This window comes from Nothobranchius furzeri, chromosome 12, assembly GCF_043380555.1.
Source record: "Nothobranchius furzeri strain GRZ-AD chromosome 12, NfurGRZ-RIMD1, whole genome shotgun sequence".
Classification (NCBI taxonomy): domain Eukaryota; kingdom Metazoa; phylum Chordata; class Actinopteri; order Cyprinodontiformes; family Nothobranchiidae; genus Nothobranchius; species Nothobranchius furzeri.
The window spans coordinates 8,388,048-8,460,136 of record NC_091752.1 but is presented as its reverse complement, the minus strand read 5'-3'; the positions used below and the strand labels follow the sequence as shown (position 1 = coordinate 8,460,136).

Below are 72,089 nucleotides of genomic sequence, written 5' to 3'. Positions count from 1 at the left end.
TATAAATGGGCTCGTTAAGGTCCGTTGCAGCTCTGCAAACCTATTTTACCTTTTTAATGTCGTGGGCCAAAAACACCAACATGTCCACATTCTTGGGTAAAAGACAGCTCCTCGACTTAACAATAAATCCGGCTTTGGAGAATATGAGCTCTGCAGGAATGGAGGTTGCAGGGACGCCGTGGAGATCGTTCCTCATTATTTTTCCACCACACAAGTGGCCCCACAACAGTGTCCACTTTACTTCTGTCCTGAAGATAATCTTTCATTTCGTTGCGAGGATCTCTGTGCGCTCGGCTCATCGGGGTCATCCTCTGCACCGTGTCCACGAAGAAGCATCGCTATCTCCTTCTCTTTTGCCGTTTTGTTTTTTTGCCAGCGGGTTCTCATCTTCACCGGTCTGCTCTGTGCTGTCTCCTGAGAGGCTTAGCCTCTGTGCAAGTTGTGCGACTTCAGAGTAGGCCTCGTCCCGTTTCTCGCCATTAAGAAAAGGCAGCTGTTTGAAGTGCGGGTCCAGTACTGCAGTTAAAATGTACAGGCTGCTCGTCATCACAACTCGGTCTTTGAGTTTCCATCGACTATCTATTTCCTGCACAAGTTTAAGTTTCATGTTCTTCTTTGTTGGACTATCATTATCTGTGACCACAAGATGACATTTTTTTTTATTCTTAAGCAGTGGGAAGGTCGCAGACAGGGATGTGTTAGTCTCCTCCGACAACAGCTCGGTCAGAGCTTAAGAACGTCTGTGATGTCTTCGGCCACATTCCACTGCTCTGTTGTCATGTCCAAAGTGCTGCTGTCACTCCTCTTGCAGTAATTGGGGTCCGATAAAATGGCGGTGATGGGCCAGCGCTGTTCCAACAGTTGCTCCAACATAACGCAGGTGGAGTTCCACCGGGTGGCCACATCCTGGATGAGTTTGAGCTCAGGAGCTTTTTGCTGCACCTGTTTCTCTTTCAGACCCGTTTTTGCTTGGTGTCGTTTTTTGAAGTGCCCAACAAGACGACGCGCCGCAGCGACTGTGCGCGCCACCGGCTCTTCTTTTAGGGCAGCATTTACGCACAGCTGCAGGATGTGGCCTGCACACCTGACCAACTCACCTGTCTCGTCACTTACCGGATCCTTTCAGTAATTCCACCGAGAGGACCATGTTGGCAGCCTTGTTCGCTACCACTGACACCCGCAACGCTGGTGGAATGTGGTAAGCATCCGCGGCTTGAGTGAGGCGCGCAGCAACGTTTTCCCCAGTGCGCTTCATCCATCTGTTTTGTTTCTAACACAATGCTATTCATTTTCCAGTCTGCGTCGATAAAATGGACCGTAACTGTCATGTATGCCTCCATTCTAAGCGAAGACCACAAATCAGTTGTGAGGCTTACAGCCTCGGAGGATTGGAGAAACTGATTTTAATTTAAGTCCATCAAACCGCGAACGCAGCATCCCGTGCTGGCACAGTGTATCTTGGCTCGACGATTTTAAACACTTCCTTGAAGCCTTTTCCTTCCACTGTGTTGACTGGCCTCATATCTTGGGCGATGTAATGCACAATCCCTTTAAGGATATCCTCCTTTCTTTTTGCCGACAGAGGATGGACCAACTCTAGTTGCGTCTGAGTGCTTCCTGGCGCCTGCGCCATGGCCTGGGGATGTGCCTAGTACATAAACAGTGAAATATATAAGCTTTAGGCATAGCCTAAGACATGACAGGCTCTCTGGCACATGTATATTTCGCTTACCGCTTTTAGGTGATGGGCCATATTGGTTGTTGAGCTGTGGTAAGCTAGCTTTCGACCACATAGCTTGCACTCCACAGTCTTGTCGTCTTTTTTTTTGTAAAATGCATCCAGACAAAAGATTTGGATTTCTTCGACATCTTGTGGACTACACCCAAAACAAGTAGCGTTCCAACCGAATGAATACAGCAAAACTACATATTCCTTGCTCAGCACGAAGCAGCATCCATGTGTTGTGATGCGCAGCCAGTCACACGTGCGGTGCGGCTCCAGAATGTTCTTTGTGGTGTGCTAACCTGTGGCGCTGTTACAAACAGCTTAAATTAAAGCATTTAAAGTTGGGGATAAAACATACACTTATTACATTTAGAATCCAGTAATACTTTACTGCTTATCAAGGAATAAATAAACGAAAATATCATTAATGAAAAAAATGATTATGCAACTGGTCGACCTATGAGAATGTCAGTCGACCAAGATGGCATCAACTGATTAGTCGACTAAACAACTAAAGTTGACAGCCCTAGTCCTTGGGCAAGACACTTAACCCACCTTGCCTGCTGGTGGTGGTCAGAGGGACCGGTGGCGCCAGTGCTCGGCAGCCTCACCTCTGTCAGTGCGCCCCAGGGCAGCTGTGGCTACATCGTAGCTCATCACCATCAGTGTGTGAATGGATGAATGATGCACTGTAGTGTAAAGCGCTTTGGAGTCCTTACTCTGAGAGGCGATATACAAGTGCGGGTCAGTCTGTGTGCAAACCATCAGCTGTTACTTTGTGTTCTGTTTGTTCGCACCGAACTGGGCAAAAGGGCTTTCGTTCACTCTGCTCCTTCTGCATGGAGCAGGCTGCAGGAAAACTGGAAATTAACCGAGTTTATCTCCTTGAATACATTTAAAATCAGACTTTGAGCCCTTGAGATGGACTCCCTGTGTTGTAACTACCTTCTATAGTTTAGTACATAACATGTCTGTAACTGAAACATTTGAAACTGTAACATTTGCTGCCTCTTGGCCAGGACTCCCTTGAAAAAGAGGATTGTAACCTCAGTGGGACCTTCCTGGATAAATAAAGAATAAATAAAATAATCATGACCCGGTGTTGTTTGTACCTTAACTGGTCCGCTCCGATTAGTACCTACATTATATAGTAACCGTTTCTCTGAGTATTGCCACTTTATATTATTATTTTATCATGAGTATATTTTTACTTTCTATATTTGCATATCTATCTTTCGTTTTGCACCAAATACCGCAGCTAATGTTGTGATTTCTCGCACGTATGACTATGAAAACTCTCCTGAAATAATTAAATGTTTTAATAAGTTGATTTCTGCTGAAACCACGGCTGGCCTTAAATAAAATTTAGATTTAAACTAGATGAGAAAGGGAAACTTAACTGTATCAGAGCTAAGCTAGGCTAAGCTAAAACATGCTAAGCTAGCCGTTACCTCTGACGTTGGTGCCGCCGAAGGAGGACTCTCTAATCCAGAGTTTAGCATCATGTCCACTAATAATCAGACATTCGTGGGTTTCAGCCGCTGAATTGAAACTTTCCGTCACATGTTAACAAAACAAAATAAAACAAGTGCAACTCTTCTTCTAGTTTAAGGTGATTGACGCGCGTGAGGCCTGAAGGTTCATTGGCGCCACCTGTTGGTCTGGAGTACGTCGTCTTACATCACACCTAAAACTCGGGGGTCCCATTTTTGCAGCCTAATGAACTAGATCAAATTAAAAATGTATGTAGTCTGGCTTGCCAGGATACCATTTTTGTTGACCTTTTTAAACTTCCGTTTTAAGGATGGTGGTGATGTGAAAATCTACAGTCTTTCCAATATGCTGCTTGAATGAAATGACCAAACCTCAACCCTGCAAGATGATTATTTTAACATATTAATCATTATGCCGAAGGTAAAAAAAAAAAAAAAAAAAAAAAAAAAAACACTACAACAACAAAAACATCTAATTACTGCACTGTGTTAAATAAGAAAAAAGAAAATTAATAATAACAATTGTTTACCAGTCTCAATGCAACCAGTAAATCTATCATTCCATCCACAGGGCTGCCAACTCTCATGCAGTGAGCATGAGACACACTCGTCTGATCCTCTTCACACGCTCTCACGCCACACCTCCAATATCACCTGTAAGTTGCTTTGGACAAGAGTGTCTGCTAAATACATGAACATAAACATATATCACGCTGAAGAATCCACACTGTCCCTGCTCTCCTGCATGTAAACGATCTAAGTTTGTCAGCCCTGCATCCATCCATCCATCCATCCAGCCATCCCTCTATTTCTGTTCAAGAGGTAATGTGGAGTCAGAGTCCTGCCTAGGTACATTGACAAGTGGAATCAAACTAACAACCTCTCGGGTGAAGGGTTGCTCTCCTGATCACAACTCCAAAACTCCTGAAATAATGGGAATCTAGGAAAAAGAAGGTGTTAGTTTTGATCACCAGGACATATAAATGAGAATAGTCCTGGACTGCATTATTAAGCTGTACAGCACAGTCAGGGCAAACCTAAAGAGAGGCATGTGGGAGGCCAAGGCATCCAGCCCGTTAGCTACAGCCCCAACACCGTGGGGCATGCTTCTGATGAGCGGTCAGGTCCGCCATGACCAGAATTCCTGATAAACGTCCCTCATATCCTGTTCCCAGTATGCAGCAGATCCCCCCCCCCACCCCCCAACTAAAATAGATCATTATTTTTCATTTATATTACAACATCTTTATTTTACTAATGTCATGTTTCCTGTTTCTTTTTTAACTTGTGTACAAACACTGAGTCTGAGGCACCTTCTAATTTTGCTGTGCTTTATAAAAAGTCACAACACCAAAGACATGATTAAATTTAATTGCATGTCTTTGTTGGTTTGTAATATCAGTTATATTGAACCTGCTGTTAGAATTAGGACATATAAATCAATGAGATAAAACATAAAGCAAAGCCGGGAAATGCAACCATTATTCTGCCATTAAGAAACTTTTATACCCATAATGTCTTTTTTTTATTTGAGAACTAGCAGCTCTTCCACGTTCGTCCATCTATGTCGGCGTGTCGTTGTTTTCATCAGAGCTGGAGCCTTTGAACCTTTCAGACCAGTTTGAGGGAACAAAAGCAAACAAATCACATTGTCCTGTCGGAATTTGGGCTTGTTCACTGTCTTTCATGACCTCCTCTTTAGGCACCTTTTGCCTTTCTTCATTCATGGTCCTCCAAGAAAGTCAATGGTTCCTTACATTCTAGTTTTACAAACCAGGAGGATACATGCTAATCCCCTTAATCTGGCCTTTCTCCTGCATGCAGCCACAGGGAGAGAGGGACCACAAAGAGTAATCCTGTCAGAAAAACAATAGGATTAAGAGCCCAACCCCACAAGTGACAATCAGGTATCCACTGACTGATCTGCCAAGCAGGAGCCCGCTCTGCAAAGCCCCAGTCACTCTGTCTTCAATGTGACTTTATTTTTGTTTGATGGGCCTGAGAGGAATGAGGCTGAGGTAGGGGCTGTGACAGCAAGATTTCTTTGAGACTGCTGGAGGTCTGACAAGCCTGAGGTCCTCTAAGCTCCAGGGACCAAGGAATGACTGACATGTGGGGAGTACCACCAAGACGGGGGTTCGCCAAATAATGGTGAGAATCTGCGTCCACTTCTTCAGGAATTCTGCAACAGATGTGAGCGATCGTAGGAAACAGCCAGGTGGGAACGTGCCCGAGAGAGCTCTATAATTAATCTGATGCATTTATAATACCAACCTCCTTCGACTGAGAATAAATTCACACATTTTCAGAAACACCTGTTTTTGTAGGATATAACAAGTGCTTGGACGAAGAGCACGATCCTAATAAAACGGAATGTAAGGTAAAAGATGCCGGACAGCAACAATTAAAATAATAATGATAAAAGGACCTTTGCAAAAAAGCAAAAAAGTGTAGATGCCAGCGGCTTTTCCAGATGAGGTCATCACCACCAGATGGCCTCATTGACACAAACATGATCTCAGCTGGACCCACAAACTGATGCCCACCAACAACAGAATCAAGCTTTGATTTGTAGACCACAGGAACACGTCAGAACATCTGAGGGGGTTCTAGGATGGGACCTTTACAGGAACCTGGCCACCCAACTGGCCAAAGGATTTATGATGTGCTCCCTATGGTGCTCCTAAACAAGGCATTTCTGTGGATCTGACTGATGGAACCTGTTCAGAGATCCGTGAATGTCGACTCATTTACACTTCAGAATTTACCTCGTCACTAAATGGAGCTGAACCAGTAAAAAGTTCCTAAGATTAAAGCACACAAACCTCATGAACTATGTAGAATTATGATGCAAAACTGATGAGAAAGAAAACATCTCAATGCTGAACAATAGCAGGTCTAATGATCAGGATGAAGACTCATAAAGTATCAAGATCACAAAATAAAATCTGAGAAAAAAAACAAATGAATGGTTTTCTGGTAGAACATGGATCATGAATCTTCTGACTCTAAGAGCAGCTGCATGGACCGCCAGCTGTATTCTGAACCATCATGGCGTTCTTCAACACACAAACCCATTAGACCAGAGAAGAAGACATCCACTCTACTGCGACAAGGAGAACACAATTGTAGGAGGGGATCCAGTCCATCACCACCTTCAGGACAGATGGAAGAGCACTGATCCTAGACCCCATCTTAGGAAACCTAATACTTCCTAATGACCCCACAGGTGGAACAGACATAAGTCCAGAGATGTCCTCAGAGTGGTGAAGACTTCTGGATCACAGTTCAGCCTTCAGATTAATGAAGCTGGCCTTCAGACAGGTGGTAAAGCTGGGAAGTGGTCTCTGAGCTAACAGGGAACAAGAATCCCACAGGGCTCCTGCCTCGGCCCCTAACACTTCTCCCTCTACACACAAACTTTGTCTCAGAATCTCAGAGGAAAAGTAGTCTTGTTCATTCACATTCATTTTATTTAAAAAGCGACTTCCCAGCACCATTGATTGGGGGTGCAAAGAAGCAGCAAAATAAAACAGCTCTATAATAAAATACAGAGATAAAAACATTTAAAAACAACAACAAAAAATGAGCTAAAAGCAACAAAAATATTGATCAAAAACATTAAAATGTGAATAGAAAGAATTAAGAAACAAATCTAAAATACAGCTTAAGCCTTGCTTTAAGAGTGGGCAGCGATATGGACGGTTTGATTTCTTGTGGGAGTTTGTTCCAAAGCCGAGGACCCAGAACTGCAAAGCCACTGTCATCCCTAGACTTGATGTTTGTGTTTATTTATTTGGCAGATGCTTTTATCCAAAGCGACTTACAATTCATAACCTATAGGGCATGTTGTGATCTGTGGGGGAAACCGGAGTACCCGGAGGAAACCCACGCATGCATGGGGAGAACACGCAACTCCACGCAGAAAGGCCACAGCCGAGTTTCAAACTTGCAACTTTCATGCTGCGAGGCAACAGTGCTAACAACTGTGCCACCATGCAGCCATTGATGCCCGAATGTTGTTCCTAACATCAGACACTGGTCCTCCATGTTGGTATCCACCATATAGATCAGGAGAGGGGCAGTTTCAGGAGTTCTGGTCTGCTTCCTACTCGTCCAGCTGCTTCTTTAGGTGTTGCTATGATCATCCATTAAGAGGTCTGCCTATAGGTTCATCATCCATTTTTGTCTGACGTTCCCTAATCCCAGCCTCTAATCCCATTCCAGCAGCTGTTTTCCTGGTTGAGACTGCAGGTGTTCTGTGGCAGTGAGTGAATCCTCACATTAAGGAGGTTAAATCATCAGACTGGAGGCTCAGAGCATGTAAACACAAGGTGTTTCCACAGGGATGCTATAGATTTGTTAAGGGTTAACGTTCCTTAATCCCTTCAAAGGCTTTGTCACAATCTAGACAGCCTCTTCAAAGTGTTGGGAAGGGAACGCTGTGATGTTTCCTTCACTCGGAGTCGTATAGACAGCATGATGGTTTGTGTGATCCGCGCGGTTTCACTTACACCCCTTTAATGATCAGGCTGTTTTTATTATTTTTATCAGCTGATAGCAGTTAAAATTATGCTAAAAAAAACTTTTATCTGTTTTTGATAACTTAATGCCCAGGAAGAGCATCTTCTCTAGGCATTAAATATAACCCAAATGTTTTATTATGAGCAGATCTGATGAAGGTGTAGACAAGCAGTCTGCAAAGTAAAACTTGTTTAGAGTCCAAACTCTTACTAAAGCTTTTGAAAAGAAAAAATGGTTGAATTTTGAGAAATATCCACAGCAGGGGAGCGAGACCTCTGAAAAATGTATATTTTCTCTGAATTCATAGAATAATGTGAGGATTCTGGGAAAAGTTGGGATTCCGAGATTAAAACGTAAATCTATCTAAACATAATTCTGGCAGTTTTTGTGTCCTTCTGCTGTGGAAAGTCGTGCAACATGAAGATACTGAGAAGATGCTTAAAACCTGTATTTTTATTCCATCCATAAATAAAATCATGAGCTGTTTTTTTAATCCAAATTTGATCCAAAGGGCCATCGTCGGTTCCAGACCCGTTCTGGAACATTCCTCTAATCTTAAAGTCATCATCAGTTTCTTCCTTTTAACAAATATTTATTTGTTAAAATACTTAATATTTAAAATTGTAATATTTGTTCCTCCCTCTCCCACTGCAGTTAGTCCTGTCCTGCAACCCTGTTTTTGCAGCTTGGTGAAGCCAACCATCACTGACCTGGGGGTGGTTTTGGACCCAGAGATGCGGCTGGACTCCCACATTAGCCAGCCTGTGACCTGCACACAGTGATACATGCATTTGTGACCTCTCGCTTGGATTATGCGAATTCCCTTTTTTATGGATCCACATCTTCCTCAGTTGCGCGCCTACAGCTGGTGCAGAATGCGGCGGCCCGCCGTTTGACGGACACCAGGAGGGAGCACATTACTCCTGTTCTGGCCCAGCTGCACTGGCTCCCGGTGCGCCACCATGTCCAGTTTAAAATTTTACTTCTTGTTTTTAAGTCATTCTATCTTTATGCGCCTCTCTACTTGACTTAGCTGGTTCAGCCCTACATACCTGGTTACGTACATACGTACGCACCACCTGTTACAGGTCCCACGTGTTTGGGTGAGGACACGAGGAGAACAAGCGTTCTCAATCTGTGCGCCTCGTCTCTGGAACCAACTCCCCCTAGCAGTGAGAATGGCCCCCTCTCGCAATGACTCACAGTGATGCAGGGGACTGTTCTGTTCTAGTCCTGCTGGACCTGACTGCAGCCTTTGACACTGTTGACCATCACCTGCTCTGGAGAGGCTGAGAGACTGGGTAGGCCTATCAGGAACTGCTCTGGAGTGGTTCTCCTCTTTTCTTTCTGAGCGTTCCTTTTCTGTGGCCGTCTCCAAGTTTAGGTCCACCATCACCTCCCTCACCCATGGTGTCCCACAAGGTTCTGTGCTGGGGCCTCTGCTCTTCCTCCTCTATCTGCTTCCTCTCAGCACATCCTGAGCTCCTTCAAAGGAATCTCCCACCATCTTCTTGGAGATGACATCCAAGCTAGCGGTCTCCTTTGTTTTTCAGGTCTGTATTGGCGATTTTAAAACGGACAGAACATAAAACACAAACCTTTTGGAGCCATGTTGTAGTTTTCTCCTGCTTGTTGTTGTGTTTACTGCTGAACATGCTCTGTCAGTGACAGCTGCTCCCCTGCTGCTTCGCGTCTCGTGGGAAGGGCCGAGCAGCAGCTTACGCGAGCAAGACGTGCTGCTGCAGTAACGTGCTGCTGACGGCTCCGGTGGAAAGAAGGAGTAAGCTGCAGCTGTTACACACCTGCTTAGACTCTATCAAAACCTGGATGGTGGGAGCTTTCTACAGCTGAACGAAGATAAGACTGAGATCCTCATCTGTGCTCCAGACAAGCTGGTTCCCAAAGTCAGAGACTCTCTTGGTCAGCTTGCTTCCCACACCAAACCCTCTGTCAGGAATCTTGGCGTGACCTTTGACCCAGCTCTCACCCTGGATTCTCATGTCAGTTCTCTTGTTGGCTCTTCCTTCTTCCATCTCAGGAACATTGCTGAGTCCCATTCTGTCCCGCTCTGAACTTGAGACAGTTCTCCACACCTTCATCTCCTCACGCTTAGCATACTGTAACTCTCTTTTCACGTGTCTGAGCAGAACCTCCCTGAACCGTCTACAGGTGGTTCAGAACGCCTGTGCTCGGCTTCTGACCAAGTCCTCCAAACACACCCACATCACCCCGCTTCTCCTCCAGCTTCACTAGCTGCCAGTCAACTTCAGGGTTCATTTCAAGATCCTGGTTCTGGTCTATAGGGCCTTACATGGACAAGCACCATCTTACATTGGTGATCTTCTTAGTCCCTACACCCCCAGCAGGTCCCTGAGGTCCAGTGATCAAAGCCTACTGGTTGTGCAGCACCAGGCTAACGATCCAAAGGTGAAAGATCATTTGCTGCTGTGGACCCCAGACTCTGGAGCTCTCTCCCCCTGAGCCTGAGATCAGTGGACTCAGTGGTCTCCTTTAAAGAGCAGCTGAAGACTCACTTGTTCAGGCTTTTGTATGACCTTCTTCACCACTCTCTCTTTATTCTGCTCTCCCCACCTATTCCACCTTCCTCAGGATCCACTGATTTCCCTCTTTCCTATTCACTCTCTCTCTCTCTAACATTTATTTTAAATCACAATCGTCTATTTTTGCTCATTTTAAATGTATTTTTAAACATTTTCTAAATGCTTTTTTATACTTTTACATTTTTTGTTTTTGTGAAGCGCCTCGTGATTTTTATCCTGAGAGGCCCTATAGAAATGATATTTTCTTCTTCTCTGATTTTAAATCACGCCTGAAGGCTCATTTTTATTCCTTGGCTTTTGCTTCAGACTAGCTGGCATTTTACAGTGTTTTTGTTTTATTTTTATTGTTTTTATAGTAGTTACTGTACTACTTTTATTACTTCTTCCAGGGGGTTGATTTTATGCTTTTACCATGCAGCACTTTGGTCGGCCTCGGCCGTGTAGAAATGTGCTTTATAAATAAAATGGAATGGAATTTACATTTTATCCTTAATGTTGACTGAACTTATTGCTGTCAGGGAATGATGAGGTTAGGTTAGGACCACCAAACACAGCAACAGGCAGATGAACATCTTTGGTGTGTTCTTACTGTGTTTAGTTTTTAACCCTTTGATGCATGAATTATGAAATCTTCAACCATGATTTTTTTAGTAATTTTTTTCATTCATCTTTAGGTGTGAATGAAACAAATTTCAACAAATATTTTTTGTAACATTTAATCATTTACAAATAATTTATTACATGTCCACCTCAGTGGACAAAGTGCATTCTGAACATGAAATATGTTGGCTTGACTTACTGAAGTCCAAATGGAGGGGCTCAAATGCAATAAAGTCTTCAACAGCTGTGCCTAATAGCAAAAATAAATAAATAACAATTTTGAGTACCTGTCCACTGTAGTGACCATTATGCATCAAAGGGCTAATTCCATTTTTGGTTCATTTTAAAACACAGGAAAGGTTTTTCTTTACCTTGCTGACGTATGTTTCATTTGCCGACTGAAAAACATCCTCATGGAGTTTACTCATTGGATCGTGCATGGGACTGCATCATAGGAGAGGGGAGATCGGGCAGCAGAGGGCGACAACGTCCTCTGCTGCCCGCGGATAAATGGAGTAGGAAGTGATGCCACCATCAGCATCAGCTCTGAGGATGTTTTGCAGTCGGCAAACGAAACGTACGTCAGCAAGGTAAAGAAAAACCTTTCTTGTGTTTTAAAATGAACCAAAAAAATGGAGGCAGGTGAACAGATGATCCTAGAGGCAGCCAGGTGTGGAACATCCATCTGTCCATCGTCTGAACCCGCTTGTCCACGTAGGGTCGCGGGGGGGCTGGTGCCTACCTCCAGCGGTCAATGGGCAATCAGGCGGGGTACACCCTGGACAGAGAGCCAGTCCATCGCAGCAGGTGTGGAACACAATGGCTTTATTACCAAAATGCTGGTGCTGAAGCAAACAGGCAGCTACATGGGCAACGAGTGAGGGACTACGCTGAATGTGAGGACTGGGAGGTGACGAGGGAACAGGTGTGACCACTAATGATTAGCTGCAGGTGTGATTAAAGAAAGAAAAGAAAGCAGGTGCTCTCTCATCCCATAATGATCAGCTGGTTTATAAAATCTATTATTACTGCTCCATATAATGAGAAAAATGTGCTTTAATAAACAGAAGCTCAGGAGGTGGAGCGGGTTGTCCAGTAATCGAAAGGTTGCAGGTTCAATCCTGGCTCCGGACAGAGAATTCTGTCATTGTGTCCTTGGGCAAGACACTTAACCCACTTATCCTGCTGGTGGTGGTCGGAGGGACCGATGACGCCAGTGCTCGGCAGCTTCGCCTCTGTCAGTGCGCCCCTGGGTTACATCATAGCTCCCCGCCAGTGTGTGAATGTGTGTGAATGGATGAATGTGCGGTGACTGTAGTGTAAAGCGCTTTGGAGTCCTCTGACTCTGCAAAGCGCTTTACAAGTGCGGGTCATTCATTCACTCAACTATTAGAAGTTTATAGTAAATAGAGTTTCTTCAAACGAAAAGCTGAACTCAACAGAGACGAGGCTTTACTGTGAAAGTAGATGACTTTATTAAACGAATCCATCAGAAGAGTTGGAGTTTGCGTGTCGTCAGCTGGACGTGGTGTTCTGTCGGAAGTCCAGCGAATGCAGAGCAGAAGCCAGAGCTGCATAGAGGTGAGAGCTGCTGAGCCGGAGGCAGTACACCGGGCTGCTCGCAGCGTCACGGCTAAGCTGGAAAACCTGGAAAGAATCATCTCAGGTCAGATCTCTGACGTTTATGTGCAGTATGTTCATGGTTCCATCAGTGACCGCAAGTGGTCCTGAAGCAGCAGAGCAGCCCCAGACCATGACACCACCACCACCACCACCACCATATCTACCTGTTGTTATGTTACAGAGGAACTCTGAGAAGGGAGAACTGTTCTACAGCTGGATGTCAGATCATCTCTACGTACCTGCAAGCATTTAGTCTGGCGTTTGTCCCACAGACGGACGACTCCGTACAGAGACGAGCCGCTGGCGATCATGTTGTTTCCGTCGGTCTGGATGCAGTAGAGTGTGCTGTCATGAGGCTCCTCCCACTCCATCACACATCTCCTGTTAGCGATCAGATCATAAACATGTGAGCGCGATGCCCCAGCAGGCATTAATCTTACATTAGACTCATCAATAAGTGATGGGATATAGCAGCCATCAGCTGACCTCCGGTCGAGGTGTGGCGGGGAGGGTGTGTGTGTGTGTGTGTGTGTGTGTGGGGGTTAACGTTTGCCTTGTCTTGTAGAAATGTATCTTTTCAATTTGTGGGACTGCATCACAAAGATTTTGGCTGGTCCAGGTCCTCCTGGTCTCAGAGGCAGAAGCCCACCCTCAGGAACCTCCTCTAGCTCAGCTGTCTTTTCTGTGGGAGAGCAGTGGCTGTACTCTGAGTTCCTGAACGTCTTCCGTCTGAGTTCCATCTTCATCCTTGATGCTCCTGTGGATCAACACCCTGAGGTAGAGCCTCTCTCCCAACCTTGTGTTTGAAATTCACCTTATCTGGTCGAGAACCACGGCCTTGGAGGTGGAGGTGAAGATCTAAGAATCCTTTTGGATAGGAGATGAAAAATACTCAAGAAACAACAGGAGAGGTCTGGTTGGGTCCTAGAAGCTGCACCAACATCAACACCCATTCAGCTTCGTTTAACTTCTTTGAGTTTGAACCTTCACACACCTTCAGGATCCCTGCCAGTTTCTTTCAGGCCGTTTGAGTAAAATATGGACGACTTTATTTAAAAAGCACAAAGCGCTTCATAACTAGCAGATGTTAGAGGAAGCCACCAAGCCCACGGACCTCAGGGTCGAAGGAGGGCAGCTCCAGAGTCTGGGAACCTCAGAAGAAAAGGCTCCTTTGGTTGATCATATAAATTATTGACATCTAAAGAGCGAGCCCATCTGCTGACCTTTCCTCGTCCCAGATCCTTTAAACGTCTCCAGAGGAAAACGCCTCTCAGATCTGATTTGTCTTACTTGACTGATCAGAACCTGAAACCGTCTGAGTCCTGCTGTCCAGAACAAAAGCGTCCTCCTTAGAAACAGTTGGGATGACGATGGAAGTGTGGGTTTGTAATGGTTCTGACGGAACACCGATGGAACGGCGCTGCATCTCAAGACTCAACGAGAACTTTAATCAGAAAAGTTTCTATTGTATTTATTTATAACATAACTGTTTAAAAAACAAATAAATAAATAAACAGAGCTGATTTGATCACCTCTACGTGTTCACTCTTAGCTTTACAACCTATTTACATAAAATTCTGTTTCGCATAATAAACACTTGCTTACAAATGCAGCTTACGTTCAGTATTACGAGGTTAAAATATTAATTTATTATTATTATTATTATTACTGTAATTTATTATTGGTAACATGGTTCAAGGTGAAGACCTGAACTCCCAGAAGCCCGCGCCTCCTTTCTGAACGCTGACAGGGAAAAAGTGATCACCTACTGAGGACTGAGTCGAAGATCCCAGAGTCGAACAAACGTATCGTAGCCGCAGGTGAGGAGCTGGAAGGGCGACTCAAACAGGATGTCCAAAACTCCGGCTCCACGGCGGAAGTCTGAGCCCAGATGGCACAAGCAGGCCGACCTGACGGGGACAGAACAGGAAAACGGGCCAGTCCAGAAGAACGGAAGGATGAAATAAAAACAAATATAAAGTTCAGACATGAAAACCTGATGATTATACATCTACATGCGTGACCCAGAGTGTGCTCACTCATGAGGGTGGCTGGTTCAAAACCCATTCAGGTATTTATGTTAAAGTCTTGCTTTAGTTTTTGAGAGGAACCAAACTCTGGACTGTGTCCGAAACTCTTTGGTCTGGATTTGGTGCGTCCTGATCTCACCTGAGTGCCAGGTAGGTGTGAGAGTTAGGCTAAGGGCGGATTTCTCTGATTTATGTTTTTGGGTTAGGGTTCAAATCAGCTCCGTGCAGAAATGCTGCTCTTTTTGAGTGATTTTATTCACTTGTTGGCGGGTTTTCCTGCCACGCTTTATAATCTAATAACATTTTACCATAAAATAAAAACCTCACAACTCTTTTTTTTAATTTAGAGACATGTTGGTTTGCAGCCTGAGAGCACGTATATGGTCTCTAACCCTAGGGTTAGGGTTCCCTAACCCTCACTAGCAGCATGGTGAAGAATAACTGTCTCTTTGTTACTGTTTAATACCCTCCATGACCGTGACTGTGTGCTACTCTTGCATGTGTGATACCTGCCTCGTAGCAACCATTTAAAGGAGACCACTGGCCTTGGCGACAAGGCAGCACAGTGCTTCGACTCGTGCCCCCTTCCTTTCGCTGGAGCTGTATCTGCCAGCCAGGGCTAGTAATCCTCCAGCCTTACCCCAGGAGACCTTCTTATTGGGTCAGGGCTTTCCCCGCAGGGAGCCCTCTCACTGCCAGGGTCTTAGCACTAAGCCACGGCCAACTGAGATGAGGCTAAGTTTGGGTTTGTGTGGAGTAGGAACCTCCAATACCACACAAGGCCAGAAGCTTAATACACGCCACACAAAAAGAGACTCACCAGCTCAAAAGGGTACAAATCTACTTATTAATAACTTAAAGGATGACAACAATACAAGCACTACAAAAAGAAAGTTAATCTATGGCCATGGCTTCTGAAATCCTCTTATTAAGATAAGCTTGAACTCTGACGGATGAAAAGTTCAAAAACCTACAAACAGCCAGACGTAAGAAGGAAATTAAGCAGACCCAACATATGAGAGACTAAACAGATCCATGGGATTACAGGATGAAGGAAAACAATCTAAACTTTTCAGATATCAGCATCACAATCTGTCATCTGATCAGGCCATTCTCATGAAAGAATGCTACCGAGCATCCGGAGTATTCTCAGCCTTTCCACACATATGTTTATGTTACAGCCTTGCTCCACAACAGATTTAATTCATTCTTCCTCCAAATTCAACACACATGGCCCCATATTGACGATGAGGCGAACGCTTGAGATTTTTGCTAATTTATTAAAAATACAAATCTGAGAAATTATATGTATTTATGGGCTGCGCAGTGGTGCAGTGGTTAGAGCTGTTGCCTTGCAGCAAGAAGGTCCTGGGTTCGCTTCCCGGCCTGGGATCTTTCTGAATGGAGTTTGCATGTTCTCCCTGTGCATGCGTGGGTTCTCTCCGGGTACTCCGGCTTCCTCCCACAGTCCAAAAACATGACTGTTAGGCCCTGTCCACACGTAGCCGGGGATCTGCCGAAACGTAGATATTTTTATACGTTTTGGCCTGTCATCCACACGAAAACGGAGTTTTTTCTCACGAAAACGGATCTTTTTTAAAAACTCCGGCCAAAGTGAAGATCTGCGTTTTCTCCGTTTTGGGTGTCTGCGTGTGGACAGACAAAACCGGAGTTTTAAAGTCCGCAACGTCACTTTCCGCGACAAAAAATGCTGACATTACATGTGCGACCTGTGTTTACACTAGCCGGCATCATGGAAGCCTTCAGAGCTGCGCTCTGTCACTACCCGATCCATCAATTGTCCAAGCGCTTTTTGCATGTTTGTTTTTGCAAGCGGAATTGCTGCTCCTTGCGGAAGACCACAGACAAAGGACGAGGTTAAGAACGGGGGAAGTACTGCCGCCTACAGGTCTGGCATGTCCTTAACAACGTATTTATCTGGGTACGTGTGGACAGAGTTTGTTTTTAAAACGCGGTGGTGTGGATGCAAGTTTTTGGAGGGGCGGATATTCGTTTTTAAAAAACCCGGCTACGTGTGGACTAGGCCTTAGTTTGATTGGTCTGTCCAAATTGCCCTTAGGTGTGAGTGTGTGTGTGTGTGATTGTTTGTCCTGTGTGTCTCTGTGTTGCCCTGCGATGGACTGGCTCTCTGTCCAGGGTGTACCCCGCCTGATTGCCCGTTGACCGCTGGAGATAGGCACCAGGCCCCATTGGTGGACAAGCGGGTTCAGACAATGGATGGATATATGTATTTATTTAGTATCACTAAATGATGCACCATTGGCAGACAAGTGTTTTTGGGTATGATGTCACAAGCTTGGCACACCTATCTTCGATCAGTCCAGTCCATTCCTCTTGGCAGCACACCTCAAGTACTCAGGCATCTCAATGCCCGAGTCTGGCTTCACTGGCCAACGACAGCTTGTATACACAAACTTACTCAAGCCGTAACGGCCGACATAGCGCAAGTTTTCAATGAGCTGGAACTGCCTGATCTTAAGGAGCTAAAACTTCTGTTACAAAAAATTCCTTAGCTGTCGACAAATTTAACAGATGTGGCGTCAAGCCAGAAAAGACCTTGGGCTGAGCAATCAGATGTGTGCTCTCCGTCGCGTTCGGTGGACGGTTAAAAAATTGGGCTCTACTCAGTCCGTCCTTGCATCGATAATGGCGCTGCATGTCTTTGTAGGAGCAGCAGTGGCTCTGGAGATGGAACAAGTGTTCCAGCAATCAGAGGGTTGTAGGATCGATCCCGGCTCTCAGGAGAGAATGGTGTCGTTGCGTCCTTGGGCAAGACACTTAAGCCACCTTGCCTGTTGGTGGTGGTTGGAGGTGGCACCAGTGCTCGGCAGGGTCGCCTCGCCTCACCAGCGTGTGAATGGCTGTGTCTCAATTCAGGGTCTGCATCCTACGTCGGCCGGATTCGTCGGCCGGTTACGTCACAGCGCCGCGACTAGGCCTGTCCCAATTCGAAGACTCCTTCAAATGCGGTCGACGAATGCGGCCTTCTTTTCGCCTGAATGAAGGATGGGTCCGGTGTATCCTTCAATAGGTAGCATTTCCCAAGATGCCTTGCGGGCCGGCCAGCAGAAAAACTTAAAAACAATGGCGGACAGTGAAGCGGGAGCTGTCGGAGAGGATTGCGCATATAAATGTCAGTATAAACTTGAAAACTGTTAGGTTAAGGACTTTTTGTGATACATGAACGTTATTTTAGTTAGAAATGTTACAGTAAAAGTGCTTGTATTGCGGTCTCGGCTCGTATGTTCGGCCGCTCGGTGTCGTACTTCTCCCACTACGTTTCCCCCTGATTTTAATAGAAGTTTGTATTTTAGGTACAAGAGAGAAAACCAGGGAAGTTATTAAGCTTAGGGCGGAGATGGACCACATGTTCACCGGAGCAAAGTATTCAGCGGCTGTGGCATGGAGGTACAATAACATCTCATATTTTAAAGAACTCGTTTGAGTTTATTTTTTCTGTGAAAACATGAAAGGAATAACCCGTTGTCCTCTTTTCTCTTCCTGTTTCTTTTCTTACATGTTTGTTAAGACTATTCTGGAGAAAATGGGCATCCAGGGGAAGGTGACAGCGATGACCAGCTTCTGGAGCGGATCAGGGAGGACATGAGGCTGCAAAGGGAGGCAGAGCAGCAGAGGGCCCAGGAGAGAAGGGAGAACTTTGACAGCTTTTTACTTTGCTAGAAAAATGGTTAATAAGGATTAAACATGTACATGTAAAAGAAATATCTAAATAAAATCAGTTCTGCATTAAACTCTTGAATTTTATTTTTGTTTACAAATGAGAATTGTTTACTAGAGGGTATCTGCTGGGTCTTGAAAAGTCTTAAAAGGTGACAAATCGGTTTTGGTCAAATTAAGACCCCTTAGAAAGTATTAAAAACTATTATCACATCTTTGCTCAGGCTCAGCTTGTCTAAAGTATTTTCTCTGAATTAGCTCTCCAACAGTCAAGGAAATGATTAACCCCCAGAGACCCACGGTTGTAATATTACAACATCAGATTTAAGTCCACAAAAATAAACCTTCCCCATTTTTTTCTTTTTAAAACCACATTTACATTGCTAATAGGTCCTATTGTTCAGTTCTGCAACACTATTGGCTGTTAAAATGTGTAAATAGGCCCGTTTATCTGGCCTCCTAGAACAACATGTGAAAGGTTAAAAAAAGATTTTGCAGTTGTTTTCTAAATTTGGGTTTCTGGGGGTTAAAAAGCTAAATAAAACGTCGAGCTCCATCGTTTAAAGTTCCTTCTCCCTTCTGCCCAGTGGTTCCACGGTTGCTAGGCGACGGAACGTTCGCGGAGGGAGTTCATGAAGGCTAGGCCTGTCCAAATTCACAGCCGTTAACATCCGGTCTACCCGGCCGACGGAGGACGCAGCCCACGTCGGCCGGGTGGGCTGGGTCCTTCGAAGGATGCAGACCCTGAATTGAGACACAGCCAATGTGCGTGTGAATGACTGAATGTGTTGTGAAGCACCTTGTGGGGTTGTTGAACCCTAAGAGGATGCTACACAAATATAGGCCATTTGCACTTCTGCAGAGGGAGAAATATAAACTAGGCCACAGGCTAGCAGTTCGTCGTCACCATGGTGAGATGAGTAGACACCTCCATGTCTTTTAGCTTGTCTCTGTGTATTTGTGAAGGAGTTTGTGTTGAAATGTCAACTGTGTGAAGATTTGCTGTGGTCAGCATGCTAAGCTAACAGAGGCTAACCTCTCACTAGGCACACTTATTTTGTTTGATGAACAGACCAATTGTGCACCATCAAACACTCAGCAGATAGACAGCTTAAGTCTAACGAGTCTGTGATAAAGGAGCCGTTTTGGAAAGGTTTTCTTGGCTCTGTAGCTCTGCACGGTTGGCTTCTGATGGTGGTTTGTTGTTTTTATGCTTAAAAGGGACATAATAATGTTTTAAAACAAGCTGTGTTTATTTCAAACGTGAGGGTTCTTTATTTGAATACGAGCATTTAAATATATCTCCGTTACTTTTCTCTACAAATATCATCACTAACCACCACTGGTGTAAACATTAGACCAGCTTTAAAACTCTAAAATGGCTTTAGCCAAGCCAACTTTATTTATATAGCACCTTACAAAATTGACCAAAGTGCTACACAGACATTAAAATACATTAAAACAATACACAACACAAAAATGTATAAAAACTGAAGCTTAAGAACTAAAAATAAAAAATAAAAAAGTGGAGGCCGACCGATAGATTTTATTTTTTCTATATTGGCCATTGCCAAAATTATTCTTAAAAGCCAATTAAAAAAAATTCAGGAGCCTTTTTCATTGTTTACACCTAAGGGAATATTCCAGCTTGTTAGCAACAAAATCCTTCTTCTCACGTATCTAACTCTGGGAAATCCAACAGTCAAAGTTTTACTTCAGAGTGGAATGTCCCTTTAAGTTTGGTGTTTAATGTTTGCACTATCTTTTATGTATAGTTTAGATTTTATTTTTTACCACAGTGTGCTTTACTTTGTGAGCGAGGTGGGATTGTGAAACACCAAGGTACAAAGAATTACAGCAATCAAGCCTTGATGTGTAAAAGCATGAATTACCGTTTCAAAATCTTTTTCTGACAGCAGAGTCTTTACTTTGGGGATCCTTCTTAATTGATAAAAACTAGATTTAGTCACCGCACTGATCTGCCTGTCCAAGACAAGATCCCCATCCAGTACAACACCCAGGGAAGTCACACTCAGTTTCAAGAATGGGGCGAGCTGACAGAGATCAACCGCGCCCACTCTAGACAAAGTACTTGGACCAAAACTACAACCTGTCTTTTTATCATTAAAAGAAGGAAGTTAGAGAACATCCATTAACCTCAACAAGAACCATTCCACAGTGAGGAAAGTGCATAGAGCACCCTGATGAGAAGTGCCCTCGATCCCAGTCTGAATGTCTGTGCTGCAGGAATGCCAGCCTTCTTGGGTAACGATGAAGGGGAAGAGCTGAATTCTGAAATCTACCAACAAAGAAGACCACCTATGTGATGTCAGATGACGTTCTGCAAAGACAACATGACTGCAATTTGTACAACAGGGCGTTCACACAGACGCAGTTGTTTGCCTGCCTTTCAGCATCAGGAATGTGAGGAATCCTGACTGAACCATTTGACTGTAAAAAGAAGCGCTTCCACTCTAAAGAGCAGAATGAAATATGAGCAGTGGGGAGTGGTGGTCAGGGTCCTTTATCTGTGATGCTCCTTCCCTCTGGGTCTGGCCATGAGAAGTCGGGGTGCTGCTTGGACAATGTAGCTGTGTGAGATCCCTGTCTATATGAGTGATCAGAAGACTTCTTTGTCCCACTGAAACGGAAAAAGAACTAAAAGCAACAAAAACCTCCTGAATTAAAGTAAAATCAAGGTCACAAGAGTTCAACGGGAGCCTGGGCATTGTGACAACCCATTGTCCTATTTTTCATCTATCAACAGCTTATTGTCAGCCGTTTGGTGCCAACCATCAGTGGCTAAAGAGTCACAATAAAACCAGAGTAAGGATAGGGCTCAGTGTCTACCTCAGCAACACAAGCCAGGATCAAACCACCAACGTTCCAACTGATAGCTACTCATTTCACTAAAGCTTCATTTATACGTCTCCATCAGCTTGGGCTTGGCACACACGCGGCGACAGAAACCTTTTCATTTCACACTTCCCCGTTCCCCCGACCAGGAACACAGCGCTTTTCTTGGGGAGCCAAAAGCACCAAAAGACAATTCAGAGTCCCACTGTTATTTAAAGAGCAAGTCACCCCCTACCAGAGTATTACTCAACTCCCACTTCCTGTTTGAAAAATGCAACAAATGCTGTTGCCTAGCAGACCGAGAGGGCGGAACCGCCAACAAATACACACACACAAAGACTCACAATGACATTGTGACATCATATGGTACCAGCTAACGTTCTAGGGTGCCTCTTAGCCAATAGCAATGGCAGATTTAAATTCAAATGCAGTGCAGAATTTTTACCTGACAACGGCACAACACTGACAGTTTTAGGTCGAAAATTACAGTTTTAACTAAAATGCACTAAAGTGCAAAACTACTGACTACACGTGTCTGCAGCATGATTAGACACACATTTATACAGTTTATCAGAAAAAAATAAGTTGATTTGGGGGTGACTTGCTCTTTAAGGTTTTCACATCTGGCCTGGCCCGGTCCCGCCTAGGTAGCGTCTGGCCGCCTCCATGCAGCCAGGATGTGTTCACGTCTCCTTCTCAGGAAGGGGCAACAGATGCACAGAGATGTCCATGGTGTTTACTACAGTACTGAGCAGCCTGAAAACGTTTTTTTTTTAAATGATCAGGGTTAGGGTTACAAATAACCAGGTAAATGAAACTGAATGCACATTTGATTATCTGGGCCACCTTGGATAGGTCAGTGTCTTTTACCACCCGAGTACTAACCCTAACCCATCCCTTCCGCCACTCTTCCTGTCTCTGCTTTTTCATTCCTTCATCAGGTTTCTAAGCCCTTTTGGAGGAGGAGGCAGCTTTTTGTGTTTGTCTCTTTGTAAGGCAGCGTTGGCGTGTTGTCATTAGAGTGCATAAAGCTGGGAATTACAGGAGCCTGGTCATGGATGGATCAGGTTTAAGCCTCAACTTTCCAAGACCATTTTTAGAGGCCCCTCCCTTAGGACCACTCTTTAAGATTAGAGTGTTTCCTGATGTTTTCAAAGGGAAGCAACTCATATCCCGAAGGTCTCAATACCCACGAGTTCCCAAACATTTACAATTACGAAAACATCAAGAAATGCCATGTACTAGCAGAAACCTCCTAAGTATTTTAAATGGTTCTTACATATATTTGTAGGCCTGGAGTTTGATTCATAAAGGAAGGAACTAGAGCTGGTGACTTGTTGCACCCCACCCAAGTCATCATGCCAGGGACGTCACTGGTAGTTTTATAGGAAGTTCAAGATAAATGTTTTTCAAACATTTAAATGTCCCTTTCTGGCAGTTAAACCGTAGACTGATTAAGTAGAGCAGATATCTACAAAAATAAGAGCAGCTTACCGTTCAACATCCCAGATACGAAGAGGGAAAAAGTTCTCACAGCAGGCGGTGCCCGTCACAAAGGAGCTGAAACGGAAAAACAATACCAGCTCTTACAGAAAAGCAGCAGGAAAAAACCCCAGATATTTTTTGTGGTCCTGAACATGTTTGGTAACCAGGTGACCCATAACCAGATAAACAACAGGTGACCTTTAAATGGATCTTTGACAAATGTAAACATGTTCTTCTACGTCCTCTCCAATCAGCACAGCACAATTTGTTCATGATTAGTCATCAGACAAGTACCTGTGTGCTCACCTCAACAATAGACTGGACTGGTCTACAAATACAGATGCCTTGTATAAGGAGGGCCAGAGTCGACTCCACCTGCTGAGGAGACTGAGGTCCTTTGGAATAAGCAGGACTCTGTTGAGGACTTCTTATGATTTGGTGGTAACATCTGCTCTTTTCTATGCAGTGGCCTGTTGGGCGAGCGGATGCATGGACAGGGGCAGGAGCAGAACTGAAAAACTGGTTCAGAGAACTAGCTCTGTACTGGGATGCCCTCTGGAGTCTGTGGTGGTGGTGGGTGAGAGGAGGATGTTAACTAAGCTGACGTCCATTATGAACAACCCACATATCCCTCAGCACGAGTCGGTGGGTGCGCTGAGCAGCTCCGTCAGTTAGAGTCTGATACACTCCCAATGCAGGAAGGAGCGCTTCCATAGATCCTTCCTTCCGTCAGCAGTTAGGACTTATAGCACATTATGATGTCATGAGTCACCAAGCCACTTTTACTCTACAGTCAGTACTCCATGTATAATACACCTGATAAATGTACATCTGTACATGTGTAATTACATGTTCATGCCTGTATTTAAAGATATCCATCACTTGGACAGTAAAAAGTAGTTGTAGGCAGCAGAACAGCTGATACTTTTTATATATTATTACTTTCACAATGTTTCACAACCCCATAACTCTTTGATGACTTGATTATTATTATTATTCTGAGCTACTACAGCAATCGATTTCCCTCTGGGATTAATAAAGTATTTTTGAATCGAATTGAATTTGATTTAATAATAATAATAATGCATTGAACTTATATAGCGCTTTTTCTAGACACCCAAAGACGCTTTCACACACTCTCACATTCACACACTGCTAGTGATGGTAAGCTACTTGTAGCCACAGCCGCCCTGGGGAGGTCTGACAGAGGCGAGGCTGCCATTTGGCGCCCTCGGCCCCTCTGACCACCACTAACACAGGCAAGTTGGGTGAAGTGTCTTGCCCAAGGACACAACAGCAGGATACCCCTGGCGGGAGCTGGAATCGAACCCATGACCCTCCGATCATGAGGCAACCCGCTCTACCACCTGAGCTACTGCTGCCCCAAATATATCCATAATGCTTACTGTGTATGTGTCTACATAGGAACTACTGTTGTATATGGTGTCTTGTCTTTTGTCTTTTTGCATTCTCGGTCACTTTTGCACCACTTTGCTATCTGTCTGAGCTATTTCCCCACTGTGGGATCAATAAAGCCTTATATTATTATTGGGATTGGTGGAATTACAGGACAAAGGTGCCAAGGTCATAGAACATAATTCTAGTATCTCCTATCACAATGTTCTTTTAGAAAGGCTTGAACATGTTGTAGGGATCAAAGGAACCATACCATACCATACCAACTTTACTTATGAAGCACATTTAAAAACGGCATGGCAGCCGACCAAAGTGCTGTACAGAACAAAAAGTAAAAACACAATATAAAACAACACACGGTCAACAAAAAAATACACAACAAAGCAGATAATCATGGTCAATAAAAAGACACAGTAAAATAATAAAAGTCAGGGATTTTAAAATGCCTGGTCGTAAAAGTGAGCCTTAAGTAAAGACTTGAAACGGAGGAGGGATGGTGCTAGCCTCACTGAAAGAGGAAGAGCATTCCAGAGTGTCAGAGCAGCATAGACAAAAGCACGCTGCCCCCGCGTTTTGTATTTAATTGTTGGAACGGGAAGCAGCAGCAATCAGCAGATCTCAAAGCCCGGGTTGGCACATAACGAGTGACAAGATCAGACAGGTAATCCGGAGCCAGACCATTCACGGCCTTAAAAACAAAAATCAGGATTTTAAACTTGACTCTGAAGTTTATGGGTAGCCAGTGGAGCCGCGCCAGTACAGGTGTGATATGGTCTCTTCTAGGGGTGTTTGTTAAAAACCTGGCTGCCGCGTTTTGTACCACCTGAAGCCTGTTAAGAGCGGAGGCATGTAAACCAATTAAAATGGAATTTGTGTAATCCAGTCAGGAGATGATAAGAGCATGAATTACGGATTCCAGGTGTGCTCGTTTCAGGATCGGTTTTAAGCGAACTAGTCGGCGCAGCTGGTAAAAACACGATCTGACCACTGCGTTAATCTGAGGGCCCATGGAAAAGTGTGTATCCAGTTTCACCCCCAGGTTGGTAACACACTGCTTGAGGTCATATGTGAGAGTGTCCAAATCAGGATATAACAGGGTATATACAGCAATCCTTAAGTAAAATTTACTACTTTTTAATACTTTTTTTACTACCTTCAGAATTTTTTTAAAACCATCACAACACTAAATTGCAAGTGTTAATCAGTGACCTATTTACACATATTTGAACATATATAACATACAAAAAGAATAGACTTAGAGACTCACTGATGTTGACAACGTATTGCACATATTTATTTTACTTAGAAAATAAGCCAGGCACTTCTGTTCAGCGGTTCAGTTGACCACGAGGCCTGAAATGATGCAGAACGAAAACTGAATATGACGTCATCATTATGTGACCGGATATGCTAAAGCAGGGCTGCTCGATTATGGCAAAAACAATAATCACGATTATTGTGACTGAAATTGAGATCTCGATTATTTAAGACGATTTTTCAATTTATGTAGATTTTTATTTTTTTATTTTTATTCAGTCATAAAACTGCTCAGGGCAATATCAGGGCAAAAATAAACAAGAAACAAGATGATCACTAAAATAACTCCTGATTCCCAGTATAAAAAGACCAATATACTTATAGCTCATAGTCTATGACCCAAGGGCTATAAACCTTGGTTTAACTCATTTAAGTCTAACCAGTACAGACCCAAATACCAATATCTTGCAAATACTGACAGCAAGAATTATACTGTGGCATTTATAACAAATACATGCAAATTGCTGTTCACTAAATGTTGCATAACATTTATTGAGTCATGTCAAGGTGCTGTAGGAGAGTGCACTAGCACCGTGTCCTCAGAGAGATTCGTTATTTATCAGCGTGAGGAACTTATTTCTACCTTATTTATAAACTATTTATTTACAGGTCCATCAGTTAATGTAATAATTGTCCCAACCACAGCTGCACCCCCCACCCCCCAACCCGGTCTCACAGCAATCAGGGGCAAGCTGCACGTGTGTTTAGCGTGCCGCACGCGCACATTTAGCCGTTTTTATCGGCTCAGGAGTCCGCAGGTGCGGTGTGTGTGTCACTCACTCTAGTTACTCCAACAAGGAGCCGGCTCCGAGAGCTGTCTTTAGCGACTGACACATCACTACATCATTCCCTTTCCTAATGTCCTGAAGAACGGTCCGGAGCGCAGGCGGAGTGTTTAGCTAACTTGCAGGAAATGTCGACGACAGTTATCCAGAAAGTAGCTAAGGGTTACCAGAGATGTTTCTGAGGTGTTCGCTAGGTACTTTTAAGATTTAAAAAGTCAAGAAGGGGGTCTGAGAAGCTGTTAGAAATAGCGTCAAAGTCGCTAAGTTGGCAACACTGGGAGGAGCGCTTCATTTGCAACTCAAGGCAGCTCAAGTGGGAGGAGCAAATAATCGGCTTGTTTTGTTTTTATAATCGTTCAAAACATTTCATTCGGAATATATTTCTATGTCGATGTTCAGAATACGACATCTGATAGTCTGAAAAAAATAATACCTAATTTGGAAAAAATAATACCTCTGAGACCAAATTTAACACTTTTAATGGCCTTAAATTTGACTATTTTTATTTATCACTTTTTAATACTTTTTAAAAGCCCGCGGACACCCTGGATAAATGTGTGGTTTTGTTAGGGGTCATGAGGAGTGCCTCCGACTTAGAATCATTCAACTTAAGGAAATTGTCGGCAAGCCAAACCCTCACTTCAGCCAAACATTGGTCCAGAAGAGAGAGGGAGCCTGGTTTGTTCAAAGCCAGGTAGATCTGGCAATCATCTGCATAAATATGAGAGCCCAGGCCATATTTCCTCAGGATGAAACCCAGGGGGAGGATGTAAATTGAAAACAGGAGAGGCCCAAGCACAGATCCCTGCGGGACTCCCCATGGAAGTGGAAGGAATGTAGAGGAACAATTACCCAACTGAACCTTGAAAACTCTGTTTGACAGGTATGAGCAGAACCACTGAAGTGAGGTACCCCTAAGCCCTACCCATGACTCAAGTCTATCCAGCAAAATATCGTGGTCAACTGTATCAAATGCTGCATAAAGATCTAATAGTAGGAGCAAAACAGGAGACCCCGAGTCAGAAGCCACCAGGATGTCATTGGTCATGCGAAGAAGGGCTGATTCAGACTGGAACACATAATTCAGAGAAAAGCTATTCATGTGTGCTGTAATCTGTGAATAGACAATCTTTTCAAGGACTTTAGACAAAAACAGTAATTTGTGCTAGGCTGGTTTAAATCCTACCTGTCTGATAGATTTCATTTTGTAAATGTACATGACAAATCTTCTTCATACTCCAGGGTTACTTGTGGAGTACCACAGGGTTCAGTGCTTGGACCAATTCTTTTTACTATATATATTCTCCCAATTGGTAAAACCATAAAACAGCATGGGATAAACTTCCACTGTTATGCTGACGATACTCAGTCATATCTATCCATTAACCCTGATGAACCTAATCGGTTGGGTAGATTACAGGCTTGTCTTGAAGACATAAAAAATTGGATGGCTCAAAACTTTTTGCTTTTAAATTAAGACAAGACTGAAGTTCTCATCTTTGGACCCGAAATTCAGAAAAGGAAATTGCTTAGTCAAACACCTGACCTGAAATTAGTCTCCGGGAACAAAGTAAGGAACCTTGGTGTTATCTTTGACCAGGACATGTCATTCAAATCTCACGTTAAACAGGTTTGTAGGATTTCCTTTTTCCACCTTTGGAATATTGCTAAGATTAGAAGCATCCTTTCCAGGAGAGATGCTGAAAAACTAGTTCATGCATTTATTACATTAAGACTGGATTACTGTAATTCATTACTCTCAGGAAGTCCACAGAATGTAGTTAAAAGTCTTCAGCTTGTCTAAAATGCTGCAGCTAGAGTTCTGATGAGAATTAAAAAGAGAGATCATATCTCTCCTGTCTTAGCTTCCCTACATTGGCTGCCTGTTAAATTCAGAATAGAAGATCCTCCTTCTCACATATAAAGCTCTCAATAATCAAGCTCCATCATACATCAGTGACCCGTGTAGAGGTGTTGAGGGTGGAGCCTCTAGGGGGCGCTATCGGACCGATAGGGAAGTGAATGTGTGCCGGGAGGGGGTAGAAATAAAGAAAGGAGACGGAAGTCTGGTGGAACTGAACAGGTGGCTCCGTGGTCTTCATTTAATCAGTTAAAGACTTCTACAACCTGATTGTTCCATATGTTCCTAACCTTTGCTCTCAGACTGCAGGTTTACTGGTGGTTCCCAGAATATCTAAAAATAGGATGGAAGGCAGATCTTTTAGTTATCAGGCTCCTCTCTTGTGGAACCAGCTCCCAGCTTTAGTCCGTGAGGCAGACACCTTGTCTACTTTTAAGACTAGGCTTAAAACATTTTGATTTGATAGGGCCTATGGTTAAAATCTGATGTTAGCCCAGATCTGGACAAGTGGGGGAGTAGAGGGAGGTGGAGAGTACAGTCGGTAAAGACGGCTCTCCTTTGCCCTGCCTCCAACATGCCTCCATCTAAAAGGCTTGGTTATCCAGAGTTATCTCTGTAGTTATGCTGCTATAGGCTTAGACTGCTGGAGGACACACTGACCACTTTTCACACTCGACTACTTTCTTCTACAATCTGCTCTTTAACTGTATTATTTCCTGCTATTTCAGCTGTTAACTTTATTTTTTCTCTAAGTGTTTTTCTCCCCAGAAGAAGCTACAATGATGTTCTGCTGAGCTGTGGTGGCTTCATGGAGGGGGCCATCATCTAGCACACTGCTGCTAACCACTTAAACATTCTCCCTCTCCTGATAATAACACTTTACTTTCTTTGATATTGAATACTACTAGTTTACCTGTTGAATTAATTATAGATTCACTAGGATACAAACAATAAAGTTTATCTCTAACCAAATAGAATATTTCCTAAGAAATCACAGACAGATTGCTTGGTGTGTGTGTGTGTGTGTGTGTGTGTGTGTGTGTGTGTGTGTGTGTGTGTGTGTGTGTGTGTGTGTGTGTGTGTGTGTGTGTGCTCTGACTTCTCCATCCCCAGTGAGTCGTGGTGGATGGCTGCTTATACTGAGCCAGGATCCTCTGGAGGTTTCTTCCTGTTAAAAGGGAGTTTTCCTCTCCACTGTCGCTGCATGCTTGCTTAAAGGGACTTTACGGAGTTTTGAATTTTTATGCTCGCGACTGCCCCCTCAGGCCAAAAGCATAACAGCAGCTTCAATAGTAGGCTCGTGCACGAGGCGCGCATGCTGTGTACGTGCACACTCCTTAACGAAAATAACAGCTGAGACAGTCCCTTTTGTGTGTGTGTGTGTGTGTGTGTGTGTGTGTGTGTTTGGCCCGGAGGACAGAGGACAGGAGAACGCGCAGCTAATTAATTAAATAATTTGCTTCTGTACCTTTCTCTTCAGCACAACCGACAAAGGTTTAAGATGGGTCAGTCCTCCTGCATGCTCAGATCATTCCCTTCCCTTGCTTGAAAAATTGTTCCAAAATGAAAGTTGAACCCACATCTTTTTTATCTGTGAATTCAATGCCGTTCAGCGAGTCTCAAATAAAAATTTGGGCATCTTACTGTAAAAAAATATACCATTAATGTAAAAAAGAAACTCTAAATAAACTATGTTGACATCTAGAATCAAACCCGGGTCTTATGCACAAGAGTCTGACGTCTTACTAGGTGAGCTAAAGCACCAGTGATGACCTTTGTATCTGTAACATTTATATCCTTGATGACAGCTGAAACAACGTTCAAAGAATGGTTCGGAGCGAAAATGGCTATTTTGTTGCTAATTAGCAGGAAATATCTAGAAGAAAGTAGCTAAGGGTCCTCGGAAATGTAGCTAGCTTTGTTACTAGGAGTTAGGAACAGAACAAAGACTAAAGCTACTACGGGCAATGCCTGAGCGTGAACGCGCATGAAGCAGCCTGCTCGACCCGAGCATCTCTCTTTTTCTGTGATTTTACAGAAAAACAGGCAATCACAGTAAAAATGCCAGGGCTCATTCTACAGGACCAGGGCATTGCAGGAGAATGTATGAAGAAGAAATGTATTATTTTTAAACATGTTTTGGCTGTCAAACTTCCCCTTTAAGCCTGATTCATGCTTCTCCGTCAGCTCCAACAGGGAGAGACACGCACGGACGGAGACATTTTGCCCTCATACTTCTCTGTCTCCTGGGGAGTGTTGCAAAGCAATTCCCCGCCAGGACAACAGAGGGTGTAGCACTATTCTGTGGTATCCTGTCATGTAGAGCTGAAACAACTAATCGATTTAATCGATTATAATCGATTATTAAAGTAGTTAACAACTTTTTAGTCATCGATTAGTTGTTTAATAATCACATTTTACCGCATAAAGTCTATTTTTTACCACAATCTGACATCGGTTACAAGCTGTTAAATTTGGCGCCAGTGTGTGGCAGTAATGAGCCACTGATCTACCAGTGGAGCCGTAGAAGAAGAAACGAGCCAATAAGTGCCCTCGGTTTTCGTGACGTAACACGTTACTGACGCGCATCTTGCTTTGAGAGATGGCGGAACAAGAAGAAATACGGAAGAAAAATAGAAGCGACAAAACTGAAGAGAACCCCCTGACAAAAACCTCACGAGTATGGGAGCACTTCACTCTAGATGCTATGAAAAGACGGGTGACCTGCAAAATATGCAAAAACCATCTAGCATGGCACGGAAGCATGACGTCCCTAAGTGAACATTTGAGACGAAAACATGTGGGGCTGATGCAGCAGAGGAAGAGCCAGCCCGGTAAGTAACAAAAAATAAACAAGCTAAATATAGTGGTCCATCACTACACGCAGATCAAATTTGGGACTTAGTGTTTTTGCTGAGTTCATTATAGTGGATGTTAAACATGTTTTTTTGCCGCGTCAGTCTACGGTGTTCTACTTCTGATTGACTAGATGCAATCGTGAATCTCCTCCGTGTTGTGAATCACGCACTTGCCAAATTTAGCACGTCTGTTTATAAGAATGTTCTCGTTAAGAGAAAAATGGCACAAACCCATAACTATGTTCTTCATTCAAAAAAGGACAACTCCGCTGAGAAAAATATACAGACGAGCTGTGTCCAGGTGAATATAACGCGGCATAGTTGTACACTTTCAATTTTTAAATACAGGAGAAATTCAGAAAGTCATTTTTTTAACTATTAAAAGACTGTTTTACTATCTAACACTGTAAAACGCCTCACAACACATTTTTATCATGTTTCTTAAACAGTATTACACCAAATAAACATTTTTCACATTTCTCTAGCTAATTTAAACACTCCCGACTCAAAGTAAAAACCTCATGAGCTTCTTACTTAGAGCTTTTTAATAGTAAAAAAATTTGACTTTTTTTTCTGAATATCTCCTGTTGCGGGGCAATGTTGTAGAATGTAACCCTCAAAATAAATGATCGCTGTATATTGTTAATTAATTCAAATAATATAATATTTATTTAGTGTTGTAGTGTGTGTGCTGCTTTATTTTATATGTGTACTCATTTCAGTCTATTTGTGTTTCTTATGCAGAAAAAAAGAAGCAACGATGGACAACTACATGGGGAACAAGACACTCACCCCCCAGCAATGCATACCACTTACAAACTCTATTCTAAACATGCTGGTAAAAGACATGAGGCTACTATCCATGGTGGAAGGAGCAGGCTTCCAGCTAATGCAAAAAAATTATTCTGGACTGATATTTTGCACTGTTTAGCTCATTTTATACTGCTGACTGTGTTCATGTGCAATAAAATAGATTGCAGTCTACTGCACAATTCTCTTATGTTTTTGTCTTAACTGAAATGCATTCATCACTTGTATAGGTTAAATAGCTAAACAATAACAAACCGATTAATCGAAAAAATAATCGACAGATTAATCGATTTTGAAAATAATCGTTTGTTGCAGCCCTACTGTCATGTATCCGGTCCAAGATAGTGTGTTTATATTGTGTTTTTTTTTCTTTTTTTCTCGTATATGAGACTTTTTAACACGGACAAATTTGTCTCTCATCCTCCACCTCTTCATGGGCTCGCCACCCCTAAACCCACGTTTCCTGTCATTCCCGTCCACAAATAAAACCCTTGTTGCTTATCTTTTCACTCCTCCAGTCACAGGGGAATTAAACGTTCATATTTTGAGTTTTTTCGCGAGGTATCCTTCAAGCTTCTCTGTGTCTGCCGCTAGTTATCCTCGGCTTTTTGAGGGAGCAATGGCGGCGGTGAAGACGACAGCGGTGTCCTGACCAATCACAAGCTTGCGTTCCCGTCTCAACGGACGGATGTTTAGAAAAGAGAGCTCAACTCCGTACGTCCTTGCGGGGCTCTCCAGCAGGCCTGCAAGGATGGATAATGGTATTGCGTGTCTCCGCACTGACGCAGACGCAGAAGCATGAATCAGGCTTAAGTATGAGGATTGCTGTAAAGACTTTGACACTAGTCAGTGACTCGATGCAACCTGCTGGATTCCTTATATAGGAAACGTGTTACTGATTGGCTTAATGAACTGACCTGTATTGCAATGTTTACTGTGTGAAGGTCCTTGAGACAACTCTTGTCGTGATTTGGCGCTATATAAAAAACTTGAATTAAATTGAATTGAATTAGACGAGCTCCAACACTCGTTATTTTTAACTAATGCCTAAAGAGGCATTTTGACTGTTTAGCCTTCCCATGACATGAAAGTGTTGGTTTGATTTATCTTCATAGATTGATGCCTTTCTTTTCAACGTTTTTATCCACCTGCTGGTTTTGATTTTTTCATTTATTTTAAAGGGGACATGACTTTTTTTAAAAGTCATAATAGTTCTTTGATCAAAGGTCCAGGTGACATATAAACAGGTGAGCAAAGGTTCAAAACTAAAATAATTATTTCGAAGACATTAAAAAATATCCCAAAATTAGGTTGAATGGTTTTCCAAAAAAAGCCTAATGGTCCATCTAAGAACGTCCAACCCTATTTTCATGTTAAAATGTGTCATTCATTCATTAATACGTTCATCTTCCTCACCAGTTTGTTCCTGTTTGGTCAAAATTACAGGAGGAGATGTGGGGCCGGAGTCTAGTCCATTATTGAGTCAACTAGCCAAAACGTTCAACAATATACGTTCTCACGCAATGCACACGCTTTAATTTGGTGAAATAAAGTACAACACTTGTGATCCTTTGATTGGAGCAGCAGTCTGGAATTAGGAGCCTCGGTATTCCCGGTGGGTTTGAGGCCTCTTACTGGGTTGACGACTGGAGCGAGGTCACCCTCAAAAAGAGTCAGGCTGGTAGTCACCGACATCCTGCAGCTGGAAAGCTAGTACCCTGAATGGTTGTGCAGACAACAATACTAAGAGAATAAATAAAAACCCAACAAAAGGCAAGCCTTCAATGAATGTATAATAGTTTTAAATGCTTACAATAGCATAGACGATACTAATCCTACAGTGGGGAAATTCACTCGTTTATTATAGATTCAAAAATACTTTAATAATCCCAGAGGGAAAACAAACAAAAGTGTTTAACATGTGTCTGAAACATAGAAATTAACATAGTTTTTAATCATTTTTAAAATAATTAAGTGCAGTTGTTTATTCCAGAGATGGCCCTCTATATTTTATTGTAGTTCGCCAAATTATCATTCTACATAATTAGAAAGAAGTCACTATTATGTCTGAATGAATATGTATGAATATCTCAGGGGTCGGCAACCCGCGGCTCTGGAGCCGCATGCGGCTCTTCCATCCATCTGATACGGCTCTCTGTGCTTGTCTTCGTCTTCGTCTTCCTCCGCTTATCCGGGTCCGGGTCGCGGGGGCAGCATCCCAATTAGGGAGCTCCAGGCCGTCCTCTCCCCGGCCTTGTCCACCAGCTCCTCCGGCAGGACCCCAAGGCGTTCCCGGACCAGATTGGAGATGTAACCTCTCCAACGTGTCCTGGGTCGACCCGGGGGCCTTCTGCCGCAGGACATGCCCGAAACACCTCCCCGGGGAGGCGTCCAGGAGGCATCCTGACCAGATGCCCAAACCACCTCAACTGGCTCCTTTCGATCCGGAGGAGCAGCGGTTCTACTCCGAGTCCCTCCCGAATGTCCGAGCTCCTCACCCTATCTCTAAGGCTGAGCCCGGCCACCCTACGGAGGAAACTCATTTCGGCCGCTTGTATCCGCGATCTCGTTCTTTCGGTCATTACCCAAAGCTCATGACCATAGGTGAGGATTGGGACGTAGATCGACCGGTAAATCGAGAGCCTGGCTTTCTGGCTCAGCTCCCTCTTCCCCACGACAGATCGGCTCAGCGTCCGCATCACTGCAGACGCCGAACCAATCCGCCTGTCGATCTCCCGATCCCTCCTACCCTCACTCGTGAACAAGACCCCGAGATACTTAAACTCCTCCAATTGAGGTAGGACCTCTCCCCCGACCCGGAGGTGGCAAGCCACCCTTTTCCGGTCGAGAACCATGGTCTCAGATTTGGAGGTGCTGATCCTCATCCCAGCCGCTTCACATTCGGCCGCGAACCTACCCAGCAAGAGCTGAAGGTCAGAGCTGGATGAAGCTAGGAGGACCACATCATCCGCAAAAAGCAGAGACGAGATTCTCCTGCCACCAAACTCGACACACTCCACACCACGGCTGCGTCTAGAAATTCTGTCCATAAAAGTGATGAACAGAACCGGTGACAAAGGGCAGCCCTGGCGGAGTCCAACCCTCACTGGGAACAGGTCCAACTTACTACCGGCTATGCGGACCAAACTCACGCTCCTCTGGTAAAGGGACTGAATGGCCCTTAACAGAAAGCCACCCACCCCATACTCCTGGAGCGTCCCCCACAGGGTGCCCCTGGGGACACGGTCATAAGCCTTCTCCAAATCCACAAAGCACATGTGGATTGGTTGGGCAAACTCCCATGCCCCCTCCATCACCCTTGCAAGGGTATAGAGCTGGTCCACAGTTCCACGGCCAGGACGAAAACCACATTGCTCCTCCTCTATCTGAGATTCAACTATCGATCGGACCCTCCTCTCCAGTACCTTGGAGTAGACCTTTCCAGGGAGGCTGAGGAGTGTGATCCCCCTATAGTTGGAACACACCCTCAGGTCACCCTTCTTAAAGATGGGGACCACCGCCCCGGTCTGCCACTCCCTAGGAACTGCCCCCGATGACCACGCAATGTTGTAGAGACGTGTCAACCATGACAGCCCTACAACATCCATAGCCTTGAGATACCCAGGACGAACCTCATCCGCCCCCGGGGCTCCGCCGCTGTGTAGTTGTTTGACTACCTCAGCAACTTCTGCCCCCGAGATCGGACAGTCCATCCCCAGGCCTCCCAGCTCTGGTTCCTCCTCGGAATGCGCATTGGTGGGATTGAGGAGCTCCTCAAAGTATTCCTTCCACCGTCCGACTATAGCCTCAGTTGACGTCAGCAGCTCCCCATCCCCACTGTAAACAGTGTGAGCGAGTTGCTGCCTTCCTCTCCTGAGGCGCCGGACAGTTTGCCAGAACCTCTTTGGAGCCGATCGATAGTCTTTCTCCATGGCCTCACCAAACTCCTCCCACGCCCGAGATTTTGCCTCGGCAACTGCCACTGCTGCACCCCGCTTGGCTATCCGGTACCTGTCTGCTGCCTCCGGAGACCCACAGACCAGCCACGCCTTGTAGGCCTCCTTCTTCAGCCTGACGGCTCCCCGAACCTCTGGTGTCCACCAGCGGGTACGGGGGTTGCCACCACGACTGGCACCGGCCACCTTACGACCACAGCTAGCAACAGCCGCCTCGACAATCACAGAGTGGAACAAGGCCCACTCGGACTCAATGTCCCCCACTGCTCTCGGGACGTGGTCAAAGCTCTGCCGGAGGTGGGAGTTGAAGACCATCTTGACAGGTTCTTCTGCCAGGCGTTCCCAGCAGACCCTCACTATGCGTTTGGGTCTGCCAGGTCTACGCGGCATGTTCCCTTGCCATCTGATCCAACTCACCACCAGGTGGTGATCAGTTGACAGCTCCGCCCCTCTCTTCACTCGGGTGTCCAAAACATACGGCCGCAGGTCAGATGATACGACTACAAAATCTATCATCGACCTGTGACCTAGGCTGCCCTGGTACCAAGTGTACCGGTGGGCATCCTTATGTTCGAACATGGTGTTCGTTATGGCCAAACTGCGGCTTGCACAGAAGTCCAATAACAAAACACCGCTCGAGTTCAGATTAGGTGGGCCGTTCCTCCCAATCACACCCCTCCAGGTCAAGCTGTCATTGCCCACGTGAGCATTGAAGTCCCCCAGCAGGACAATGGAGTCCCCTGATGGAGCACTATCTAGCACTCGTCCCAGGGACTCCAAAAAGGGTGGGTACTCTGAACTGATATTTGGCCCATAAGCACAAACAACAGTCAGGACCCGTTCCCCGACCCGAAGGCGCAAGGAAGCTACCCTCTTGTCCCCCGGGGTAAACCCCAACACACAGGCAGAGAGTCTCGGGGCTAACAAAAAGCCAACCCCAGCCCTCCGCCTCTCACCCGGAGCAACTCCAGCAAAGTAGAGTGTCCAACCCCTCTCCAGGTCTCGGGTTCCAGAGCCAATGCAATGTGTCGAGGTGAGTCCAACTATATCTAGCCGGTACTGCTCAACCTCTGCCACAAGCTCCGGCTCCTTCCCCGCCAGCGAGGTGACGTTCCATGTCCCAAAAACTAGTTTTCTTGTCCGGGGATTGGACCGCCAAGGCTCCCGCCTTGGTCTGCCACCCGATTCGCATTGCACCGGACCCTTCATGTTCCTCCTGCGGGTGGTGGGTCCACAGTTGGACGAGCCCATGTATCCGGTTCGGGCTGGGCCCGGCCGGGCCCCATGGGCGAAAGCCCGGCCACCAGGCGCTCGCTCACGGGCCCCAACCCCAGGCCTGGCTCCAGGGTGGGACCCCGGTAACCCTCCGGGCCGGGTACTCCGACTCTTCGTTTTAACCGTCATGAAAGATCCTGTGCTTGTAAAATAATGAATGGATATTTAAATAAAAAGCTTTATATTTTACTGCATTAATTTCACATCTGTATGCCAATTCTAAATGTAAAGATTGTCTGCGTAAACCTGAACAGTTCCAACCCGGTCTTACTATGAGACCGTATTGACACGTCACGCTTGTGTGTAATCATAGGCACATTCTGAGCTGAAGAGGATGTGAGATTCTGGGACTCTCCTCAGACGGTTCCTGGAAGTGTCGCCACATTGGAGACAGGAACAAGTACTATTCAGCCAAAGTTTCATAATCAGGGAACATTTTCTAAGTGACAAGTCTCTCTGAAAGACAGGGTTTGGAAAACACTCGCTTCAGTCGGAGGAATCTTCCTGCATGCACTCTGGTTCTGCGGCGCGCTCCAAGCCCCTCTCCACATCTTCAGCTCACTGTGGACCTGATGTAGTACACGCTGACAGCGAGCTGCGCTGAGCAGTGTCCAGCTCAGATGTTCAGATGGGAATCTTTTCTTGAGTGATTTAGCTACATCTGCGATGTGCGTAGAATAAAATGTCAGTTCGTCGCATGCGTCGGGGTAATTCTTTCTATTCTTTCTCCGTCAAAATAAACGGTCAAAATACGGGAACTGTCCGGTCAACACAAGCCCTGCTTTTAACTGTTCTGTTTTCTTGTGAAAATAGATAAAATTAAACTTGATTAACACCAGAGCCAGGAGCACTGCGCCGTTATCTCCGTCGCTGTAAATGAGGGAAAAACAAATTGATCGGATCCTTTTCTGACCTTCCCCACCTACAAAGTTTAATTACAACAATCAAACGTGACAGAGCCTGGATTTGTATTCTGAACAGTCTAAACATGTTTTAAAATGAAACGTATGACAAAAGTTGCACCTGCTCAGTAAAACCACCAACAGGGTGAAAAATATCAAAATATTGTAGGCAGAGACGGGCTACAACTTTTGGATCCACTTTATATAAATCGTTTTATTGATTATCTTTTTAATGAAAGCTAACTTTGATATACACGAGCGACCGGTACCGGCTGCTGTCACCTGTTGTTATTGGTTAAAGCAGCTCTCTGCTGTCTAAGGGTAGGCCCCGCCCACAACGCCGTGGCTGCTGTGGCTCCCAGTGTTTTCTTTACTGTGGGAAATGGGTAATAATGGCTCTTTGATGGGAACAGGTTGCCGACCCCTGGAATATCTGAACAAAATGGAAACAAATTTTGGTTAAAACAATGTAAATCACTAGTTAAATAGACATATCTTAAAAGTGGATGTACAATATGCAATGTGGATTAAATATTTTCAGAATTTCTTTCTTTAATAAAAAAATAATCAAGAGAAGACAGTATTTGTGAAAATTTCATTATTGGCAAATATGAATTTTAAATTATTATCTTGTAAAGATATGATTGGCATGTAGCACCCTAAACACAATTTCAATTAATTATGTTTAGATCAATAAACTATTTACTGCACAGTGTCAACTAGGGCTGGGCAAAGGGGCCTCAAATCAACATCATGATATATTTTTGAAGGTTTAGTAAGAAACGGATCTCAACCGTATCACGAGATACTGAGCAGTTCACTCTGATAATGATAAATGGACGATAACAACCCATACAGCAAGAATTAGACAGCGTGGTGGTAGGGGTTGTATGAACTAGTCGACTTCACTGCTCTGTAGTGACTTTTTATGCCTGTCATTGACTAGTCGCTGTCACGTGATAATGACAGACAAGATGAAGTCCTCGGAAAAGACAGCGAGGAGCTCCTGCGCATCGGGAGGCAACGCGCTGTGCCAGAGCATCGGTACTGGCACCCGCCGTAAAACGGACATTTAACCAAATTGTGACCTTTACCCTCTTGCAATTTAACCTTCCCCTCACCCCCATCCTAACCTTAACCAACTTGCGCATGCAAAGCTCTGATCGTTGATGCGCTCCAGACATCTGCGTCCTGAGCACGGCCACAGTAACATTATCAAATTAGGTGTCGCCACCTCAAAAACAAATTTAACACGGGATCGTTCATGTCGGCTCATTTACTTTTATGTTTTCTGTCTTTTATTTGTGCCTGATGCGTTTCGCTGCTGTGGAGCGGGGCGCATCACCTTGTCCTCTGGTGACCCACCTCACCGGTGCAGCCGGCGCGCACCCCGCTGTTTTTACGGTCGGTAGATCTTTTAGAACTGCAGTTCAAAGGTAACTCATAAGGTGAATATATATGAACCCAGGTAGCAGTTTCTCTTTAGGATTGAGAGGAGATGCAGGAAGATAATAAACAGAGACAGGACAGAAAAATAGTCAGATAAAACAAGTTAGTTTTTGTACCTGGTGGTTGCAACAAACAGACACCATTGAAGGTAATCAGAAGTGAGGAACAGAAAATGAAATAATTATTTTAATGTTTAGAGCAGCAGGAACTCCGAGAGGCTGCAGGCGCATCAGTGAGTTTGCGGCCACTGCGCAGGAGGAGGGGGGAGAGGGCTGAAAAAGAAACTACCGTTGTTAAAATAAATGTGTTTAACTTTGAAAATGTGGGCGCAATTTTAATTGTCAAAAACTCAAGCGAACCAACCCCCCCCCCCCCCCCCCCGGCGCCACTTCAGGTGTATTACATCATCAACGAGTAGTCAAAGTCGACTCGATTTTCATTACTTGACAGTCAACTTTAAAAAAAATTAAGTCATGCAGCCCATACTACGCGGTGGTAGAGTTAGTTGAGTACCCAAAAAATCCTTCAACAACTGGTAACATTTTGGATTGGGTCACGGCCACCAGCATTTAAAAAAAATACCTAATAAATTGACATGGAACAAATTACGTTGGTAATCTCTAATATCTACATTCAAGAAAACTATTAAGAGTTTTCGCAGAGAAGCGGATGAGTCATATTCTCACACTCCGTGTGGTAACAACACGTCGGACATAAAAATATGCTTAAACCAGTAGTATATACGCTAGGGGTGGGCAATATTAACGATATAAGGTAGAAACGATATAAAATTGGGTAATGATAGAGTTTTTGGCTATATCGCAATACCGCGATATCGCAATAACACATGACGTCACTAAGATGTGCACCCTGCTGACACTGGGGCAACAGAATGGCAGTGACTGCAAGAATGGAGTGGGCGGAGGAGGAGGCCTATATGCCTCAAGTGGCATATATTTGCCACATGAGGATATTTAAAAGTATGTCATTTTGACATATATAAACAGAGAAAAAAATATCGCAATATATATCGTTACCGCACATGCTTCAGATTATATCGCAATATAGATTTGAGGCCATATCGCCCAGCCCTAATTTACGCAACATGTTGCACCTTCGTGTCTAGAAACCCATGAGAGAGGGGACTGTTGTGTTGATATTAATGTCTTTTGTCCTTGAGGCCTGCCATAATTGTGGGTGGACATGCAGGGGTTTATGGGGGTTGGAGGTAGATAAATGAAAGGCATGTAGGAAGTAAATTGAGGTTTGGGAATCCGTTTTTATTCAACATAAACAGAGAACACACTTTCTTGATAATCCATGTGATTGTGTGTGAAGGAAAATGTAAAAGAAAAGAAATGCGTATGGACACGGAAATGGCTGGGCAGGCATGTCTGTGTGAGTGGTTCTGGTACATTTGGGTTATAGCACTGCTTCAACAATACGATGCCCTTAGAGGATGAGCAGAATTTCAAAAAGGTTTTGTGCGACTGCATGACTGCAGATCAGGGGCTAGTGGTGAGGTGTTTATCACTTCTCGTTACTAACGTTAAAACACACAACGCACACCACAAAACTCGGCTTGACAGCAAAGATTGATGCACAAGTGGAAAATTGGCTAAAATGGGGCGTAAACTGCAGTTTACACCTGGAACTTGCTCTTTAAAACGCCTCACTGTCCTTAGGCGAGACATAAGATCCCTTGTCGATTGAGCTAGCCAGTATTGCTGAACCAAAGGGGGAGTTCAGTGGAACCTTTTGGTGTTTTAATGGATTCGGTCAGGTCCATAACTAACCAGCTGATATATAACTCATCATTACTTTATTAATGTTAATGTCAAATATAAAGGCTGGCTATGGCTGGTATGTGTGTTGAGAGAAGGGGTCAGTGGGGTGGTGGGGGGCGAGTCAAGGACATCTAAGCAAGGAATTGAGGCAGCTGTCAAGTCCGTTAGGCAGAGCAGTCCGTTGGCAGGCCCCTGTAATTAGTGTTGGGTAAACTCATTTAAGGCCCAAATGGGTCGGACAGGGCCAGAACCAGTATGTGCTGTGGGTGACCTCTGATCCTGCTGACACAAGATACAATAGGGTTACGGTCACACTCACTATCTGGACCTTATTACTCTCCATTACTCACATTACTCACCCCTCACTGGGCCACAGCACTGCAAGATAAAGGCAGGGGGACATCACCCACAAAAAAGTAGAACTCCCCCCTCTTCTCCCCCGTGTCCCCTCTGAAGTCCCTACCAGTCCTGATCTGGGGTCTAGTTCGCACTGATATTATAGCTGCTAAGGTCAGAGCCTCTCTCGCCTCATGTGGGGTAGGTGTCCCCTCTAGACACACACACACACACACACACACACACACACACACACACACACACACACACACACACACACGCGCACACGCACACACACACACAAGCCCAAAGACACACATTCATTCATTTTGGATTTTCTACAAACTGATGCTGTCACAGTTTCTCCTAAACTTCTTCTTCTTCCGGCTCTTGGAGAGTACAGACACGTTTTTCCTCCTCTCCTCCCTATCTTTTCCCAAGGCTCTTTGTCTGTCTTTGGGTGTACGGCGCTTCTGCATTTTTTCTGGAAACTGGAAATTATTAAATTATTAAAAATGGACCTGGTCAGTTGGTCTCTCAACGCGATTGACAAAATGTTTTCAATGATGAGAACGGGAGAAGGGGCTTCCGGATGCCCCTCTGGCACAGAGCCAGCTGGGCATATGATGGACTCCTGGAAACAGTGGAACCTGATCTGCCTCTCTCAACTGTCTGTAGAGGATTCTGAAGACGTCTGGATATTCGTGGTGTTGGTGTCAGGTTTCTTGGTTTTTGGCCTGAGTGGTTACCTGGCTTACCGGAAAATTAATGAGCTGTCAAGGAATATTGGCTCAATCCCGGAGCTCAGGGATGGATTACACTGCGCTGTGAATGCACAAACTCATATAATTGTCGAGATGAGTCGTAAGCTTTTTGGCTGAGATTCAGACTCTGGCACAGAAGGTGGATTTGATCAAGGAGAAAGTTGACGGGTCAGCACGGATTGGTATAGATTAATTATGCCATTATTGGATTTAGAGGGGTTGGAGATCAACAGAACTTAAAGACAGAGAGGAAATTATCTCTGTCTGGCCCCAAAACAAGTTCTTATCTGAATCTGGTGCCCTTGAGCCTGTGAGGCTGATGTGGTTGCATCAGGTTGCAAATGGCCATGGTCACCAATTCTTGTCATGTGTCTATGCCTATGTATGTATGTCTGATCTCAGAATTGTTTGTACTGAAACTCTAATTTCCCTCTGGGATTAATAAAGTATCTTTGAATAATAGATGTGGCAACAAGGGCAGAGAAGGTAGAGAAGGAAGGGCCGCAGAATAAGAGTTTATACCAAAACAAAAGTCTATCGGATATCCCATCTAAGACCAGTTTAAGACCATACTAGCCACAGATGCCCTGGAGCACACCAGCAGAAGTGAAGATACCACACAATGGGCACCACCGGCACCTTTGGCCACCAGCAGCAGCCAACAAGGATGGTGAAGCATCTGGCATAGACACAACTGATACTGACAGAGCCTGGCTTTGAACCAGCAATCCACCAATTACAGGATGAACTTTTGTGCCGCGGCTCTACTCTGAACCCCTCCCAGATATCTGAGCTCCTTGCGTCATAGCAGCCAATCAGCAATTTGCAAATTGCATTGCCTGGATTATTTAAAATGCCCCAAAAATTAGTAATCCACTTCTCAGGACCAAGCTGGTGGTTTTGATGCTTAATCTATGTGGATGCTTGTTTCATTTCTTCAGGGGCCATAGTGGCTCAGAGGTTAAGAGTTTGCCCTCTAATCAGTGGGTTGCTGGTTTAAACACAGGCATCATCAGTCATGTCAGTCGCTGTGTCCTTGGGCAAGTTGCTTCACCCTCCTTGCCTGTGGGTGGTGGTCCGATGGACGACCATCAGTGGCCGGTATTAGGAATGTTCTTTTTATTTATGAAGTAGTTCAAAATTAACTAGGTCAGCTCATAGTTCGTGATTCATTCACAAACCCAGTCACTAAAAGTAGAAAGCCAAAATACGAGCAAGTTCCATTCTTGTTCACAAAAAAATGAATACGTTTATGAACGAAGCACAATCAACTTTTCAGGAAAAACTGCTGCTGGCACCTGTGTATGGCAGCTTCTCCATCAGTGTGCTACAGAGCAGCTGTGGCTACACTGTAGCCTATCACCATTTGTGTGCGAATATACAAGAGCAGGCCTCCTGCCATTTCTAGTTAAATAAAATGTGATGGAAGAAAATCTGGTGACTCTTTATTTATTTATTTATTTATTTATTCTTCATTTATTTCATTCAAAATAAAAACAAATAAAACATATAAACAATAAGAAATACATAACAAAATTCAAATTTGAATGAAAAGGAGCAGAATGAAGAAAAACATCTTATAATTTCTGCCCCCTTTTCCAGTAGAAATAATCAATTTATATATAATTACCATTTGTCGGACACACATACAGATTCATTTAAAACTTTTTCCTGTTCTAAATTCCAGTGTGATCATGATCATTGATTTAATTTACATTTTCATAATTATTTAGAACACACAATTTGGTATATTTTTAGAATATATTAAATGACAGTTGTTTAATTTCCCTTTTAAGGTTATTCCATAATTTAACACCATTTACAGATATATTCCACTCCTTAATTTTAGTTCTAAATCTAGGTTTTGTAAACACATCAGTTTCTTTCAGCATGTAATTACTAGTTCTCTTTTCAAATATCCCCTGAATGTTTGTTGGCAGAGTACCTAAATTGGCTTTAGACATGGTTTGTAAGATTTTCCAGTCTTTTAAATCATGAAATTTCAGTAATTTATATTTAATAAACAACGGGTTCGATGGATCTCTACAGCCACTATAACTGATGATTCTCAGAGCTCTTTTCTGTAAAATAAATAAGGGTTGTGTAGTTGTTGTATGTTGTTCCCCAGATTTCTACACAATAAGTCAAGTATGGAACAATCAGTGAATTGTACAATACCAACAAACCAGAATTAGTCAGTAAAAACTTGACTATGTAATACTCCTAAGGATTTGGCAATTTTACCTTTTATGTAACTAATATGGGATTTCCATGTCAAGCCTTCATCAATAAGAACTCCAAGAACTTTAGTTTCTTTTACTCTTTGAATTGCAATCCCATCTATTTCCAATGACACATCACTGTTCTTTTTAATCATTAAACAGTATAAAATGTGTTTTATTAAGATTCAGTGTCAATCTATTTATATCAAACCAGTTTTTAATTTTAATCAGTTCATCATTTATCACTTTAGCAACCTCCTCAATATTTGTGTCACGATCTGCCCCTGCCCTCCTGACTGTCTCTCTCCTGCCCTGATTAGTTGTGTATTGGTTTCACCTGCCCTTGTTAACATGCCCATGTGTTCCTGATTCTCCCCAGTGTATTTATACCTCCCGTCTCGTATGTCCTGTGTCGGATCATTGTTGATTGTATATGCATGTCTCGTTTTGTCCTGTCACTCCCGTTGCTATTAAATCCATTTTTTATTTAATCCGTGCCTGCTCTTCTGCCTCCTGGAACCCTCCACCCCACTTGGTCCACCATCTCCACCCTCACAACATGACAGAATGATCCGACCAAACCTGGACCTGTGGTGAGTAGAGGTGGGAAAAATGATCGATTCTAAGATGCATCGCGATTCAGCCGGGCATGATTCCGCATCGATGCAGCAACGTGACATAATGAGATTCTCTCCCTATGTCTATGTTGGGGGTCGGCAACCGCGGCTCTGGAACCGCACGCGGCTCTTCCATCCATCTGATGCGGCTCTCTGTGCTTGTAAAATAATGAATGGAAATTTAAATAAAATGCTTTATATTTTACTGCATTAATTTTACATCTGTAAGCTAATTCTAAATGTAAAGATTGTCTGCGTGAACAGGTCCAACCCGGTCTTACTGTGAGACCGGGTAGACGCGTCACGCTTGTGCGTAATCATATGCGTGTTCTGAGCTGACGAGGATGTGAGATTCTCGGATTCTCCTCAGCTCCTGGATGTGTCGCCACATTGGAGACAGGAACAAGTGCTATTCAGCCAAAGTTTCACAATCAGGGAGCATTTTCTAAGTGACAAGTCTCGCTTCAGTCGGAGGAATCTTCCTGCATGCGCCCTGGTTCTGCGACGTGCTCCAAGCCCGTCTCCACAACTTCAGCTCACTGTGCGCCGTACGTACGCGCTGACAGCGAGCTGCGCTGAGCAGTGTCCATCTCAGATGGGAATCATTTCTTGGGTGATTTAGCTACATCTGCGATGTGCGAAACGAATAAAATGTGTTTGTCTGCATGCGTCGGGGTAATTCTTTCTATTCTTTCTCCGTCAAAATAAACGGTCGAATACGGGAACTATCCGGTCAACACAACACAAGCCCTGCTTTTAACTGTTTTGTTTTCTTGTGAAAATAGATAAAATTTAACTTGATTAACACCAGAGCCAGGCGCACTGCGCCGTTATCTCCGTCACTGTAAATGAGGGAAAAACAAAATGATCGGATCCTTTTCTGACCTTCACCACCTACAAAGTTTAATTACAACAATCAAATGTGACAGAGCCTGGATTTGTATTCTGAACAGTCTAAACATGTTTTAAAAAGAAACGTATGACAAAAGTGGCATCTGCTCAGTAAAACCACCAACAGGGTGAAAAATATCAAAGTATTGTAGGCAGAGACGGGCTACAACTTCTGGATCCACTTTATATAAATCGTTTTATTGATTATTGTCTTATGAAAGATAACTTTGACGTACACGAGCGACCGGTACCGGCTGCTGTCTGAGGGAAGGCCCCGCCCACAACGCCGTGGCTGCTGCAGTGTTTTCTTTACTGTGGAAAATGGCTCTTTGATGGGAACAGGTTGCCGACCCCTGGTCTATGTCTATGCGAGGACAACAAAATTTTGAGGTATTACTTCTGGGGGCAGAGTTGCAATGACATGTGCACTGCGTTGTCCTAGAAGCAATTGGACAGGGATACAGGGCCAACATTACCAGTAATCAAAGATGTGCCTGTTACATTTAAATCGGATGTCTGGGCTAATTTCTGTTTTGGGATCCTGGATGTGAAAGAATCACTTAACACAGTATTTGTTTACTATTTTTAAGTTCAGTAATATTCTATCTTAAAGCTGCTCTACCAAAAACATTATTTCTTGAAGTATTTAAGTAATAATAGGCAGCACACTTTAAACATTATTGCTCACTATAGTAAATAGATGAATGTTCTGTTTTTCAGGGATTTCGAAATCAAAAAGAAATTGAAAACTATTCTACTGCTTTTATTAAGTAATGAACATTTTTGTGTGAAGAATCGTGATGCATTTCAGACTCAAATCGAATCGTTAGGCAGATAATCGGAATCGGATCGAATCGTGAGACAGGTAGAGATGCACACCACTAGTGGTGAGCCTGCCTTTCTGTTCTGGAGGATTATTTTTTCTTTTTATCCTTTTCAGCGGAGGGAGATTCTGGCCTGGAGTAGTGTTTCTCGGCGCATCCTACCTTTTCTCGGGGTGGTCGAGTCCTCTGGGAGATCCTGGCGCATCCTATCAGTTTCCGGGGTGGTCAAGGTCTTTCTCCTCTCCTGCTGTTCTGCCCCGTCCTGTTTCTTCACAGAAGCTGCGGTTCCTGGAGTTCTCTGATGGAAGTAAAACCCCCTATGCACGCCATCATTCTCCGGGGTGGTAGGGCTGGTCTTCCTGCTCCGTGGTCTGCTTCCCTTCACTCGAGCCTGCCTGTGGATCCCGTCGAGTCACGGTGTGCACCTGCTCAGAACCGTGGTCGAGTACCTGCTGCCGCTCCTGGTTCCCTCGCGTCGCTCCTGCTGTTTTCGTCCCACTTCCTAGTCCACGCCTGCAGGATCTATGCCTGCAGGTCCTTCACACTGCAGTTCCTGCTGGGTCCTATGCCTGCTGCTGCAGTCCCTGCTGGGTCCCACACCTGCTGCTGCAGTTTGTTACGTGTTCCGGGTCAAGTCTTCGTGTTCCAGTCAAGTCTTCGTGTTCCAGCCAAGTCTTCGTGTTCCAGCCAAGTCAAGTCAAGTGTTCCTGTCCCAGCCAAGTCAAGTGTTCCTGTTCCAGCCAAGTCAAGTGTTCCTGTCCCAGCCAAGTCAAGTGTTCCTGTCCCAGCCAAGTCAAGTGTTCCTGTCCCAGCCAAGTCAAGTGCTCCTGCCCCAGCCAAGTCAAGTGCTCCTGTCCCAGCCAAGTCAAGTGCTCCTGTCCCAGCCAAGTCAAGTGCTCCTGTCCCAGCCAAGTCGAGTCTGTTCCAGTCAAGTCTTCCGAGTCCCTGTTCCAGTCAAGTCTTCTGAGTCCTGTCCCGAGTCAAGTCTTCCCAGTCCTGTCCTGAGTCAAGTCAAGTGTTCCCAGTCTCCTGTGTTGTGTGGCCTTGTGTCCGTCTGGTATCCGCCCCTTGGGGGGGGGGGGGGGGGGTGGGTACTGTCACGATCTGCCCCTGCCCTCCTGACTGTCTCTCTCCTGCCCTGATTAGTTGTGTATTGGTTTCACCTGCCCTTGTTAAAATACCCATGTTTTCCTGATTTTCCCCAGTGTATTTATACCTCCCGTCTCGTATGTCCTGTGTCGGATCATTGTTGATTGTATGTGCATGTCTCGTTTTGTCCTGTCACTCCCATTGCTATTAAATCCTTTTTTTTTTCATCCGTGCCTGCTCTTCTGCCTCCTGGAACCCTCCACCACACTTGGTCCACCATCTCCACCCTCACAACATGACAATTTGATCCTGAGTAAAACAGTGTTGTATCATCTGCAATAGAATGGTACCGAGTGTCTTAGATACATGTACCAAGTTGTTAATAAACAAAATGAACAGTTTGGTCGAAGGACCGACCCTTGTGGCACTCCACAATTTCACATAGTTTTGATTTATGGTCCTTGATCTGAACAAACTGTTTCCTTTTTTCTATATAAGTTTTAACCCATTGATGAGCCACACCTCTTATTCCATACTGACTTAATTTTCGAAGTAACCTTGAGTTATCAATGACGTCAAATGCTTTTTTCAAATAAATGAAAACACTAACAAAGTCATTTTTTCGTCAATTGCTGTTGGTATTTTATCCATTAATTCCATTATTGCCATTGCTATGGAATGTTTAGTTCTAAACCCATATTGTTCATTGTTTAAAATGTTGTTTTTTTCGATGAATTTATCCAACCTTGATACAAATACTTATTCCAAAATTTTAGAAAACTGTGGAAGCAGTGACACCAGCCTGTAATTATTGAAACTATGTTTATCACCACTCTTGTACAAAGGAATGACTTTCGCTGTTTTCATTGCGTCAGGAAATTTTCCAGTAGAAAGTGATAGACAAATGTAAGTGAATGGTTGAATGACAGATTCTATGATGGTTTTAACAGTTATCATGTCCAGGTCCTGAAAATCGGTTGATCGTTTGTTAATGTTACTTAGTGCATTAATAAGAATTAATAAAAAAAAAGATCCCTTTATTAACATTCCCAATATTGTTAACTATTAGGTGCACTTAAAGGCATAGGCGTCATTTTAACCGGGGACGCCGGGGACATGTCCCCGGCAAAATTTGTGATTGGCAGCTGTGTCCCCCCCACTTTCAAAAACGCCTGCTGATGAGGATTTTTGTTTTACCAGCTCAGATCTTATCCAGGGGTCGGCAACCTGTTCCCATCAAAGAGCCATTATTACCCATTTCCCACGGTAATTTTGGACGGACCTTAATAAGCAGTGACTTAAGTCGCGCTAGAAAATTTAGTTTAAAAAGACGTCATAAATGTTTTCCCCCGTCATTTTTATTTATAAAATATGAAGTAAAAACTCGCAATTTAATTTTCATTCATTTGTCATTAATATGTAGTCTACACCCGTGCGTTAAGTGGACCATCTTCCAGTAAACGCAAAGCATCCAGCCCACCTCTCCAAATGCGTAAAATGTGCATCAGCCGCTAGTTAGGCGCGCCGCGCGCACCATCAGCTGATCAGCCCAGACAAGAGCAGAGCAAATAGAGAAAGACTAGAGGAAAATTGTGTCTGGATGTGGATGGAGATTACATTTTACAGCAGCCTGATCATCATTTAAATACGTAAACCATCACCTGTCTTCTAGTCCATGCTATCAGCATTATTTTAATTGGTGTGTGTGTGTGTGTGTTTTCCACTTCAAACACTGGTCTAACCAACCAGACCAGCGTGTCCAGTAACGTATTAATGTTACAATTAAACAGTTTCCCTTCATGTAGGCTAGGAACATTTCACCTGCCATGGCCCGACCGCTTCTGCTCCACATAAACTTTGTGCGTGATCAAATGTCTACGCATCATGCGTCTCCATATTAGAGACGGGAACAAGCGCTGTTCAGCCAAAGTTTCATAATTTCATAAAAAGAACATTTTTCCAAGTGACACATCCCTCAGAGAGACCGGGTTTCCAGACTGTTTCAGTGGGAGGAAATCTTATCGCATGCGCCGTGGTTCTGCACTGCGCTGCGAACCCCAGATCTTCAGCTCACTGTCCACCGTGGGCACTCCGAGCCGCGCTGAACACAGTGTCCAGTATAAAGCTCTGATGTTCTGATGGGAATATTTTACCTCCGCGATGTGCGTTAACAATTAAAATATCAGCTCATCTATGCGCATCAGTGTGCGTCGGGGTAATTCTTTCAAACCAAGCAACATCCTTGAGTTCATCTGTCAAAATAAACAGTCAAATGGAAATATATGTAACCTGCCGTTTAACTGTTTTGCCTTCTTGTGAAGATTGTTGCAAAGAGAAACAATTAAACTTGATTAACCCCAGAGCCACCCAGACAACCAGAGCGCATGCGGGAAGATTCCTCCCACTGAAGCGAGCATTTTCCAAACCCTGTCTCTCAGAGACTTGTCACTTAGAAAATGTTCCCTGATTATGAAACTTTGGCTGAATAGCGCTTGTTCCTGTCTCCAATGTGGCGACACATCCAGGAGCCGTCTGAGGAGAATCCCAGAATCTCACATCCTCTTCGCACAAGCGTGACGCGTCAACCCGGTCTCACAGTAAGACCGGGTTGGACCTGTTCAGGTTTACGCAGACAATCTTTACATTTAGAATTGGCATACAGATGTAAAATATAAAGCATTTTATTTAAATATCCATTCATTATTTTACAAGCACAGAGAGCCGCATAAGATGGATGGAAGAGCCGCATGCGGCTCCAGAGCCGCCGATCCCTGTGCTAGCCAACTTTATTGTCCCCAGCAATTTTTAAACCCCACTCAAGTGTATGGTTATTGTCCCCAGCAATTCTGAAAACAAACTGACGCCCTTGCTTAAAGGTATGGTTCACTCGCTTATTCAATACATTTGGAGTGGTCTCTAGTAGGAATATATGCCTCACAAGTTGTACTCGGGGGGTGGGGGTGTGTGCCAGAAGCACCTGTGTCATCACATAAAAGTCTGCTGTAGCACAGAGTGGTAGAACAGCAGAATTTGGGCTCTCATTTCCTGATACGTGAACATCTCTCCTCTGATTGGCTAACAGCAACACGACTCTACCACTGACTCTGTCTGCTCTGCAACATTGATGTTTTATCTCCACAAATAACACGAGCCTGGAGGAGTTCTGCTGTGTGGTGGAGTTGCTAATGCTAATGGTTAGCTTCTACTAGCTGAGACGTTCTCTGCTGTTTCCTGGACTAAACCAACAACAACCTTCCCTGTCGTGAGTCCAGACGGGTGAGTCCATAAATCTTAGTGACAGTGTGACGTAGATCTGTCAGGATTTTCTCATCCTAGAGTTTCACCGTCTGTTTTCTATCAGAAGCTAATGCAGGAGATAGGTGTAGGAGACTATTTTCCTGTTCAGCCTACATGAAACACTCAGAGTGACCCGTTAGAATCAGAGATAATCATTAAAACACGGGTTTTACAGTGAACTACACCTTTATCGTTGGAACAAAGGGCCAGAGAGGGTGTCTGCTGAGTAATGCATTACTTAATATTACCATTAGTATTAAATAGTAGTTATTATTTTATTTAATAGTTTATTAATGCTTAACAATGCACTTAGTAAGATTAATGAATGGACCCTTACCAAAGATCTAAGCAAATGTGCCATCATTAATGAAAGCCAAACTATACAACATTCCTTATGAAAACATTTAGGTTGTGTTATAAACATCAAACGAGTCCATGCAGTCCTTGTCCGTCTACAAGCATCTTAAAAGAATGGAGCGCTGGGGGCTAAAGCATGCTAGGACACACACATGATGATGCTGCATGACAAACGTTTACTAAACTCAAACTGATTTCATTGACTTTGTTCTATTTGGGTTTGTGAAATCTTGTTTTCTAAAGAAGTCAGTATTACTGCTAGCCTATAGCCCTCGGACCAATGACATGAATGCCAGAGAACAGCCAACATCTCTGCTGTGGGAATGTGAAGGCATTTGGCTCTGGTCTCCAGGGGCGGTTTAGCTTTGCCCCATCACCCCATTCCCCCACCTCCCATTAGAAAAAGGGTTGTTAATTTGTTGCGCTTGACCCCGGGCTTTGTGCCTGATGTGTATCTAGTTTGTAAAAAGTGCTTTTATCTGGTTTCTAAATATGTCTGGGCTCACAGGGTTATGATGCTTTTATATTGGTCAGGGAGGGAGACAATAGCCAAAGGGTACAAGTGTTAACCCCCACTCTTCCCCACGCACTCCCTCTCTTCTTCTCTCCTGCACCCCCAGCCTCCTCTCCCTTGCTTCATCTAGCCCTTTGCACACCGATATGCATGGCCAAACGTTAGCATGCACACAAACATACACTTTCTCTCTCACAGACTCACACTGTTATGTGAAGACACACACATGCACACACACGCTTGGGCCCTGTTGTCCCATCTCCACCCCCTGTGGTCCTTTTGGCTTCTGTTTGTGTCTCCTGTGTGTAGGGTCACCAGGACATTCCTCAGCCGGCCCCTTGGCTCTGCTCATCCAGCTGGAACAGACTAGAATCCAACACAATTGTCCGCACCAACAGCGCTATCCTGGTTTTTAGAAATTACACTATTTATTATTTACAACAGCAAGAACTATTTGAAGCAAACACTGGTCATCAACCCACACGAGGTGCATGACATCATTACTGTTATGAGAAAATGCTCTCATTCCCAGCACTGATTGGACATTAGATCATTGAAATCATTGTCCTCATCAGTGACCATTAGCTTGTCTTCATGGTCATGTTCATACACTAGCAGGCCTTTGCAGCAGTGAAAAGACTGTGGTCCACCGTAGAATAAAATAAAAGTAATACATAAATCCACTGGGACTCAAGGGCAAGACTTGTTTGGTTCATGATTAAAATTACAATCAGATGTGTTAGGTTAGGAAAAACACTAATCATTTCACCAAAATTCACAAACTTTTACTGCTAAAATAACAATGTGTTATTATTATAATAACATAATGTTAATATTAAAATGTAGTGTTATAATAATACGTAAATAGCAAAATGGCTTGTATTTATAGAGTGCCTTTTAGAGGCCAAGTACCCCCCAAGGCACTTCACAACACAGCAGTCATTCACGAATTCACCCTAAATCTCTACACCTAAGGACAAAAGACAGCTCCCGCTGACTTATCTGTAATTCTCCACCAGCCTCCCTGTAGCAACAGTTCATCTCCAGTTTTTCTTGGGATGAAGCTACAACTGCACAATATATCGCAAATATGTCGTTATCGCGATATCAGCATGCACAAAGAACAGATAAATATCGTAATGAATGGTCAGCTCAAATGTTTGCTACACATGACGCATTCTGTCAATCAAATGGAAGCACAATGTTTTTTTAACAAATCAAATAGAGCTCTTCACCCATTTGGCCAATCAGGTGGGTTCTCATAGATCAGATGCCCGCCCCAACACTTCATTTTGATGGTTAGCTAATGCCTGAGTTAGCTTTGTTCTGCTCTTTCTGCTGATTCTGCTTTTACCGGGATCCACTGATTGCCTTTTCTTGTTCGTTTTCTTTCGCTTTCCTCACATCTTTTGCTTTTTCCCTTTTTATGACTTTTTTGTCATTTTTTAATTTGTTTGTTTTTGATTATTTCCCTGAGTTAAGTTTTTATTTATCGCTAGTTATATCGTCATCGCAGTATTGATCTGTTATTGCATATCGCAGGTTTTCCTATTATTGTGCAGCCCTATGAAACTATATTGCAGCTCATAAATCCTGACTTCTGACCTACACCTAGCTTTCATCACTCTTTCCCACATCTTCACTGTAAGGCTCCTTAGTTTAATTCCTCTGTAGTCATCACAGTGACGATTAAAAATCGACTCTTATAGTCACCCTATGTTCCTGCTTCTTCTGGAAAAAACTAATTACAAGAGCCGTTTCCACCCTTTCTGGAAGACCTACCACCACCTGTCGCTCTTGGTTCCTATCCTGGATATCAACCCCACCCATCACTTCACCTCTACTCCAGGGATACGCTGCATCAGACCATCTAGTTCACTCTAGAATTTCTGCTTCTGTCCTAGCTCGTGAGGAATGACCACCGACAACATTAATAATTATTCCTTCAACTTTAGGCATCAGACTTATCAGCCTTCTGACACACTTCACCACCTGAAGGTTCTTGACAGACTTGACAAGATAACTCCTACTGCATTTCTCTTTCCATCTACAACATGGAAGAACAACTTAAACCCTTCTCCTTCAAGCTTTGCTACATTTCCACCTGGTCTCCTGAACACATAGTATGTCCACCTTCCTTCTCTGCCTCATGTCCACCAGCTCTCTAGACATAGTTCCAATATTCCAAGTTCCTAGTTAAAGTTCAGCACTCTTGCCTTTCCTCTTCACTCGCTGCCTATATGCACACCTTCCTCCTCTCCTCTGTCAACACTAGCCCCGTTTCCACCGGCACCCTGTAGGTCAACAGCACTGGTTACAATGGAGGTTCACCCTGGCCTTAACCGGCCCAGTATGAAATGCATGTTTGATTTGGCTTAAATTTGAGCACGTGGTCTTAAATCGGAAAAGGGTAGAATGCCTTCCCCAGGTCAGGGATGAGGTTCTGCCCCAAGTGGAGAAGTTTAAGTATCTCGGGATCTTGTTCACGAGTGAGGGAAAGATGGAGCATGAGATCAATAAGCAGATTGGTGCTGCATCTGCAGTGATCCATGCATTGTACCGATCTGTCGTGGTGAAGAGAGAAGGTGAAGCTCTCGATTTACCGGTCGAACTACGTTCCTACCCTCACCTATGGTCATGAGCTTTGGGTAGTGACCGAAAGAACGAGATTGTGGATATAAGCAGCCGAAATGAGTTGTCTCCGCAGGGTGACTGGGCTCTCCCTTAAGCCTGATTCATGCTTCTCCGTCAGCTCCGCAAGGGACAGACACGCACGGACTGACGGAAGCATTTTGCTCTCATACTTCTCCGTCTCCTGGAGAGTGTTGCAAAGCAATTCCCCGCCAGGACAACAGAGGGCGTAGCGCTGTTCTGTGGTATCCTGTCATGTATCCGGTCCAAGATAGTGTGTTTATATTGTGGTTTTTTTTTTTTTTTTGTATATAAGAGACTTTTAACACGGACATATTTGTCTCTATTCCTCCTCCACCTCTTCATGCACTCGCCACCTCTAAACCCACGTTTTCTGTCATTTCCGTCCACAAATAAAACGCTTGCTGCAGATCTTTTCACTCCTCCAGTCACGGGGAATTAAACGTTCATGTTTTTAGAGTTTTTTCGTGAGGTATTCTTCAAGCTGCTCCGTGTCTGCCGCTAGTTATCCTCGGCTCTCTTTATGTTTTTGAGGGCACAATGGCAGCGCTGTAGACAACAGCGGCGTCCTGACCAATCATAAGCTTGCGTTGTCCATCTCGACGGACGGATGTTTAGAAAAGAGAGCTCGACTCCGTCCGTCCTTGCAGAGCTCTCCAGCAGGACCGCAAGGACGTTGCGTGTCTCCGCACTGACGCAGACGGAGAAGCATGAATCAGGCTTTAGAGATAGGGTGAGAAGCTCGGTCATCCGGGAGGGGCTCGGAGTAGACCCGCTGCTCCTCCACATCGAGAGGAGCTAGTTGAGGTGGCTCGGGCATCTGGTTAAGATGCCTCCTGGATGCCTCCCCTGGTGAGGTTTTCTGGGCACGTCCAACCGGAAAGGAGGCCTAAAGGGAGACCCAGGACACGGTGGAGGGACTATGTCTCTCAGTTGGCCAGGGAACGCCTTGGGGTTCCCCCAGAGGAGCTGGCCAAATTGGCTGGGTCGAGGGAAGTCTAGGTTTCTCAACTTAGGCTACTGGACCCCGCGACCCGACCCCAGATAAGTGGAAGAAAATGGATGGATGTATTTGGTTTTATGTCGAATGCCCTTCCAGACACAACCCTATGCATTTACCCGGACTTGGGACCGGCACAAGGAATCGACTTGCGATCATCATTAAGTCTTGCCAGACTTGTGGCAACATTTAAAACTCTGAACACAGATAAACAAGTCATTTCCTTCCAACTTGAAGAAATGTATGCTGTAAAACTGCCCACCCTTGGATTTATATTAATGCAGACTCATTAAACTGACTCCAAGGTTTCCAGGAAACAAGGACTTCAGGTAGGGCAAAGACAAGAAGACACAAGATCAAGGTGGAACAGTTTAATCTCTTACTTCACTCACATTTTAGGTTTGGAGAAGTTGGCTGTGTCTCAATACCTGCCAGACCGTGACCAGCACCAGCCGCCATCTTGAAATCTTGTGCATGTCAGTAAAAGTGTTCTCTGTGCTGTGTGTGCGCAATAGGGACAAAAAGCGTGACTGACGAGTTTTAAATTGGGATCCACAGAAGCTAAGCTCCAGTGATCACAGACCTTTACTTCTTCTCAAAATGTGGTGGGAGTGACGCTCATTAGAATAAGGTGATGGATGAACAACGCTGCCATCAGTCCCCAACACACTCCCACGCTATAAAAGCTTGGATCAAAGCACCCTGAGAGCTCCAGACGTACAAATGATTGTTAAATTAAAATGTGAAGTCTGGACCAGCTAACTTTACACGCAAATAGATGAATGAAAGTTAAAGCTACAGAGAGAACTTTGGAACACAAGAATCTTTGATGTTAGCCGGGAGCATAAAATGGAAAATCTTTAATAAAACTATACAGAATTATTGTTATTAAAACGCCAAGCGTTCCTGGTTATTTGTCAGATGAGAAGCTTTTTTTTAATCTCTGAGAAAAGCCCTGATCTGGAAAATTATTATATTATTGTGGCAGAAATGAAAAGCAAAAAAGTGGCTTTATGAAGTTGTTTCTTGTGTTCTGCTTGCTTAGTATGAGGATTACTGTATAGTCACTGACACTAGTCAGTGACTTGATGCAATTTGCTGGGTTCCTTATATAGGAAACATTATTTCTGATTGGCTTAATGAACTGTGAAATGGAATGTTTATTATGTGAAGTGCCTTGAGACGACTCTTGTCGTGATTTGGTGCTATATAAATAAACTTGACTTGACTTGTGTTTAACAGACGTCAACAGATGCCGTCCCAGCCGTTTTCATTCTGTTGGTTTTGAGACTAGACCCAAGTGCTGCAGCAACCTTTACTTTTGACCAGCAACAGGAATACTACTGTGTTCTGTGTTCATGATTCAGATTGATTCAGACCATGGATTTCTGTGGATGTACTTTACAAATAAATAAATAAATGAAATGCTCTTTTGTTAATCTCCAGTAACAAGGAAATAAAAGAAAACATTGGGGGCTTCATTTATAAAGCTTGCTTGAGCACCAAACGGGGTCTGAAAATTGCTTCAGTCATTTTTGATGCAAAACATTGTAAGCACATTTTGGAGATGGGAAAACTGACACACACACACACACACACACACACACACACACACACACACACACACACACACACACAGAGTCAAATTACTGACCGGTGCATTAACTGTCTGATGTGTGCCACATCGCGTCCATTGTTAACCGAGCGATAAACTTTAATGGCTTCTTTTAGCTGCGACCACATCACTACCGACCTTCTGCAAAAGACGGCACATGACTACCTTCACCCATGGTGCCGTTGGGGCAAATTTCCCATGTTGGATCACATTCACAAACCGAGACCACCTCCTCCAGCTGGTCTATGTTCGGTTCTGCCGAGGCTCCTCTGTTCACACCTGCTCAGAGGAGCGCAAACAAGCAGGAGAAGAATGGATGGGTTCAAACAAACTAAACATGCAGGTGTGGAAATCTCTTGGTTCTGCAGAATAAAATAAAGAAATATTTCACCTGTAAAATCAGGCTCAGCTGCTGTCGAATAACTATGAATGTAAATCTTCTGATAACAGGTGAATTCAGGCTAATTGTTTCGATCAGATGTCTGCTGAGGAACCTTTTTGATAAAAACTACTTTGATCAGGAGTTTATAGACTAGTGCAGGGCTGTTCATTTCTGGTCCTAGAAGGCTGGTATCCAGCATGTTTTAGTGGTTTCTCTGCTCCAACACTTGATTCAGTGGTTGGACACCTGTGCAGCAGCTCATCAGGCTCTGCAGAAGCCTGTTAATCACCTGCTGATAGACATCAGGTGTGACGAAGCAGGTTAAAACCAAAATGTGCTGAAAAGCCCTGGACTAGTGGATCTCAACAGGGTGTAATTGCAGTGATACAAATTTGCAAACAAGCTAGGTTTTGCACGCAAACACAGTTACAGAACACTCCCTCCCCTAGGACATGTTCCATGAGATGCTTCTGCCGGAACCAGAAACCCACGATGCCGGACAAAACGAGGTAGCACTAAACACCAGTGCGGCGGTTCAGTGAGACCGAAAACCGGATGGTCCGATAGTTGGTGTTGGTCCAACACGTGTTATTGGCGGAGGTTTATAGACAAATGCGAGAGAACCACACTATTAATTTTTGTGTTTTTTTCCACAATATATTGATAGGTATACTATGTTAGAATAATGTTAACTCATTCTCTGCCAATGACAACTAAAGTCGTCATGTGCATGTTTTTACTGTGTGGGCGTCGGACAAGCCCCCGCACCGTGAGAACAAACATCTCAGCTCTAAAGCTGATCTTCATCCGCGTACGTCACACGTCACGTGATGAGGAAGCAGAACATCCATGTGTTAGGAGATCGTTTTGGGCCGCTGCTGTAAAAAAAAAAAAAAAGTGAGGCGCGAACCGGAAAAGTTTCTGCTGATCACAATTCAACAACGCATTATGAAAGAACGGATAACGCTCGAAACGCGCGGATTCTTCCTGATGTAAGAGGTGAGTCTCCGCTTTGTTTTGGTTGTTTTGGTGTTGGCATCATCCTAGCGAGCAACATTCTGTCACTCTTAAGTGAAAACTGTGAGAAACGCTGGCAGCGAATAAGAGGCATAAAAAAGTTTTAACCCTTTGATGCATGAATTATGGAATCTCCAACCATGATTTTTTAAACATTTTTTTTCATTCATCTTTAGGTGTGAATGAAACAAATTTCAACAAATATTTTTTGTAATATTTTGTTAATTTACAAGTAATTTATTACATGTCCATCTCAGTGGACAGCGTGCATTCTGAACATGAAATATGTTGGCTTGACTTACCGAAGTCCAAATGGAGGGGCTCACATGCCATAAAGTCTTCAACAGCTGTGCTTAATAGCAAAAATAAATAAATAACAATTTTGAGTAGCTGTCCACTGTAGTGACCATTATGCATCTAATTTGTTATCCAAATTTGCCGTTGCAGCTTTAACAGCGGATTAAAAAGCACGATGTCCGCCACAGAAAGGGAACCTGAGCAGAATGATATTGCATGTTCACCTGAGGATCACAGGTATAAACCCGCTGTGCAGAACCAAGAACCCGCAGAGTTCTGCTTCAGGAGGGTCCAGAAACTACTGAGTCCATTCCTGAGTTGTTTCCTAGTGAAGCAAGGCCCAGAGAACACCTGTATGAGAACGTGTAATGAGATGTTTGTGCTTGTTAGTGGTGTGATTGTGCATGCATGTGCAAGATTCTTCTCTCACTCTGTGTTTATGTGTGTAGAAAGTGTGTTGTATCTGCAAGGTGTGCGTCTCTGGGGGAATGTCCGCCTGTAATGTTTGTCTGCATGAAGCTATCTGTGTGCATAAGGAATGTCAGCCATGAGTGTGTGAGAATGTGTGTGTAATGAGGGGGTTCGGAGGGAGCTGTGATTATTCTCGCCTCCTGCGGTGCAGGCCCTTTGGCTCTGTGGGCCCCAGGGAAAGCGCCCTATATTTAGCGTGTGGGAACACACATTCTGCCCCCTTATCGCTGCATTGTTGCAGCTTCGCTCTTTTCTTCTTCTTTTTTTTTTTTTTAACTAATTGAATTCTTGACTCCTGAACCGCAGGGACTGCTCGGAGAGACCAAAGAGAAAGACGTGAATTTCAGCCTTTTTCCTGTGGCTGAGTGGAGCAGGGGGTGGGTGTGGGGGTGAAGCTGGAGTGTGTGAGGTTGGCTGCCAGTGGTGTGTTAGTGGGAGTGTAATCAGGAAAGGGTTGCTCAGGCTGGCTGGGTGGCTACAGTGGCGTCACCCTGTACTTATTGGAGGTCAAAGGTCGTCATCCCCTGGTGTTTGTGAAAACGTGTGAATTGGAGGTAGTTTATCCGACAATCCTTTTCTTGTTTGGAAATTGTTCAAAGGCATTTTGGCCCGTGTGACATCTTTGTAGCTGTGCCTGAGGAATTCCCGACAGAATCAGAGCTCCGTCCGTCCTTTCGTTCTCCACCGCCACCCGTCTTTCCCTGCACCCCCTCCACAAAGGTCCAGGCCAGCATATGCCATCAGAAAGTGAGCTGATAGCATCAACATAATAGGCGTGTTTCCACTATCGGAACTTCAGGGAAACTTTACAGGAACTTCACGGCATGCACTTGTCTCCACCTCACCGGACCAGGCAAACTGAGCACAGTTGGGTTATTCTGCATACTCAAGTGCTGGGTTATGAAATGTTTATGAGTTAGGAGTTATTTTTGGATATTTTGGGTTGTTTTTGTGCAACCCATGTACTTGGACAAAATCCATTCATCCGTTGACTGCACTTGGGTTGTTAATACGTCCATCACGTTGGCTCTCCTGTTCTCAACTACCAACGTCCACACTGTGAGAACCTGACCGATAATCCTTGTGCAAAGCAAATTGATTATTATAGTTTTGCAATTACCATATTTCTAACTTTACATTGTCCTTGTTGCATTAGTCATTAAAATAATATCCATATCGGGGCTGACTGTCATGTCCCATGTCCAGTTTCCCCCCACTCCCAGTTGCCCTCGTGCTCAGCGCCTCCTTGGATTCATATTTTCAACCATCACATTCATCCCCAGCCACAGTTCCTTCTTGCTACTCCTTTGCCCCAATCTTTCATTGTTTCCCCCCTTTCATAGATTTCCTATTTGGTTTCTTTAGTTTATTTCCTGTTCATGGTTTAGCTATTTCTCCCAGTCTTTTAGTTCAGTTGTATTTATGTTTTCATTTTATTGTGTGCTGTATCCATAGTTAAGCCTCATGTTTGGCTTTTGCCCTTAGTGATCCTTCTCCGTTCAGTTTCTATCAATCAGATTTTATTTATAAAGCGCTTTTCAAGCAAAGTGCTTTACAGAATTAAAATGACCCCAAACTTCCATAACAGTTTAAAAACACTAACAGACATATGCGCGCGCACACACACACACACACACACACACACACACACACACACACACACACACACACACACACACACACACACACACACATCAGTAAAAATGTATATTCGGCTGAGTCCAGATGAGCCAAGTAAGGTAAGGCAAGGAAACGCCATCAGAGGAGCCGTCTGCCCCAGCAGCATCAGGTCTTCCACACTAAGCCCCCTTCAGACAGGCCATGAAAAACGGAAATGTTCCGGACTCTGTCCGTAAGACCTTTGTGTCTGAATACAAACATCCGGATAACGTGTTCCGGAATTTAACCGGACGAAGCCCCTAGTAACAGGTCCGGAATTATTACGGACAGGGTGGCTGCTTCAGACTGGTGAGGTAGAGTTCCAGACAAGGGGGAGGAGGAGGGGACCGGGGGACGCTGTGCACACCTAGATAGCTCGCTCCTGTAGCATGCGGCGAACCACGGCAGCTCGCCTCCTATGGTACCGCCTAGACGCGCGACGGAGCGCTTCACACCGCTTCAGTGATTCCTTTAACCATTGAGCTTCATCATCCAGGTCTCTAATGCATCTTCGTGTGCGCAGAATTATGCTTAAGCGCCTCGTGATTTTTATCTTGAGAGGCGCTATAGAAATGATATTTTCTTCTTCTTCTTAACATGGGTCCGATTACCCCCCCGACTTAAAGACATGAAAGTTCTCTGCGGCCCTGAGGTCCTCCGGCAGATCGTTCCAGAGGCGAGGGCCGTAACACTGGAAGGACGCCTCCCTGTAAGTGTGTGTCCTGACTTCAGGGATGACCGGGAGACACCTGCCAGAGGAGCGCAGAGGCTGTGAGGGTTCATATGGTAAAAACAGTTCTGAGGGATAAGAAGGCCCCAGACCATTAAGACACTTAAAAACCATTAGAAGAACCTTAAAATTGATCCTGAAACATACAGGGAGCCAATGCAATGATTCTAAAACTGGTGTAATGTGCTCCCGCCTCCTGGTCTTCATCAGGACACGTGCTGCTGAATTTTGTAGAAGTTATAAACGTGAGATGCTCTTTTTGGGAAGAGCAGAAAGCGGGGCATTACAGTAGTCCATTCTACTGGTGATAAAAGCACGCATCAGCATCTCCGTATTGGCCCGAGAGAATAGGGCGGACTCTGGCGATGTTCTTTAGATGATAAAAACCTATTTTTGTGATGTTTTAATGTGCGAGATCAGCTTAGAGTCAGAAATCACACCCAGGTTCTTCACGGGTTCTGAAGGATTAGACAGAGATTGTAGTTTTGGTAAAAGTTTCTCTCTCTGGGCCTCAGGACCAATGACTAAAACTTCAGTTTTGTCCTGGTTGAGCTGTTTCTCCTTCAGCATTTAGTTATTATATCGTCTTAATTTAGTTACTGTGTTTTATTGTCACCTTGTTTGTTATGTTTTCTCTGTGTTCCTTATCTCATTCAATATTGTGGTTCTTCACTATACACAGAGTGAACAGAGCTTGTTTGTTGCTGACATGTTTCGGCTCTCACATTAGCCCTCGTCAAAGCTTCGCCAATGTTGATGGCGTCTCTTCTGATAAACGGAGGTGGAAGTGCCAGAGCAAAGAAGAAAAAATAAATAAGGATTAAAAAAAAGCAAAAAAACCTGTAAGTGGCAGCAGCAAAGTCCAACTCGATCCCTATCACACAGACAATTAAGTTAAATTAGGACTTATTGGTGTTATCAAGAAACCAAAGTAACCCAAACAGGATTTATCCCAAATCTGTATTCATAGCTGTTCTAACGGGACAGCCTCGGTCATTCGTTCAGGTATCAAAGCGACTACTCCCTACTGCGCACTTTTCCACAACAAGCTCACAAAGCAGGCATGAAGTGCAGCTGCTCATGATGGAGAGTAATAAAGATGCAAAATAAAGTCTCAGTGAGAAAATAAACAAGGTCACCAAAGTGCTCCGTTCCTTTCTAGCTGACTTCTGCTTAAGAGGGGAGCGTGGTTGTCCACGGCTAGCCTTGGCATTTGACCGAAGCCACAACAACCCACATTAGACCTTGAGATTATTTCCAGCAGAGCGACAGGTAGACCAGATGGAAACAGACGTGGGATGAAGTTTACGTGTGTGACAGATGGTGTGTTAGGTCTCTACCTTGTTAAAAATGATTTTCCATCTGCAGAACAATTAACTGCATCGAATTAAAGCACAAAAACTGTCACCAGAGCAAAGAGAGAGCAGATCAGTGACGTGATCGGTTAGAGTTACAAAGGAATAGCACCAAGGGCCAAGGACTGAAATCCCCCGAGAGAAAGAATGAGTTTATCTACAACGATAACAGATCTGATCTGAGTCGGAGAACTCTAAAGTGCTTTACACTAAAGTCAATCATTCACCCATTCACACGCCGCTGGTGGTAAGCTACATCATAGCCACAGCTGCACAATGACAGGGGTGCGGCTACCGTACACAGAAGTTGCCAGTCCCTCCAACCACCTGCAGGCAGTGAGATGAAGTGACTTGCCCAAGGACACAACTTACACAGACAGAGCCTGGGTATGAACCGGCAACCCACCAGTTACAGAGCAAACTCCTAATCCCCGAGCCACCATCACCCCAAAACAGGAACAGTTCAAAAGCTGGCTTAAAGCACGAACTCAAGCACAACATCTGATGGTCCAAACACTTTTTACCGGGCATTTGCTTTTGCGATGGCTTGATGTAGACTGACACTGAAACTAATTCTTCAGCTGGGAATGGGGGTGGGTACCTAAGCCTGGTATCTCTTTAGTGTCACCTGAAAATATTTGGTAGGGACTTGCAATGAAAAAACATCTTTTTCAGAGCAAACTGTTGGTGCCTTCCAAATAAAACGTCCCTGTTAATGAGCCGCACTGGTCCGTACCTTCCACTGTTGCACATCACAAGACTGGGGGGGCGCGGCTCTCTCACTCACAAATACAAGTCTCAGAGTTTACAGACTGAGGCCCTGTCCACACGTAGCCGGGGATCTGCCAAAATGTAGATATTTTTCTACGTTTTGGCCTGTCATCCACACGAAAACGGAGTTTTTTCACACGAAAACGGATCTTTTTAAAAACTCCGGCCAAAGTGAAGATCTGTGTTTTCTCCGTTTTGGGTGTCTGCATGTGGACGGACAAAGCCGGAGTTTTAAGGTCCGCAACGTCACTTTCCGCGACAAAAACATGCTGACATCACGTGTGCGACCTGTGTTTACACTAGCCGGCATCATGGATGCCCTCAGAGCTGCGCTCTGTCACTACCCGATCCATTAATTGTCCAAGCGCTTTCTGCTTGTTTGTTTTTGCAAGCGGAATTACTGCTCCTTGCGGAAGACCACAGACGAAGGACGAGGTTAAGAACGGGGGAAGTACTGCCGCCTACAGGTCTGGCATGTCCTTAACAACGTATTTATCCGGGTACGTGTGGACAGAGTTTGTTTTTAAAACGCGGTGGTGTGGATGCAAGTTTTTGGAGGGGCGGATATTCGTTTTCAAAAAACCCCGGCTACGTGTGGACTAGGCCTAAGAACCCACAGATTCTGTCAATAGTGTTTCTGAACAGAGCTGATGGAGCCCATGTGGAGTACAAACCGCACCAAGAACAGTTGTGACATTCTGCTGGCAACTCTTTGGCACGGGGACTGAAACGCCCTAACAGAGGGCTAACGAGTGTCCTGTGCGTTTCCCACAGGGACACAGTCATGAGACTTCAGACCCAAACCAGAAACATATGTGGAGAGTTAGGGTTAGGGTTCCTCAAGCTTCTTTCTACAGTTGTCTTTTCCACTCCTTATCTCTCTCTTCAACTCCTGGGTTCTCCTCATTTCTTCCATCGCTCCTCACCCAAAAGCTCCTTTTGTGGTCTAGCAGAGTCCTCAGGTCCAGACTGAGTCATGGATCATTGCTAGAACAACACCGTATCACCTGGTGGGTACGGTGTAATACACGATGTAGCTATCAGACTTCTGGACAGATGTGGAGGTAAAACAGCCCACTGACTCTAACCCTGGCATCAAAAAGTAGGTTTAATGGGTTCATCAGTGAGTTTACACCTGGTTTCCAGATGAATTTTAATTAACCAGACCACTGGTCACTGACAGGTAGGGAGCAGGTGTCCATCATGAGCAGCCAGTGGGCTGAGGCACAATCTACGCTTTCCACCTTTAAAAAGTCAGTGATGAAAGTGAATAACCTGCCTGTGGCTCTTTGATCCATCTGGGAGGCTCTCTGAGGCCTGACCAAGGCGTGCACACACGCACACACACACACACACACACCCTTTTCACAGCAGATGTAAAAAACTAAAGTAAATAAAACTCATATCTGATTCCTTCTCTAAAGAGGAGGCTAAAGGGATCTGAGGCTGGGCTTTAATGTGTTTCCTGGTAACTTTTCTCCACCTTTGCTGTATCCCCTTTAAACTCTATTTTTTTAACGGTTTGTGTTACAATAAATGAATTCGTGTAACACCAAAAACACCCACAGATTTCCCACACAAAGAGAACAGGTCTAATAATTAACTTTAGGAGATTTTTTTTTATTAATGTGAAGTGGTTTCAAAGTGTTTAAATGCGAAAAGGCACAAACCAGAAGTCAACATTTTCATATTTACGAGAAAATAAACACCTGCTGTGCTGCCAGTTTCCCCATCTCCATAATGTGCTTATGGCAGGACCAGAGTTTGATTCATGTTGCCACATTTTGCCATCAAGTTTTTTTTTATAAATCACAAAGTTCGTGTAGGAAAAGACGAACGCAACCTTTGGACCCCATTTTGAAGTCAACGCTGAGGGATGGAGACACCTTCATGAAATGAGATCCTGAATTCCTACTAGTGCACTTGATATCATGAATATCCTTAAATGTACAATTTACAAGTTCGTATATTTCTTTTCAATTTTTATTCGTAAAAATATTATTTGGACAAGGATAAATTATATTATTGCTATGTAGAACAGGAGTTACAAATATGTGTTGTTGATTAAATGTAAAAAAAGGTTGCCATACAAGCTTGTTGTAGAAAAATACAGAGAATTGGTGGAACATTACCAAATGACCCCTTGTTCACTGGATTGTTCTAATATTACTGCTGAACCCCTTCAGTCACTAACGTAATCGGACCCAGGTGGAGTTTATTTGTCTGCGTGATGATGTCAGAGACGATGACGATAAGGTGGGGTGATGCAACTTTTTTTCTGCAAGTTCTAAAGACAGGCGGAGACATCGTCCTGAATTTCTCCTTTAGCAGCTTTGGGACTCTAAAACATTCCCATTCATGAGAATTCAAGCGCTTTCTGGGTGGAAACGGAGCAGTCCCAACGGTTGATGCCGCTGTTTCTGTTTCTGCTGCATGTATCCAATCCAGTAGGGCTGAACGATCTCTCGTTTTTGGACCGAAATAGCGATTTCAAACAGCACGATCACGTGGCCGTCAAAGCTGCGGTTTTAGTGGTTTTGACTGATCCAGGATCAGTTGTGTAACTTTTTTTACATCCAGTGTCGGTACAGGATCTGCTCGGGTGCAGGAACGGCTCGGGACCCTTCAACAGCCGATGACGTCAAAGTAGTTGATTGGCTGAACATGAAGCTTACGGAAGTGACGTTATCACGTTCTGATTTTGATTGGTCAGAACAAATTTGCAGTCGTAGTCTTAGCGGTTGTAGTCCTGTAGTCCAAAAATCAACACTTATTGGAGAAAATATGTTTGAATTTCTAAAGGAAATGTAAAATATAAGCAAATGATAAACGGTGACCCTCAAAAGCTCTTGATGTTGATGAAATGGGGCAAAATAAAATATAAGAACTTTATTGAAAGACACCAAGCAATATTTAGAGTCAAAGAATGTATTTAGATAACAGCTAAGGAAATATACAGACGAACTCCACATTAATACAAACAGATGTGGCTTCACATATAAGAACTGTTCTATTTTTTGTCAGTCCGATGTTGGTTTTAGGCAGTTTCACATTCTTTACAAAACAAAGATAAGATGGTGTTTTATTAACAAATTATAATCATAAAGAAAACATTTAGGTGTTAACAAACAAGAATTTATTAACAAAACTGCTGATGTCTTTCCAAAACGTGTGTGTGAAAGCCGAGTAGAGTTGCAGTCATGTGACGTCATCGGCAGTCGAAGGACCCCGAGCCGATCCTGTACCGACACCGGGATTTCCCCCGTGTTATGGCGGCGGCAAAAGCCAGCGCGGGAGAGGGGGGAGGGGTGTACCGTCCAGAACCGATAGTAATGCACCGTAGGTGAGCCCGGTACAGAGAGAGAGAGAGAACGTAGTTGAGTAGGGGGGGGGGGGAGGGAGAGAGAGAGAGTTCTGGCTGATTTCTAAAGCTTGGTTTACACTTCATCAGCGTGACTGCGGAGTCGCACACTTTAGTTGACTTGAAAGCTCAACTTCTGTTTTAAAATGGTTTGAATGTTTCTGACGGCACACGTTAGTCCAAACAAGCTAAGGTCTCAGAATGCGTGCGTCTCTCACGGAGCTGACGCTTTAGGGAGGAAAAACTAGACGTGCCGCGGTAAAGCAGGAAAACTGTGCATTTGTTATTTAATACATTTAAAAGCTGTTTCTACCTACAGATTTCCCCCATGCATGTTTGGAGCAGAACGTGTTTTAAAAAGCTCTCTAGATAAAAATCACAAGTTGCTTCACAAACACATTAAAAATAAACAAAAAGATAATAATGGGAGAAAATTAATTTTAACTGTTTTTATTGTAAATATTAATGTGAATGGTTTGCTGTACTAGATTAGAATCTAGACCATCTCTTCACTTAATCTACAGGATGGCTTGGCAGGCTAGTGTTGGACCTTTGTTTGCAGAAAATCGTGAATTGACCCGAAATCGCAATTTCTGCTAGAAAAATTGCAATTCAATCGTTTCCTAAAATCGTTCAGCCCTACCATCCAGTTTCGCTTTCCTTGTTGTTCGGGTTGCGCTGTTGTCTTTTTATTATTTGCGATGTTGGAGAAGTCGTTTGGGTGGGTTAACTGCCACGGTTAACACTGCGGTTAAGTCAAACTGGTTAATCCCTGCAACCCTACTCACAAGGAATTAATTTATACTAGAGACCACTGCAATTGCTGAGCTTGGTCTTTAAACATGATTTATGCTCTGATGATGAAGACTAGGAGACTTTAGTCTTGGCTAACCAAGGATCCAGAGAAAGGCCTTACCTTAACGTGGGACTAATGGCAACAGACCACACTCTGTCAAACATGGCTATGGTCGCTCGAGGAGAGTAGGAAGATAACGTCCAAACCTAAAAAGCAGATTGTTATCAGTCACAATATTTCATAACCTATGAAAATAACAGCTGATTTAGAGAAAAGGTCCATATCTCAGGCTTTATTATCAGAATATGGGGGAAATGGTTTGGTTTGTTTTCTTATAGCTTTTTTATTTTTAACCAAACACTGATTATAAACGACCACATGACCAAATAGAGTGTGTTATTACCCGGGCCGTTCTGTCTCTGGAGCCACTGATGATGAGTCCATCCTTAGAGTCCAGACAGTTAACCTCCTGGCTGTGTCCCGACAACCTCAGAGACACGCCACCTCTCCTGCTGTGGACCAGGATGTTGCCATCACTGACAAAAACAACGGAGAGATCGTTTCAGCTTCGTAGTTGTAACAAGTCAGGGGTAACAGCACAGCACTGGGGTGAGACCAACAACTGCGTCAACAGTATCTCACTGGGATGGCACTGCTGGTAACTAGCTGGAATGGGAAAATGGGAGATTCCCACCTTTGGGTGAGGGGAGAGGTTCGATCAAGAGTGGAGGAGCGTAGGAGTGAGGAAAGGAGGCGGATCGAGGGAAACCCAACTTTAGCCAACCCCTCTGTAATAGCATGTTTCTCCATGCGTGCATAGGTCTTCTCCGATATGTGTTACATGAAACATCTGATCATTTCTGTTGTGTACGACCAAAGAGACAAACTCAGGTGTGAGCTACCTTCCTGCGCTGATCAGGTGAGAGTCTGAGAGAACGAAACGGCAAACATCCCCCTGGTGGCCGGAGTAGATTTCAGATGGGCTTCGCCGAAGCTTCTTAGAGTCCCGGTCCAGATGATATCCTCGGATGTGAGCAGCCTGAGATATATACAGCACATCCATGTCCAGCTGTAGCCATGGCAACAGTCTAAAAGCAAGAGGCACTGGGATTACTCAAAGGAAAACTTCTTGGAAAGCTTCTGAGAGTACCCAGAATTCTTGTTTTTACACTTTTAATGGTGGCGGATTAGATCCTAAAAACGTTGAAGACTCACATACTTGGTTTTCCATTTGAGAGGAAGCGAACTTTTGCAGACTCCATTAAACCAGTTTTGAGCGATCCTCACCCTCTCCTTCAGAGGAATATCAGGATATCTGCAGCGACAACATGCAAGCATCACTTTGACTTCCGTAAGGAGTCGAGGATCTGCTTCTACTCGCAGCAATCCTAATATGATGGTTATCCTACAATGATCTAAATAATGAAAATGCAGTTTTTCAGGTTGTAAATGGATCTAATGAAGCCGGTGAACAGCAATGACATCAGAAGAGCAACAAGAAAAACTTATCATGTTTCACGTGTTTGGTGAAAGCCTGACTGGCCGCCTTCTTCCATGGATCATGTCTCCATGGGATGAGAAACACGGTTAAATGTGTGGGTAAAACCCTAAAAATGAGCCCAAGTCCCTTAGCTCTGGGCCTACTGTCTTGCATGTTTTCCAAGTCCCTGCTTCAGCACACCTGATTTACATTGCCTCCTCAGGAGGACATCAAGTGCTGCAGGGAAACTGGTGTTTGAAAAGGCAACAAGAAAAACATGCAGTACAGAGCCTTGGAGCACCTGGGTTGTTGAACACTGCCTTAGCATCATTCTCCTGTTGGTGGTTTCAGAGTGAAAAGTAGAAGTCATGATGAAGGCTGCGTTTCTGATGCTCAAGGAGAGATAACGCAGACTTGAAGCTGATTTAGGGTCAGGGATAGTCCCCCTGCTGCTGGATGCTTGCGTGCTTTTGCAACAGGAAGCAGCAGCTGAGACGGAGAAGCTGCTCTATCCAGACTGGTTTGGCTGGTAGAGTAGGTGCTGCTGATCCAAACAGAGCTACGGAGGTCCTGTAGGTGCTGTAGCATCATGTCCGTCTTAGCTTTGATGACAGAAATGTTTTCATACACGGGTATTACAAGTCCAACGTGTCACTTCTGTTGATTTTTCTACCAGGTAACTACAATGCTGCTGCTCAGACGATACTGGAGGTATCAAACATCTGACAATGGTATGCTGGCCAGAACTTCACAAGACTTCCATCACCTCAGCTACAAATGTCACCATGCTTTACTAGATGGGCCTGATCTGGTTACAGCCTCTAAAGCTCATATCTGTTTGACTCTGATTCCTCTTAGAAAACCAGAAACGAGTCATCATGCTATGATTAGTGATGTGACATTCACAAATGAATCAAATCTGTTGAACGACTCTTTACTGTGAATGATGAGAATGGACAATGGGTTCGGTGAATTTGGAAATATTTGCTGCCCAAGTTATTATGGGAAACAGAATATTTCAAGGGAACAGAATTTCTCACAACACCGGGTCCATGTAGAGAATCTTTCACTTTTTCTATCGATAATGCCCCCACCTACCCCACGGAGATCGCTTTGCTCCATCCAAAAGAGCCAGTCTTTTGAACGGCTCTTTGAGGTGAATGGCTGGCTCCCGAATGAACGGCTCGGAAGAGCTTCCACATCAGAGCTACAGCTTCACACAGGAAGTGACCCTAGCACATCAGCTGGTTCTGTTCCCCTTAGAAGGCCCAGAATCATTTTATACAAATATTTTGGTTAGATTTTCATGCCTGGCTTTGTTCTAGTGGGATTCAAATTGCCCCATTTACCTTAAATAGGATAATGTTTGGAGTGTTTTTGAAAGAAAAGAAAGTTAATTATGGTGTTAATGCGTTATTAATTTTGTGCAAACAATTTATACATAAATGTCGATTTTTTAAGACCAAACCAACACTAGCCTATTGGAAAAACGACTCAAAATTATTAGTTAAATCTTTGAATTTAGTTTAAAAGAAAAAAGGCAGATTTTTTATTTCCTTTGTAGAAGATTTTAAGTTAGTAAGTTAATAATCTGTTAATTATGTGACTCCATCTTTAGATTTTCTTTTTTTTCATATACGTGAAAATGTTTAATATGTAAGCAATGATTATCTTTTGAATATATAATGTAAGGTGCATTTTGTTTGTATATCTTCTCTAATTAAAAAAAAGGCCCAGAATCATCACGAACTCTAGCTCAGCAGACCCAGCTGCTCTGATGTCTGAAAAACTTTTCATCCTTTGGATTTTTAAAATAAAAACACAGAAAACAAAACTTATTCTCACCAGTAAACAAACAGCATTGGTAAATAACTTCCGGTCAAAAATTAAGACATTATAAACTTCCTGGTTTTTATTCTGCTGTTATACTGAGTTTATTATAATGAGCACTGAGGTGAGTTCTGTGCCTGCAGACAAAACTCAGGCAAACTGTCTGTCACGTGATCAACGAGCGTCAGCTGTTTTGTCTTACATGTCCGTCCCGTTCCGCGTAATTCCGGTGTTTAAACATTCTTTAGCTAACTTCTTCCACACCGCGTCTCGGTTTACAAAGCCATGGAGACTCTTGCTGACTTGAGAAAGGCGACCGAGGTCTTTAGCGCCCAAATACAGCAGAACCTGGTAAAGGACGTCCTCCGGGAGCTGCGTCAGCAGCATGGTGCCGGTTCCGCTCGGTGCGGGAGTCCCGGTGCTGGTTTGGCTCGCGGCGGGAGAGTGTAAATAGCGGTAATAACCGGAATAAACAACGATCCATGCTTTAGAGCAACAGGATGCAAATATTGGAAGAGTCTACTGCTGATGACGTCAAAATTAAGCGTCGTTACTTCTGAACCTGTTGCGTGTGACGTAGTTTCCCGGATGCTTTTCAAAAAATGTATTTTATTTTAATTAACACTACTTCTTTATTGAAGTCTTCAGCTAGAAAAAGTTTTACTTGATGTTGTTCAATTTTTTTTACAGAATTTGTTTCCGATTTCTCTGATTTTAAAAGCCAGCAACTGAAGCCAAATATTTTCTAA

The 72,089-nt window shown here is 44.0% G+C and overlaps 2 protein-coding genes across 2 annotated transcripts in view; both read right to left on the bottom strand.

Annotated features, from left to right (window-relative positions):
• wbp1la (WW domain binding protein 1-like a) overlaps nt 1-3,358 on the bottom strand; it is a 13,907-nt gene extending 10,549 nt beyond the window's left edge. The window contains exon 1 of the mRNA XM_015944055.3: nt 3,178-3,358. Within this exon, the coding sequence (XP_015799541.3) occupies nt 3,178-3,231 (54 nt within the window). The 5' untranslated portion in view covers nt 3,232-3,358. The remainder of the gene's footprint in view (nt 1-3,177) is intronic.
• An 8,997-nt stretch (nt 3,359-12,355) lies between these two features.
• On the bottom strand, nt 12,356-71,866 carry fbxw4 (F-box and WD repeat domain containing 4). The gene is made up of 9 exons (XM_015944056.3): nt 71,543-71,866; nt 69,250-69,345; nt 68,933-69,118; nt 68,434-68,566; nt 68,151-68,236; nt 22,607-22,672; nt 14,297-14,437; nt 12,767-12,908; nt 12,356-12,551 (listed from the first exon to the last, which is right to left on the bottom strand). The coding sequence occupies exons 1-9, from the start codon at nt 71,725-71,727 to the stop codon at nt 12,420-12,422; spliced, it is 1,167 nt and encodes a 388-aa protein (XP_015799542.3). The 5' UTR covers nt 71,728-71,866; the 3' UTR covers nt 12,356-12,419.
• Nucleotides 71,867-72,089: the final 223 nt, after the last annotated feature.

Bases quoted from the DNA above. Each gene is read 5' to 3' on its own strand.
- fbxw4 (XM_015944056.3), bottom strand. From the start codon at position 71,727: ATGCTGCTGACGCAGCTCCCGGAGGACGTCCTTTACCAGGTTCTGCTG. The intron at 14,438-22,606 runs GTAAGCTGCTCT...TGTCCCCGTCAG, and splicing joins CGTATCTGGGATGTTGAACG to GTCGGCCTGCTTGTGCCATC. The intron at 12,909-14,296 runs GTAGGTGATCAC...GATCGCTAACAG, and splicing joins GATCTTCGACTCAGTCCTCA to GAGATGTGTGATGGAGTGGG.